Consider the following 72,089-nt stretch of genomic DNA (forward strand, 5'->3'; position numbering starts at 1 on the left):
CAGGGATGGATTAATATACAGAACCTAATAACCAATCAGTCTAATCCACTACAAAAACAAATCAATGAAAAAAAAACAAGCAATCATCTCATTAAATGCTGAGAAAACATTTTATAGAACCTAACCCTTCATGGTAAAACTCTTGGAAATATCAGAAATTCAAGTACCGTACTGAAGAACAGTAAAAGCAATATACAGGAAACCAGTAGCTAACATCAAACTAAATGGAGAGAAACTTAACACAATCCCACTAAAATCAGGAACTAGACAAGGACACACACTCTCTCCCTACCTTTTCAATATAGTATTTGAAGTCCTAGCCAGAGTAATTAGACAACAAATGGAGGTAAAGAGATACATATTGCAAAGGAAGTATTCAAAATGTCACTATATGCATGCAGATTATGTGGTAGTATATTTATGTGACCCCACAAATTCCACAAGTGAACTTCTAAGCCTGATAAACAACTTTGGCAGAGTGACAGAATATAATATTGATTCAAACAAATAAGTAACTTTCCTCTACTCAAAAGAGAAAAAGGCTGAGATAGAAATTACGGAAATGACACCCTTGACAATAATAAAGAAGCTTATAAAATAACTCAGATTCACTCTAACCAAGCAAGTGAAAGATATATATGACAAGAAAACAAGTCTCTGAAGAAAGAAATTGAAGATCTCAGAAATTAGAAAGAACTCCCATGTTCGTGTATTGGCAGGATTAATATTGTAAAAATGGCCATTTTACCAAAAGCAACCTATAGATTGAATGGATTCCCCATCAATATTCCAACTCAATTCTTCACAAACATAAAAGTGAAAGTTTTCAAATTTATTTGCAATAAAATAAATCACAGGATAGAGAAAATTATTCTGAAAAAAAAAGCATTTTGTAGAAATCACCATCCCTGAGCTCAAGTTGTATTACAGAGCAATCGTGATGAAAAATTGTATTGTATTGGTATTGAGACAGGCAGGTAGATCAATGGAATAGAATTGAAGATGCAGAAAAGAACCCACACAACTTTGGCCACTTCATTATTGACAAAGGATCTAAAATCATTCAGTGGATAAAAATTGTGCTGTTTCAACTGAAGGACAGAATGTAGGAGAATGCAAATCAATACATTCCTATCTCCTTGTACACAGCTCAAGTAAAAATGGATTAAAGACCTCCAAATAAAACCAGAGAAACTGAAACTAATTAAAGAAAAAGCAGGGAAAACCTTGAACACATTGGTACTGGGGAAAATTTCCTGAATAGAACACCAATTACTTTTGCTCTAAGATCAAGAATCGACAAATAGAACTTCATAAAATTTCAAAGTTAGTGTAAAGCAAAGACCACTGTATTTAGTTTCATACAGCAACATACAGATTGGAAAAAGATTTTACCAATCCTACATCTGATAGAGAGCCAATATCCAATATTTACAAAAAACTCAAGGAGAAGATTTACTCCAGAGAATCAAATAACACTATTTAATAGTGGGCTACAGTTCTAAACAAAAATTCTCAACTGATGAATACTGAACAGCTGAGAAGCACCTAAACTAATATTCAACATCCATAGTCGTTGGGGAAAAGCCATTTAAAACAATCCTTAGATTCTACCTCATACCAGTCAGAATGGCTAAGATAAAAAATCAGTTGACAACAGACTCTGGCAATGGTGTGGAGAGAAAGGAACACTCTGTCACTGTTGATAGTGCAAGCTCTTAAAACCACTCTGGAAACCAGGCTGGAGGTTCTGCAGAGAATTGAACATAGTATTTACTACCTGAGGACCCAGCTGTACCATTCGATGGCACATACCCAAAACTTGCTCCAACCTACAACAAGGACACGTGCTCCACTATGGTCATAGCAGTCTTATTTATAAAAGAGAGAAGCTGGAAAGAACCCAGATGTCCCTCAAAATAGAAACAGATTCATATAATGTGGTACATTTACACAATGGTTTGATACTCAGCTGTTAAATAGAATGACTTCATGAAATTCATAGGCAAAAGGATGAAATCAGAAAATATCATCCTGAGTGAAGTAACCCAATCACAAATAAAGGCACATAGCATGTACTCACTGGTAAGGGGGTACTCTCTAGAATGTCCCAGGTACTAGGGATGCGACAGGTTCCCCGGACCCAACAGTGATGACATTAGCCAACATACACAACAGTGATATTGAACCTGAAGAAACCACCTGCAGTAGATAGACATAGCCCCCAGTGCAAGGATGGGACCAGTCACCCAGCTCTTATTAAAGCAGAGTTATCCCTGTCTAATGAAAAGGCAGGGGCAAAAATGGAGCAGAGGCTGGAGGAAAGGCCTTCCAGAGATCTGCAGACACCAAACCGGACACTGTTGCTGTTGCTGAGATGTGCTTGCAAACAGGAGTCTGATATGCCTGTTCTCTGAGAGGCTTTGCAAGGAAAGCCAACCATTGAACTGAACCTAGAGATCCCAATGGACGATGTAGGGGAAGGGATTTAGAATCTGAAGGGGATTGTAATTAGAGGTAGAACAATGATTTCAATTAACCAGACCCCTCAGAGTACCCCTGGCCCTAACCACCAACTATAGAATATACATTGTCTGGTACCCTACATATGTAGCAGAGAACAGCCTCAACTCACATCAGTGGAAAGGGAAGCACTTGGTCCTTTAGATGCTTGATGTCCTAGAGAAGAGTAATTCAGAGAACAGTGATTCTAGATGGGTGAGGCAAGAATGATTGGGAGATTTGGGGAGGCACCCTCTTAGAAACAAAGAGGAGGAGTATGTGGTGGATGGAGTTTATTAACAGGATCTGGAAAGGGGTTAATATTTGAAATGAAAACAAATACAATGGTTAATAATAATAATAATAATAATAATAATAATAATAATAATAATAATAATAATAAAGGAATGGTATTTTCCATACATTATTTTACTGCTCAGGTTAGCTTGGAACACTTATTGTTCCCTAGATGCATATTTCTTCCTACAGTTCCTGATTGCTTGTTTCTCTGAGGAGTGTAGCCTTAGATCTTTCTCTTCATTCAAAGAAGGCATAACACTTAACTCCTTTCTCCAAGCAAGGGAGATTGTAGATATGTCTGTAAAAGGCGGGGGGCATTTGCACAATCTAATTGGGGATCACCAAAAGAATTATTTAAAAGAAAAGTTTGTAATGCAAACAGTTGTATTCAATCAGCTTACCAGTATTGAAAGCATCCCAGGATTTCTAGCCAGGCAACTGCGTAAGATATCAAGAGACATTTAGAATTTCAATACATGTGACTAGAAAAAATACATTCCATTGTGTAGCATACTCAATATTTAAAAACTATCATATTGGAAAGAATATTAAGAGCTTTTGGACAAGAAAAAATAGTGATACATCTAGGCAGAAGCATCACAGTAACACCTGGAAGTCACATGGAATTCTAATATCAATCCCATGCATTCTATGCTCTATTCACATCCTCACATGTTCATTCCGTAACACAGTCAACCAGTGATTTTCTAGTCCCTGCAGTCTCTGAGGAGCAAGGGTCTGGATCAGCCTTTCCCATTTGCTTATGATGTTCCAAGACACATCACTGCACCACTGATGGCCTCCAGTTAGAGCGATTTACCCTGTTGTAATATTCGCTTGACCGCACAATGTCCTAAGCACCCCTTTCCCTTTCCATTCATGTTGCTCCTTCCAGAATCCCTTATCTCGGCCCCTGACAGAGAGCAGATAGCACTCTGGACTCAAAGGAAGAGAGTCGATAGGGTTCCTCCTCAATCAGAAAGCTTGGATGATCGCGCCGCTACTACAAATACTGACAAGTGAGGCAGCTCCTGACTGGTCCGTGCAGACCTCGCGACTGCAACGTGCAGACCTCGCTATTGCCCCACGCAGACCTCGTGACTGCCCCAGCAGACCTTGTCACTACCCCGTGCAGACATCGAGACTGCCCCTTGGAGACCTCGCAACTGCCCCATGCAGACCTTGCGACTTCCCCTTGGAGACTTCGCAAGTGCCCGGTGCAGACCTCGCAACTGGTCCGTGCAGACCTCGCTACTGCCCCGTGCTAACTCGAGGACAGCCCCTATCCAACTTTGTTTCCTGAGATCAAGGTTCACTCGAGATTCCCCTGCTTTTCTTTCTGGACTTGTCCACAGTTCTCGGGAGAGAGACCCATACTCAAAGGATACAGCTCAACTGATGTTCACCAAGACTCACCTCTGGGCAAGTACATTCACTGCCCCTTACGTGGTAGTAGCCCATTCACGATTTCTTGTTCAATTTTCTTAACGACTAAACAGCCAGATGTGTGGAGAGAGGCCAGCGAGCCTCATCCGGGACTTTACCCTCTGACCATGCACTGCCGATTTCCCAGCCTCCACAGCCTGGAAGCCCCTTCAGTGTCCCCCCAAGCAGATTATAACACCGGACTCCAATGGGGGAAGCACTTGAAGGGTTCCCAGCCTATGCCACCTGAGACTGCCTTCAGTGTCCCCGAACCAGATTACAACATCATTCCTCAATGGGGGAAGCACTTGAATAGCAGAGACCCGAGCAAGTTTGCACCTCCAGGACTACTTACATGGACTCGGCACAAGTTCAGATGCCCAAAACCCTATGAAGACCAGAGATTCAAAAAACCTGATGCTCGTGTTACAGAAAACCTATAGAAACTCAAAGATCATATAAAGGCTTCAGTCAGTAAGAGGGCCCTAGACCCCAAGAGGTAACTGACTGAGAACAAGAAATGGACAGTTCCACTTCCTCTGAGGGTTCCTTAGGGCATGAGTAATCCACTGACCAAGGATAGCAGATCACTGAGTAACACACTGACCAGGGATACCAGAAGATCTGCTTTACATCCTGCTACTAGAAAAAAGAGTGGCCTCATCTTTAGTGCCCATTCTTGGGAAGATGAAAAAAAAAAAAAAAGCGGGTTATGTCTACTGGGTTTGAAAAAATCTGGACATTGACAGAAAAAATCTGGACAGTTGGTAGCCAGAGTGCCTGCAACATCTACAAACCACAGTACTGGAGAGAACAGTGAAAGTTTCAGAGAAAACCACACTGTACCTGGGCCACCTTCTGCTGACTCTTCTACTGACAAACTGGGCCAGGTAATATTCACACACATTCCAGGTTCCCAACATCATTCCCTATCTAGACATGGAGAACTTGGATCTCCCATTTTTCCCCAAGATGTTCCAATCCACCCAGGACATTCCGGAAATAACCAAATGTTTCCAATATTCAATAGGGTTTTTCGACATTTGTCCAGGTGTCCAAAATTCTTCCCATTGATCCTTAACGGAAAATCATATGTTCTCCTCTTCCAGAAGGAGTGTTTTTTTTTCTTCTATTTTCATTAACTTGCAAATTTATTATTTACATTTCAAATGTTATTCCCTTTCTAGGTTATAGGTTAACATTTTCCTAGCTCTTCCCACTCAGCTTCTATAGGGGTGATCCTAACCCGATCCACCCCCATATTACTTTCCTTCACTGGGGGTTTAGTCTTGGGAGGACCAAAGTCTTCCCCTTCCACTGGTGCCACTACTAGGCATTCAGTGATACCAATGATTTTGGAGTCCCGGGTTAGTTCATGTATAGTCTTTGGGTAGTAGCATGTAACCACTAATGAAGACAAGACAATTCTCTAGATTTAGAGAGATGGAGTATGTAAAGGTTTCCACTGTGTCACAAGAGACTCTCCTGGAAAAGGCACTCTTGAAACTGGTCAATATAAGGAAAGCTGTTCAGCAGGTAGGACATGGAGGTTCTCAGTGACATCATCATCATTAGGTCCTTCCCGAAAAATCTCTTGTAACCTGGAGAGCCCTAGCTCCTTCTGTGAGGTCAGAAGTGTTGTTGTGACACCACCTGCTTCTCAGATATTCCTTCAGTACATCTAGGGTTTGTAACTGGCCTTTAATTCAGAGTAAACAGCCATTTTTTAGGGAGAGCAAAGAGGATGAAAGGATCCGAGATGAGGAGAAGGAAGCTGCCCTTCTGTCATGGTATAAAAAAGGAAGAAATACATGGTCCACTGGAGAGCTCAGTGAATCCTGGGTAGGTGTTTAGTGTGTTCCCTGAACAGAAAGCCTTGATCTGACCCTTCCACATATGGGAATCAAGAGCTGTGAGCCTCTCAGAAGCATCTGGACTTCCCTGTTCTTATGGTTCCTGGAAGTCAGAGAGTTTATATCATTAATTTCTTTATTCCCAAAGCCAAGGGTTGGGAAGGGCACAGTTGATTTCCTGAGAGCTCATGGACTTTACTCTTTTTGAAAAGAAGAAAAAGGTCCTAAGGAAAAAGGGAGAGACAGGAATTGTGTACCTAGCTCAGAGAAAACTCCTCCATGGTTTGGATACCTATATTGCAGTTTGTGTCTGACACTGATATCTGGGAGAGAGAAGTGCTTCTAGTTGAGATTTCATCATCAGTCTTTCACTAGTATTACTCTGAATACCATTCCCTTACAGTAACCCTTTAGATTTCAATAGGTGAGATTAGGTAGCAGTTTCTTTTACTTCTTCCATTTTTTTTTTATTTTTTGGCAAAATTCATTGCTCATTTAATTGGATATTTCTATATTTACATTTCAAATGTTATTTTCTTTCCCAGTTTCCTGTCAATATGAGCCCTATCTGACCCCTCTCCCCTTCTTCTATAACCTCCCATACTGCACCTTGACATTCCCTTGAACTGGGAGTCAAACCTGGAAAGACCAAGGGCTTCTCCTTCTATTGGTGCCCAACAGGGTCATCCTCTGTTACATATGCAGTTGGAGCCATAATTCTGTCCATGCACAAAATATTGGGTTAGTACCAGAAATCTCTGGTTCTTTGGCATTGTTTTTCTTATGTAGTTGAAAGCCCCTTCAGTTCTGTTTGGAGCGACACTCTTGATGCCCTCCACTGTTGATGATATTATTATGGTTAGAATTTACTATCACTATTTTCATGGAAAATCCCCACCAAGCTGCAAAATAGTAATACACATTTGCTGGTAAAGAAAAAATAATACTATTTTAAAGTTGTCCTGCTGACTAATAATATGACAAACCTGTGACATTTCTGATACTTTGTGAACATCACCTTATTACCTGACCACACCAGTATTGTATGTTGATCCTGGGTAAATGTTTCTTACTTTTCCCTGCCCTCTGTTACCCCTGTTATGGTATAAATTCAGCCTTGGAGGAAAATAAAATTGCCGCCCTGGTCAGACTCCTGTCTTAACGTCATTATTTGTCCCAAGAACCCTTGTCCCAATTCTATTCCAGGCACCCTCTGATCTCTCACTTACAAAAGGCACCCAAGTTGCGGCTCTTTGAAGGTGTCCTGGAGGAGAAAGTCTTTCCCTATTAATAGGCTGGTCTGTCTTCTTTGTTTGTGGAAGACTTTGCTCCTTCTTGGACCTTTGGCTCCCACCCCTAACCCCCTCCCAGAGCTATTGCTGAGTGATGGGACAAGCATTCTACTCTCATCTTTTGTGACAGGACACAGAGAGTCATTCAGGACACAAAGAATAGGGCTATGGGGTCTTAAAGCACTTTGGTGCATCACAGGGACTGTGCTCCCTCCAGACCACAATTGGTTAAGAGATCAGAGGTAAGCTTGAGCAAGTCTGTGTTTTGTGTTCTGTGTTACTTTCTGTTTTGTCTCTGTGTCATGTTTCGCCTTTGTTTCATGCTGACTTGTGTTGTATGCCCCTGCTGTCTGAAGGGTTTGAGTCCCAACTGGAGAAGTTTTAGAGTCCACTTGGTGGTCGCTATTGGTCCTGTAAGGGGCTTATGGCTGTGACAGGTCGACTTGCTTGTTGTCACAGGCCAGAGAGGATGCTCTAGGAGGAGAAAGGAATATAGAGGACACTCTAGAGTCACATTGGGAGGTGGGATCAGATGTTCTGCCTCATCCCAGAAACAGCTAAGGTTAAGCTGCATTTTGGGCCAGGTATTGAAGGTAATGGGCATCTGTGGAATTCACTTATAGAATGCTTTTTCTTGGTCTTGTTTGTCTAGTTTTTTTCTTTGGTATTGTCGAGTGTCTTTTTTGGCTGTTGTTTCATTTTTGGACTTGGACTGATGATAGTGTTTGAAATCATGGAACTGTTTGCTTTCTTTCTCAAGAAGTTTTACTTGGTCTACTTGGTGCTTAACTTGGAAATAATTTGCTTGAGAGAAATTGTTTTCTGCCAGGGAACCTGCCTTATCTGCTGGCCCTATTGCAAGTGAGGAGTTGGTCTTCAGCATTAAGTCACCTTCCTTGTTAGTCATCATTGACATACACAGTGCCTCTGATCCTATTCCTGCAGCAGTCAGTTCTTACCCCTGTGGTCAAAATGCCCCAGGTTGGGAATCAGGGTAGTCCCGAAAATAGTTTCAGAAAGAGTCTGCAGCAGACTGTGAGGAACTTCTTTGTGCCAGACAGAAAAGGCTTTACTCTAGGATGACAAGAGGAGAAAGTCTTAGCACCGGCTCTTCAGCTTACTCCAACTGGAGGCTGTTGCCACGGTCAGGATCAATGTTTTCTTTTTCATGGCCCTCTAACTCAGTGAGGCGGCTTGGTGAACGGCTACCACTGCAGTCCTTGGAGGGCTATACTTCTATTAAAGATCAGTACTCCAATGTTAGTAATCTATTTATTGGTTGTAAGAGTCCGGAAACCCAACACAATTGTGACCAATGCCTCAGGAATGGTAGCCGAAAGCGTCCTTAAAACCAATTGCCTGTAACTATAGTTTACTCTATGATATCTGAGGCTTCAATCGGATAACACCCCCTGGGCAAGCCCCCCTTCAATTCTCAAATGCTATTTTCTCCTGGTCTTTTGGCGCAAGGTCATCTAGCATGTATGACAGCCTGGAAGAAACTTCCCCCTTAAAGTAGACGAACCATACAATTATTTTATCAGCCACTTGGCATCTAGCACTCAGTTCTTAACCATCTCTCTATCCTTTTGTTATTAATTCTTACTGGAAGCCTAGTGTCCTTCAGAGGCTGGGTCTCTTGATAGGCAGAGCCACTGAGCTGACTCTAAGGAGCTGAGCTGAGCTCAGGACAATCAAAGTCCAGAGAGACAGCCGGTAACAAACCAGCTGCCACTCTGCTCTCATTTTTGTTTCACAGGCACAAAGCTTGTGCCTGATTATGGGCTGGCCTTTTTGCCCCAAGAAAGCTGGCCCATTTAGCTGTATGACTGAATGCTATTTGTCACCTATCTGGTTGTTCCACGTGCTCTCACCATGTCACCCCCTAGCATTCTTGCCTGGCACCTCACCGCTGTTCTTAAGAATTTTATCACCCAAGACACTGTGTAATTTGACTTAAAATATATCCCATCCTGCTAATATGGATGTCCCAGATTCACATTCTGAAGGTACTAATTTTAAAACAAGGGATGGTACATTCCCCTAAATATTAAATTGATATACTTGGGGTCTTAGAACGTTTCAATCAGAGGTTGATACAGAGATTATAATTACTTTAAAATTGTTAAAAGATACAGTGCATTCTTACTGACCTGCTTTTGGGCAAAAAGATCCAAAGAAGGAGCCCAGCGAGGCACTTAACATGGCGTAAGGTACACGCGACTTCATCTACAGCCTGCATTCCACTCAAAGGACCTGCTTCCTCAAAGAACTGCATCGCTTCAAGAAGAATGAGAAACCTAACACCCACTCCAGGACAGCTAAATTATGTATTCTTCAAAAATGCAATACCATTCATAGGATTTGACTTTTTGGATAATGCAATTATGATTGTTGCAGGAACCCAAATTGTATTGTCTATTTGATTTATTTTGAGACTTTAAAAAATGTCAATCAGCATGCTATTTTTCCTTCTATGTATCAACACATTATTTATTTTTCAGTTAATGATGCTGTAAATTAATTATTTGGGGTTTGATTATTCCTTATTGGACATGCATGGGATACCTATTTATCTCCTTGTCTTTTGCTTATATATTTTGGCCCTTGGACATTTAATCATTTATCATCCTTGTTAAGTAACAGGGAGATAATATAACAACAAAACCTATTCACTTATATTATCATAGGCTAACTATCAACGATGCTTTGATGAGGGTCAAGTTCACCTACAAATCTCCATCCCAGTCCAGGGAAGGACATTTTTGTTCCTCAGTCAAATGAGGCCATCATTCTTTTTTGCCTACTGTCCTGATGCCTTTGCTGAAAAACCAAAAAATTCTCACCCCTGCGTGCAGAGCTGGACAGTCATTGATGGATAGAGAATGATATATTCATGAATAAATGGCCTAAGACAGGAGGGCCGACATTAGCTGCTGCCTTATCCCATGATGGGCCCTGGCTACAAGATTCTCTTGGCCATGTGACAAATAACACCCCAAGTTAGACAGACGCAGTTTCCAAGGGGTGCATTCCAGTACATGCATGGGCACTGGTCACTTTTACATTTGAATATATGTAAATTGGAGATGTTGGTTGCAATTCCCTTGAAGCCCTCCATTGTAGATGTTATTATTATGATTAGTATTAAGTATGACTGGGTTCATGGAAAATCCCCAGTCAGCTGCAGAAGACTAATACAAATCTGGTGGTCAAGAAAATAAAAATATGGTAATGTTGTCCTGCTGATTAATAATATGACAAACCTGTAAACTCTGTACCATCCTTTCAACATCAATCCGTGACCAAACAAATCATGTGTTTTGCCCTGCGTAAATGTTTCTTAGTTCCACCTCCCTCTGTTAACCCTCTTATGGTATAAATTCAGCCTTGGAGAAAAATAAAATTGACGCCTTTTTCAGACTCTTGTCTTGGCATCCTTCTTTGGTCCTTTGTCCCACATTCTCTGCCAGGTACCCTCAGAACCCTCACTTACACAGCATTTGTAATCCCTTCTCAAAATCTACCAACAACATATCAGTTGTCAGTAAACTAGTTTGCCACTAGCATTCACTTCTGTATTTGATATGCTCTAGCTGTCTCTCTTAGGAAGGAGCTATATCCGGTACCTGGCAGAATGCACTTCATAGCTTCATCACTCATATCTAGTTTTGAATATATATATATATATATATATATATATATATATATATATATTCAAATATATATATTTGGTGTCTCCTACAGCAATGAGGTTAGGTAGAATTTTAGCATGGATTGTGCGCAACTAGCTAAAGAATGTAGAATCCACAAATGACAATGGCAAATAATCTCACTCCTGTTCTTAGGAACCTATTGAGGTTGATGTTTAACTGGACCTCAAGCCATTCCTCTCACTGCCCATCCTCCTAAGTATGATGTATGGCCTGAAGAAATAATCATGGTGGGAACACAGGTAGGTAGATATGAGAGAACTGATACTTAATTGGAAATAGAACCACATTCTATAGTCAATGTTGTCCTTTGTTTTATTGATATCTGCTATTTTTTGGATAAAATAAGCATTTGGGAGTTTATCATTCGAAGTAGGTAGACAATATTTACATTGTTATATTCATTCTATTGCTAGACCCACATTGTTGCCAAAATCAATGAAAAAAAATGGAATTGGAAAACAGATTATTTGATAACACATTCTGGAATATATATATATATATATATATATATATATATTCCAGAATATATACACACACACACATAAATATATATATATATATATTCCAGAATATATATACGTATATAATATATATATATATATATATACACACATATATATATATACACACACATATATATATATATATATATGTATATATATATATATATATATATATATATATATATATATATATATATAAATTCCCCAATCAAGGAATGTTCAAATAGAAAATGAAATATAATATACACTCAATTAAAGGTCTGTAGGGTAAATACAGGTTTTTGGGAAACAAAGATAACCTAGGAATCTGAACTGTATATCACAGGAATGGACCTATTAATAGAATTATGATCCAGAAGAATCTCCTCCATCCTATGTTCCTAGATGTTTTCTACTCATGCCAAGCCCCTGAATAACTTTCTCCATTCAGACCATGTAAACACTAATACAGGAAAGAGAAGTATCTAGACTTAGAGAGATGAAGTTTGTAGTACATACAGGTTTCCACTGTGTCATAGGAGACACACCTGCAAATCACATTCTTGAATCTATTCAATGTACCTCTCCAATATTCCTTCAGTACATATAGGGTTTACTAATTGGCTGCTAATTCAGTGTAAAGGGCCATTTAGGAGGGAGGACAAAGAGGATGAAGAAATCAGAGGTGTGGAAAAGAAAGCTGGCCTTCTGTCTTGGTATAAAAAAAGGAAGATATGCATGGATTATGGGAAATCTCAGTCCTTGGTAGGAGTTGAGTATATTCACTTGAGACACAGACATGACCTTAGCCCTCCACATACGGAATTCAGGTGCTGGAGCCTATCAGAAGCATCCTGACTTCCCTGCTTCTAATGGTTCCTGGAAGTCAGAGAGTTTATATCATTAATATCTTTATCCAAAAGGCCAGGTGTTGTGAAGGACACTGTTCTTTTCCTTAGAACTCATCGTTTTTATTCTTTCTGCCCAGAAGAAAATGGTCCTAAGGAAGAAGTAAAAAACATGTATTGTATCCTCAGCTCAGAGGAAATTACTCAATTATTTGGATACTTATAGAGCAGTATGTTCTGATACTGGTATTTGAGAGAGAGAATTGCTCCAAATTTGGACTTCATCACCTCAGACTTTCCACTAGTATTATTCTGACTATAATTCCCTGATTGGGACCATTTGGATTACTGAGCCAATAGGTCTGATTAGCTGCGAATTTTCTTTTCTTTTCTTTCTTTAATTTTTTTTTATTTTTTTAGCAAATTTTATAGCATTTTTAAATGGGTATTTCTATATTTACATTTCAAATGTTATTTTCTTTCCCAGTTTCTTGTCCATAAGATTCCTAACTGGTCTTCTTACCCTTCTTCTATAACGCCTTTACTGAGCCTTGACATTCCCTTGAACTAGCAATAAAAACTAGGGAGAACCAAGGGCTTATCCTATCACTGATGCCCAAAATCACCATACTCTGCCACATATGCAGTTGGAGCCATAAGTCTGTCTATAAACAGTCTTTGAATATTGGTTTAGTACCAGAAAGCTCAGGTTAGTTGAACTTGTTTTTCTTATTTGGTTGAAAGTCCATTCAGTTCTTCAAATCCTTTCTCAACATCTACAAACAAGGGGTCTTTTTTCAGTTATCTGGTTTGCCACTAGCAATCACTTCTGTATTTGACATGCTCTGGCTGTCTCTCTAATGAAAGATCTATAACTGTTTATTGGCAGAATGCACATTTTAGCTTCATCAATCTTATCCAGTTTTGGTGCCTGATTTTATATATATATATATAAAATGGCTCCTACAACTATGAATTTTAGTGGAATATTTACATGGATTCTGTGCAATTAGGTCAAGAATATAGGATCCACAAATGACAATGCCAAATAGATTCCTTCCTGTTCTTATGAACCTGCTGAAGTTGAGGTTTCACTGGACCTCAAGCAATACATTTTGCTGCACATCCCCCTGAAACTGACGTTTGGACTGAAAAACTCTCATGTCTTGCCCTGGGAATACAGGAAGATAGATATTAGAGAAAAGATATGTAATAGAACTATAGAACTGCATTCTATAGTCATTGTTTTCTTTGCTTAACTGATGTCTGTTAATCTTTGGATATTATAATGATTTGGGAGTTGATCATTTGAAGTAGTACACAATATTTCCACTGTTATATTCACGCTATAGCTGGGTCAAGTTTGTTTACCAAATTTATTGCAAAAAATGGAATTCGAAAAATGAAATTTTTGAGTACTCATGCAGGAATATATAGAATGTCCCCTGTCAATGAATGTACAATCAAAAAATGTAACAAAATATCCAGTAAATTAAAGGTCTGTAGGGAAAATATTGGCACATGGGAAACTGAGAAAACCTAGGGATTTGAATTGTATTTCACAGGATTGGACGTGGGAATGAAATTAATCTCCAGAAGAATCTCCTTCACTCCTTGTTCCTAGATATTTTCTACCCATGCTAAGCCCTTGCCTAACTTTCTCCATTCAGAGCATGTGACCACTAATGAAGCAGAGAAATCTCTAGCTTTAGAGAGATGTAGCATGTGAAGTTTACCCTGTGTCAAAGGGGACACTACTGGAAAGGGCACACTTGAAACTGGTCAATGTAAGGAAAGCTGTTTAGCAGGTAGGCCATGGCAGTTCTCAGTGACCTCATCATTAGGCCCTCCACGAAAAATCCCTTGTATCCTGGAGAGCCCTAGCTTCTTCTGTGACGAAAAAGTGTTGCTTCGTCAGCAATTGTCTCTCAGATATTCCTTCCATATATCTATGATTTACTGATTGGCCTCTAATTCAGAGTAAAGAGCCATTTGGGAGGGTGAACAAACAGGATTAAGAGATCAGAGATGGGGAGAAGGAAGCTGGTCTTTTGTCTTGGTATAAAAGAAAAAAGAAACATGTGGTTCTTGGGAAAACACCCTGGGAAGATGGCTTTAGTTTTTTTGATCTCTGGTTTAACTGTGATCTTGGAGAAGTTGCTGAACATTCTAAAGACCTTTGGGCAGATGGTAAAGTTTCTAGATACCCCTTTTTTATTTCATTGGTCCTGGGGATTGTACGGCTGATGGTAAATGTTTCCCAGGAAGACTGCTAAGCCAGATTGATTTTTGGATGCTTTAGAAGACATGGAATATTTCTGATATACTTGGGCTGATGGCACAAGGTCTAAAAGATATTTTTCGATGTGGACTTTCCCTCAGACCTTTGAAAATATAAAAAAAGCTTTTGTAATTTTGAAGTCTAATTTGCACAATGACAAATCACTTTGAGCATGGACAACACTTACTGGAGCCCTAGAGTAGTGTGAAGAAATTCCCTGAAACCCTGGGCAGACCGTGAACATGCATTTTGGTAGAAAAGTGAGTTTCTTGAGCACCTTGGGACAATATGGAATGTCCAGTATGCCCTTGTAAGGATTGGCAACTTTCCAAAATTCCTTCGTCATTTTTGGAAAATTCAAAGGGCCTATGGACAGATGGAGAATGTGTGGGACTCACCTGAGGAGTAGTTGTATCTTTTGGTGTCTCTTTGTTTCCAGAAGATGACACAATATCCCAATTCACAACTGTCTTCCTCAGAGGAGAAAGTTCTCAAGACTCCATCCGAAGGATCAAATCTTAACCCTGTGTTTCTAGAGACTGGATGCTTATGGTCCACTATGGTAGAGGGAGAATGCAATCTATTTCTTCCCAGAGTGCACATGTGATATAAATCTACTTGGGTAGACAGGGATAGTTGTAAAGCATGCTGTTCAGGTGCAGTAGATCCTCAGACATCCTTCTCAGATGAGGAAGGTCTTAATGTATCATGTATATGTGTAGAAATCCTGACTGTGACATCAGAATGGTGGTTAGGTATTAGAGCTACCTCTGAAGATATGACTTCTTCTAGAGCATCATGGACATATGTGAAAGATCTGGGAGCCTCATGAGCAGATAAGGATGTTTCTACACATCATTGTGTAATTGTGGAAGTTCCAAGAAAATTTTCTTCTGCGGGAGAAATGGAATCAGACTTTCATATAGAAGTGTCAGGTTCCCTAGCCTGCTTGATAGGCAAAACGGCTTCGAAGGCACCTTCAGGAGATAAGGTAAAATCCAGAGCCTTAGAAGTATTTTGCAGATGTTCTGGGTCTGCTTGTGTGTATAAAGAAGGACTGGATACCCTTTGGGAATATTTGGAAGAGTCTGTAGCGTCTTTTGTGTTTGTGGATGTTGGCTGAGCTTGAGGAGATTAAGAAGTTCGTATAGACACCTGTGAAGTTAGCAGAGGTCATATCCATTCTTTTGCACAAATGCAATCCAAGCAATCCCTTTCCTCAGCTGTTGAGGATGGTACAGACACTGGTATTTCGTTATCATGTTCCCCCACTCCTGGTTCATATATGGTTGAATCCATAACCTTCTCTACAGATGGAATATGTCCTAGAACATCTTTTGTACATGTGTCACATCGGCAAGCCATTTCTACATATGTGGCTGTGGGTAGAACTCCTTTTGTAGATGTTTCTTCTCTCACAGTCTCTTTAAGAGATAGAGTACTACTCAGAGAATTCTGCTAAGTTTTGGGAAATGCTACCATCTCTGCTGTATATGTGGAAAAATTTGGAGCCTCTCCTTACAGGACAGAATGACCTAGAGTCCCTTGAGGAGGTAGGGGATGTTGTATCTTCTCTGCACTTTGTATAAATATGGAGTCTGCATGGCTCATTGACTGTGTGTTGTGATAAACTTGGTTCTTTTGGGCCTGATGACAAGTCAGGAGGGACCTTTTCGGTGGTAGAGGATATTTGAATAATTCTCTGTTGTATAGTGACATTGTAAGTACTGGGGGAAATGGTGAGGGTGCTAGATCATATTTTTTATATGCTGAAGGCACAAGAGTTCCTTTGGTGGACTTAGAATTTTCTACCACATCTTGCTTGGGTATGGAACACTGAAGAGCCCCTACTGAAATTGTCAATGGTCCTTGATCTAATGTTGTACATGCAGAAAGTTTTGTCTCTGCTTGGGCTGGTATGTGCGTTATGAGTTTCACTTTGGGATTTGTGACTGCACTTTGTCACTCTGGACCATAAGTGATGATTTAATCTCATTTTTAATAGTGTAGGGCTTTTAAGTTCCTCTTGGTTTAATAGGGAAGTTCTGAAACCCCCTTTTTCAGCAGAATCAGGTTTAAAATTCGCTTTACCCTAAGCAGATTGCATTAGGCACTTTGATGTAGATTGGGGACATCTTTGACTGTCTTTCGGATTGGACATAGCTCTCTGCCCTGCTTTGGCAGCTATCAACGGTATTAAAGTCTCCGGTGGAGAGGGGGCATGTATTAATCCATTTGTGGAATATGAATAATCACTGAGATTACCTTTAAGAGAAGTAGTTTTGCAGCCCTCTTTTTCTGATGGGGCCTGTTGTACCTCCCCTTGACCAGAGGGGTCTTGTCCATCACACTTTGGAGGAGAATTGGAATGATTAGAGACCTACAGGATAGGGAATGAACATTTGAAACTCCTCTGGAATCTCTGTGTGACAGAGAGCTGATCACCCAGAAGAGTGGGCAATACTGGGACCTCAGGGAAGGAGAGACTGCCACTTCTGTCCACCTGTGCTGACATCCCTAGCCCAAGAGGAAACTGCACAGTGCCTCTGGATAGATGAATATAGTAGGAGTCAAAGTACAGGAGCCCTGCAGTCCAAACTGCATCTTTATCTGGTTTAGTCCAAAATGCATCCTACACCCAAATCTCATGGGATTGGAAGACTTAGAGCATCAGAGGGGTGGAAACCCCTGAAAACCACCCAGCTCCAACTGGGCCTCCTGTGCATAGGGACCTAGGAGCAGTAGGGGTAGGACATTTCTGCTTGTGGCTCTCATAGAGAGCTGAAAGTCAGCTGTGGAATGACTTCTGGCCTGAGACCAGTGGTAAATCCAACTTTTCTGCTCTAAGTGACCTGACTGGTGGACTCAGAACAAGCAAAGGCAGAACTCTTCTGGGACCAGGCACTTCCAGTTTCTAGCTTTCTCCTGAAACTCGTCATCCCGGCCCAGAGCTCCCTGCTCCTAGACGCTGTGGGAGAGAGAGCTGATTATCCAGTATTGTGCACAATACTGAGCCTACAAGGAAAAGAGGATCCCATGTCTTCCCACTGTTACCCACATCTCTGGCCCCAGACAAAAGAGCATAGTGCTACTGGACCCAGGAATATAGAGGAGTAAAACTGTAGGAGCACCATGTCCCAGACTGTGCCTGGATCTGAAATGAACTGGATGAATAGCTCACTGCACACAAATCCAGAGGGTGGGGGAACTATACTTTCAGAGGAGCGGACACTCCTGGGAAACCAGAGGATACTATTCTATCCCCAAATTCCTGTCTCAAGAGGGAAACACCTTGTGCCTTCTGTGCCCCCACCCGCACAGAAGGACCTAGGAGAAGTATGTGAATTTCCTTCTGGTTCCTGCCCACAGGGAGAGCTGAAAGCCAGTAGACAGGAGAAACTACTCGGCTGAGAGCAGAATACTCTGTTCCCATAACTGGCTAAAAGAAATCAGGAAAACAGGTTTACAGCCGTCCTGACACACGAGCATACAGGACTGTCAAGCCACTGTCATAAAGAGCAAGACAAGCTAACTCTAGAGACAACCTGATGGCTAGAGACAAGAACAGGAACTCAAACAACAGTAATCTAGACTACTTAGGCTCATTCAGAGCCCAAATCTCCCACAAAAGCAAACACTGGATATCCAAACACACCAGAGAAGCAAGATCTAGATTTAAGTTCACATTTTATCATAACCATGGGGGATGTTAAGAAGTTCATAAACAACTTCCGTAAGAAAATACAGGACAGTAAAAAAATACAGAAGTAAACAGGTAGAATCCCATAAAGAGGGAACAAAAAGGTACCTTAAGAACTACTGGGAAAACAACAAAACAGGAGAAGGAAATGAACAAAACCGTCCCGGAATTAAAAATGGAAATAGAAACAATAAAGAAACACAGAAGAAGACAACCCTGAAGATGGAAAACCTAGGACAGAGACCAGGAGTCACAGATGTTAGAATCACCAACAGTATAAAAGAGATAGCACACATAATCTAATGAGCAGAAGATTCCATAGAAAACATTGACACAACTGTCAAAGATAATGTAAAACCGAAAAAAACTCCTAGCCCAAAACATACAGGAAATCCAGGACACAATGAGAAGATAAAACCTAAAGATAACAGGATGGAAGAGAGTGAAGACTGCCAACATCAAGGGACAGTAATATCTTCAACAAAATTATAAAAGATAACTTCCATAATCTAAAGGAAGAGATGTCCATAAACATACACAAAGCCTACCGAACTCGAACTCCAAATAGACTGGAATGGAAAAGGAAATAATCCAATCACATAAAAGTCAAAACACCAAATTCACAAAAGAAATATAAATATTAAAAGCAGTAAAGGGAAAGGTTAAATAACATATAAAGGCAAAGCTGTCAGAATTCCACCAGAATTCTCACCAGAGACTATGAAACCCAGAAGATCTTGGACAGATGTCATACAAACACTAAGAGAACATAAAGGCCAGCCCAGGTTACTGTATCTAGCAAAACTCTCAATTAACATAGCTGGAGAAACCAAGATATTCCATGACAAAACCAAATTTACACAATATATTTTTACATATCGAGTAAGACAAAGGAAACTAACTGGTAAACCCCAATACAAGGAGTCAGGTAAAATCATAGATAAAGCAAGAAATTAATCTTTTCACAACAAAACAAAGAGAAGCACACAAACGTAAACTAACCTTCAATATGAAAATAAGAGAAAGTTACCATCACTAATCCTTAATATCTCTCAACTTCAATGGACACAATTTTCCACTAAAAATACACAGATTGACAAACTTGATATGTAATGAGGACCCAGCGTTTTAAACTACAGGAAACACACTTCAGAGACAAAGACAGACACTACCTTAGAGTAAAAGGCTGGATAAATACTTTCCAAGCAAATTGTCTGAAGAAGCAAGCTGGAGTAGTGATTCTAATATCATATAAAATCTACTTTCAACCAAAAGTCATTAAAAATCATAAGGAAGGACACTTCATATTCATCAAAGGAAAAATCCACCAAGATGAACTCTAAATCATAAATATCTATGCTCCAAATACAAAGGCACCTACATACATAAAAGAAACCTTACTAAAGCTCAAAGAACATATGGCACCGCAAATAATAATAGCAGGAGATTTCAATGCCCTACTCTCATCATTAGACCGATCAGGGAAACAGAAATTAAACAGAGACATAGACAGATTAACAGAAGTTATAAACCAAATGGACTTAACAGATATTTTAGAACATTCTATCATAAAACAAAAGGATATAACTTCTCACCACTTCATGGCACTTTCTCTAAAATTGATCATATAATCAATCAAAAACCAGGCCTAAAAGAATATGGAAAGATAATAATAATCCAATGAATCCTACCAGACTCCATGGGCTAAAACTGTTCTTCAATAACAATTAGGAAAGAACACCCACATATACATGGAAGTTGAACAATGCTCTACTCCATGATAACTTGGTCAAGGAAGAAATGAAGAAAGAAATTAAAGACTTCTTAGAATTTCATGAAAATTAAGGTACAATATACCCAAACTTTTGGGACTAATATAAGCTATACTAAAAGGAAAGCTCATATCTCTGAGTGCCTGCATATAGAAACAGGGGAGAGCATACAGCAGCAGCTTGACAGCACACCTAAAACTCTAGAACAAAAAGAAGCAAATATTCACAGGTGTAGTAGAAGGCAGGAAATAATCAAACTCAGAGCTGAAATCAACCAAGTAGAAAAAAAGGGGACTATACAAAGAATGAAGAGAACCAAATGCTGGTTCTTTGAGAAAATCAACAGGATACATTAACCCATAGCCAGACTAACCAGAGGGCACACAGAGTGTTTCCAAAATAACAAAATCATAAACGGAAAGGGAGAAATAACAGCAGAATCAGAGCAAATTATAAAATTTATCGGGGGTTGAGAATTTAGCTCAATGGTAGAGCACTTCTGTAGCAAGCACAAGGACCTGGGTTCGGTCCCCAGCTCTGAAAAAATAATTTAAAAAAAAAGTTATCAGATTGTCCTACAAATGCCCATATTCAAGAAAACTTGAAAATATGGAGAAAAAGGACAATTTTCTCGACAAATGCCAGGTACCAAAGCTAAATCAGGAACAGAAAAACCGTTTAAACAACCAATAACTGTTAAGAAATACAAGCAATCATTAAAAGCCTCCCAACATAAAAGGAGTCCAAGATCAGATGGGTTTAGTTCAGAAATCTATCCAATATTCATAGAACATTTCATACCAATACTGTCCAAACTATACAACAAATTAGAAACAGGTGGAGCACTACCGAATTCCTTTTATGAAGCCACAATTACTCTTATACATAAACCACACAAAGACCCAACAAAAAAGAAAACTTCAGAGCAATTTCCGTTATGAATATTGGTGCAAAAATACTCGATAAAGTCTTGCAAACTGAGTCCAAGAACACATCAAAAAATCATCCATCATGATCATGTAGGTTTTATCCCAGGCATGCAGGGATGGTTTTGTATATAGAAACCATCAACATAATCCACTATATAATCACACTCAAAGATAAAAACCCAATGATCCTTTCATTACATGCTGAGAAAACATTTGAAAAAATTTAAAACTACTTCATGATAAAAGTCCTGGAAATTATAGGAACATAAGGACCGTTCCTAATCATATACAGCAAACCAGTAGCTAACATTAAATTAAATGGAGAGAAACATGAAGCAATCCCACTAAAATCAGGGACATGACAAGGCTGTCCACTCTCTCACAATTTATACAATGTAGTTCACGATGTCTTAGCCAGAGGAAGCAAACAACAAAAGGAGGTCAAAGGTATATAGACTGGCAAGGAAGAAGTAAAAATAGCACTGTTTGTAGATGATATGATAGTATACTTAGTGATCTCAAAAGTTTCACAAGATAATTCCTGAGCCTGATAAACAATTTTAGCAAAGTGGCTGGGTATAAAAGTAACTCTACACAAAAGCTAAACTAGCAGAGCAAGAAACTAGGCATATGACAACCTTCACAATAGCCCCAAATAATATAAATATCTCAAGGTGACTTTATCCAAGCAAGTAAAAGATATGAGCATATGAGCAGAACCACAAGTCTCTGCAGAAAGTGAAGGAGATTTCAGAAGATGGAAAGATCTCCCATGCTCATGAACTGGCAGGAATAATATAGTAAAAATGGCCATTATACCAAAAGCAACCTACAAATTAATTCCAATCCCCATCAAAATTCCAATCCAATTCTTCGTAGAGTTAGACAGTACAATTCATTATTTCATCTGGAATAACAAAAACACAGAATAGCTAAAACTATCATCAACAGTAAAAGGACTTCCTTGGGAATCACTATCCCTGAACTCTAGTATTACAGAGCAACAGTGATAAAAACTGTATGGCATTGAGACAGAGCCAGGCAAATCAACCAGTAGAATAGAATTGAAGACCCAGAACTTAACCCATACTCCCATGGTCACTTAATTTTAGAGAAAGAGCCAAAATCATCCAATGGAAAAAAAAGATAGCATTTTCAGCAAATGGTGCTGGTTCAACTGGAGGTCAGTATGTAGAAGAAGGCAAATTGGCCCACTCTTACTGCCCTGTAAAAAGCTAAAGTCCAACTGGATCAAGGACCTCCACTTCAAACCAGATAAACTCAAACTAACAGAAGAAAAAGTGGGGAAGCATCTGCAACACATGGGCACTTTAGAAAATTTCCTGAACAAAACACCAAAGGCTCATGTTCTAAGATCAAGAATCAACAAATGCCATCTCATAAAACCGCAAAGCTTCTGTAAGGCAGAGGACACTGTTCTTAGGACAAAATGGCAACCAACAGATAGAAAAAAGATCTTTACTAATCCTACAACAGATAGAAGGGTAATATCCAAAATATGCAAAGAAAACAAGAAGTTAGACTGCAGGAGACAAATAACCCTATTGAAAAATGGGGTTCAGAGCAAAACAAAGAATTCACAGCTGAAGAATATCGAATGTCAGTGAAACACCTAAAGAAATATTCAACATCTTTACACACAAGGGAAATGCAAATCAAAACAACACTGAGATTTCACCTCAAACCAGTTAGAATGGCTACGATCAAAAACTCAGGTGACAGAAGATGCTGGCGAGGATGTGGAGAAAGAGGAACACTCCTCCATTGTTGGTGGGATTGCAGACTGGTCCAACCATTCTGGAAATCAGTCTGGATGTTCCTCAGAAAATTGGACATTGAACTACCTAAGAACCCAGCTATACCTCTCTCGGGCATATACCCAAAATATGTACCTTCATATAACAAAGACACATGCTCCACTATTTTCATAGCAGCCTTATTTATAATAGCCAGAAGCTAAGAACCAAGATGCCTTCAACAGAGAAATGGATACAGAAAATGTGGTACATCTACACAATGGAATATTACTCAGCTGTCAAAAACAATGTCTTTATGAAATTCATAGGCAAATGAATGGAACTGGAAATATCATCCTAAGTGAGGTAATCCAATCACAGAATCACATACATGGTATGCACTCATTGATAAGTGCTATTGGCTCAAATTCTCGAATTACCCTAGATGCACAAAACCAAAATGTGAATGCTTCACTCCTTCTTTAAAAGGGGATCAAGAATACCCTTGTCAGGGAATAGGGAAGCAAATTGTAGAACAGAGGCCGAAGGAACACCCACTCAGAGCCTGCCCCACATGGGGCCCATACATATACAGCCAGCAAACTAGGTAAAAAGGATGAATCAATGAAATGCAGGCTGATAGGAACAAATGTAGATCTCTCCTGAGAGACACAGCCAGAATATAGCAAATACTTAGGCAAATGTCAGCAGCAAACCACTGTACTGAGAATGCGACCCCTGCTAAAGGAATCAGAGCAAGGCCTGAAAGAGTTAATGGGCTTGAGACCCCATCTGAACAAAAATGCCAACCAAAACTAGGTTCAACCGACTAAGCCACTACCCAAGCCTATACATGAACTGACCTGAACTCCAAATTCACAGGTATCAATGAATGCCTATTAGGGGCACCAGTGGAAGGGGAAGTCTTTGTTCTCCCAAGAATGAACCCCCAGTGAATGGCATTTTTGGGAGAAGGGCAGTAATGTGTGGGTGGATCGGGAGAGGAAAACCCCTATAGAAGGGGAGAGGGAGGGGCTAGGAAAATGTTAATGGGGAAACTTGGAAGGGGAATAACATTTGAAATGGAAATAAGAAATACTCAATTTAATAAAGATGGAAGAAAAAAAGATACTCCCTCTGGAAGAGGAGAATGTATGATTTTCCTTTCAGGATCTGTGGGAGGAATTTTGGACACCTGGGCAAATGTGGAATAACCCTATAGAACATTGGAACCATTTGGTTATTTCCGGAAAGTCCTGGGTGGGTAGGAACATCTTGGGGAAAAATGGGAGATCCAAGTTCTCCATGTCTAGATAGGGAAGGATGTTGGCAACCTGGAATGTGTGGGGAAAGTACCTGTCCCAATTTGTCAGTATAAGAGTCAGCAAAAAGTGGCCCAGGCACAGTGTGATATTCTTTGAGTCTTTCACTATTCTCTCCAGTATTGTGTTTTGTAGATGTTACAGGCACTCTGGCTACCAACTCGTCCTAGTCCACATGTTCCTCAATCCCAGTAGACATAACCCGCTTTTCTTTTCTTTACTTTTTTTTTTCATCTTCCCAAGAACCAAGAATGGGAACTTAGATGAGGCCACTCTTTTTCGGGTAGCAGGATGTAAAGCAGATCTTCTGATATCCCTAGTCAGTGGGTTTCTCAGTGATCTGCTATCCTTGGTCAGTGTATTACTCATGCCCTCAGAAACCCTCAGAGTAAGTGGAACTGTCCATTTCTTCTTCTCTGTCAGTTCCCTTCTGGAGTCTAGGTCCCTCTTATTGACTGAAGCCTTTATATGATCTTTGAGTTTCTGCAGGTTTTCTGTAACATGAGCATCAGGTTTTTTGAATCTCTGATCTTCATAGGGTTTTGGGCATCTGAACTTGTCCCGAGCCCTTCTAAGTAGTCCGGGAGGTGCAAAGTCGCTCGGGTCTCTGGTGTTCAATTGCTTCCCCCACTGGGGTAGGAAGTTATAATCCACTTGGGGGACACCGAAGGTCTTCCAGGCTGTGGAGGCTGGGAACCCTTAAAATGCTTCCCCCATTGGAGTCCGGTGTTACAATCATCTTGGGGGACACTGAATGGGCTTCCAGGCTGTGGAGGCTGGGAATCCTTCAACTGATTCCACTGTTGCACTCAGGTGTTGTTGTCATCTTGGGGGACACTGAAGGGTTCCCAGGCCGTGGAGGCTGAGAAATCGTTGGTGCATGGTCAGAGGGTGAAGTCCGGGATGAGGGTCGCTGGTCTCTCTCCTCACATCTGGTCGTTTAGTCTTTAAGGAAATTGAACAAGAAATGTCGAATGGGCTACTACCATGTGAAGGGGCAGTGAATGTACTTGCCAGTGGTGAGTCATGGTAAGCATCAGTTGAGCTGTATCCTTTGAGTATGTCTCTCTATCTTCCGAGAACTGTGGACAAGTCCGGAAGGCAAAGCAGGGAAATCTCGAGTGACCATTGATCTCCTGAAACAGCCAAAGCTCTAGAGGAGCTGTCCTCGAGTTTGCACAGGGAAGTAGCGAGGTCTGCAAGGGGCAGTCGCGAGGTCTGCACCAGGCAGTCAGGAGCTGCTTCACTTGTCATTTCTGCTTGTAGTTGCGGGGCGATCATCCAAGCTTTCTGAATGAGGAGGAACCCTGTCGAATCTCTTCCTTTGTGTCCAGAGTGCTATCTGCTATTGTGCCCACTGTCAGGGGCCAAGACAAGGGATTCGGGAAGGAGCAACATGAATGGAAAGGGCAAGGGGTGCTTAGGACACTGTGCGGTCAAGCGACACTTACAACACGGTAGATCCCTCTAACCAGAGGCCATCTGTGGTGCAGTGATGTGTCTTGGAGCCTCATAACCGAATGGGAAAGGTTGATCCAGACCCTTGATCCTCAGAGACTGCAGGGACTAGAAAATCACTGGTGGATTTTTTTAGGGAATGAACATGTGATAGGATTTGTATAGAGCATTGAATGAAAGGGATTGATATTAGAATTCCATTTGAGTTCCAGATATTACTGTGATGCTTCTGCCTTGATGTATCACTATTTTTTCTTGTCCCAAAGCTCTTAATATTCTTTCCGTGATGATATTTTTGAAATATTGAGTATGCTACACAATGGAAAGTATTTTCTCTAATCACATATATTGAAATTCTAAATATGTCTTGATATCGTATGCAGTTGCCTTTATTATTACTATTATTAACAATTGTATTTCTTTGCATTTCAAATATTGCCCCCTTTCCGGTCCGCCTCTATAATCCCCACCACCACATACTCTTCCTCTTTGTCTCTAAGAGCGTGCGTCCCCAACACCCCCAGTCGTTCTTACCTCACCCCTCTAGATTCGCTCTTCTCTGGGACATCAAGCTACTAAGGACCAACTGCTTCCCCTTCCACTGATGTGAGATGAGGCAATTCTCTGCTACATTTGTAGGGTACCAGAACATGTATATTCAATGGTTGGTGGTTAGGTCCATGGGTTCCCTGAGGGGTCTGGTTAATTGATATCGTTGTTCTATCTCTAATAACAATCCCCTTCAGCCCCTTCAGCCCTTCCCCTACATCTTCCATTGGGATGTCTAGGTTCAGTTCAATGGTTAGCTGTGAATATCTGCATCTGTCTCAGTCAGGTGTTGGCAAAGCCTCTCAGAGGACAGGCATATCAGACTCCTGTTTGCAAGCACATATCAGCAGCAGCAACAGTGTCCAGGTTGGTGTCTGCAGATCTCTGGATGGCCTTTCTTTCAGCCTCTGCCCCACTTTCCCCTCTGCATTTCCATTAGACAGGATAACTCTGAATATATTTGAGATGGGTGAGTGGTCCCATCCTTACACTGGGGGCCATGTCTATCTACTGGAGGTGGTGTCTTCATGTTAATTTCAGTGTTATTGTTGATGTTGGCCAATGTCATCAGTATTGGGTCCAGGGAACCTGTCGCATTCCTAGTATCTGGTTTATCCTAGAGGTTACCCCCATCCTCAACTGTTCCTTCTCTCTATACTAATTTTCCTGGTCCTCTGTTTTTTTCCCTGTTTCTTCCAACATCTTATCCTGATCTCCTATTTTTCTATTTCACTCCCCTCTCTCACACAGGGTGATTCCTCCATCTGACTCCCATGAAAATTTTCTTCCCCCTTCTAATTGTTAATGAAGCAATCCCCCTTTGTCCTTTCTTGTTAAGCTTCAGAGTGCATATGAGTTTATGGTGGATATTATGAGCTCTTGGGCTAATATTCACTTACTAGTGAGGGCATGCTATGTGCATTTATTTGTGTTTTTGTTATGTCACTCAGGATTATATTTTCTAGTTTCATCCATTTCCCTATGAATTTCATGAAGTCATTCTTTTTAATAGCTGCATACCACACCATTGTGTAAATGTACCACATTATATCAATCTGTTCCTCTTTTGAGGGACATCTGGGTTCTTTCCAGCTTCTGTCTGTTATAAATAAGGCTGCTCTGAACATAGTGGAGCATGTGTCCTTGTTGTAGGTTGGAGCAAGTTTTGGGTATATGCCATCCAATGGTACAGCTGGATCCTCAGGTAGTAAATACTATGTTCAATTTTCTGAAGAAGCTCCAGCCTGGATTCCAGGGTGATTTTAAGAGCTTGTAATTTCCACAGTGAAAGAGTGTTCCTTTCTCTCCACATCCTTGACAGAGACTGTTGTCACCTGACTTTTTTGACTTAGCCATTCTGACTGGTATGAGGTAGAATTTCAGGATTGTTTTGATTTGCATTTCCCCAATGAGTAAGGATGTTGAACATTTTTAGGTGCTTCTCATCCATTCAATATTCATCAGTTGAGAATTTTTGTTTAGAACTGTAGCCCAGTATTAAATAGGGTTATTTGATTCTCCGGAGGATAGCTTATTGAGTTTTTTTGTATATATTGGATATTAGCACTCCATCGGATATAGGATTGGTAAAGATCTTTTCCCAATCTGTTAGTTGGTGTATGGAAGTAATAACAGTGTTCTTTGTCTTAGAGAAACTTTGAAATTTTATGAAGTTTCATTTTTCAATTTTTGATCTTAGAACAAAAGCCTTTGGTGTTCTATTGAGGAAATTTTCCCCAGTACCAATCTGTTTGAGGCTTTCCCCTGCTTTTTATCAATTAGTTTCAGTGTATCTGGTTTTATTTGGAGTTCTTTAATCCAGTTTTACTTGAGCTTTGTACAAGGAGATAAGAATGGATTGATTTGCATTCTTCTACCTTCTGCCCTTCAGTTGAAACAGCACATTTTTTAAAAAATGCTATCTTTTTTTTCCACTGTATGGTTTTAGATCCTTTGTTAATTATCAAGTGGCCATAGCTGTGTGGGTTCATTTTTGGGTCTTACATTCTATTCCATTGTTATACCTGACTGTCTCAATACCAATACAATACAGTTTTTCCTCACCGTTGCTCTGTAATACAACTTGAGCTCAGGGATAGCGATTTCCCCAAATGATTTTATTTTTAAGAATAGTTTTCTCTATCCTGGGATTTTTTTATTACATATAAATTTGCAAACTGCCATTTTTATGTCTGTGAAGAAATCAGTTGTAATGTTGATGGAGATTGCATTGAATCTGTAGGTTGCTTTTGGCAAGATGGCCATTTTTACAATATTAAACCTGCCAATACATGAACATGGGAGATCTTTCTAATTTCTGAGATCTTCTTCAATTTATTTTTTTCAGACAGTTGTGTTCTTGTCATGTATATCTTTCATTTGCTTGGTTAGAGTCACACAGAGGTATTTTATAAGCTTTTTCACTATTGTCAAGGGTGTCATTTCTGTAATTTCTTTCTCAGCCTATTTCTCTTTTGAGCAGAGGCAGGATACTGATTTGTTTGAATCAATTTTAAACTCTTCCACTCTGCTATAGCTGTTTATCTGCTTAGAAATTCACTGGTGGAAATTGTCGGGTCACAACATCTGCATATAGTGACATTTTGAAAATTTCCTTTGCAATATGTATCCCTTTACATCCATTTGTTTTCTGTTTACTCTGGCTAGGGCTTTGAATACTATATTGAAAAGGTAGGGAGAGAGTGGTTATCATTGTCTAGTTCCTGATTGTAGTGGGATTGCATTAAGTTTTTCTCCATTTAGTTTGATATTGGCCTCTGGTTTGCTGTATATTGCTTTTATTGAGTTCAGTATGGTCCTTGAATTTCTGATCTTTCCAAGACTTGTAACATGAAGGGCTACGTTCTGTAAAATGCTTTCTCAGCATCTAATGAAATGATTGCTTGTTTTGTTTTCTTTGAATTTGTTTTTATAGTGGGATTAGTTTGATTAGTGATCAGGTTCTGTATATTGAACCATCCCTGTATCTCTGGGATGAAGCCTACTTGATCATGATGGATCATTGTTTTCATGTGTTCTTGCATTTGACTAGCAAGAAATTTACTGAGAATTTTTGCAGGGATATTCATGAATAAATTGGTCTGAAATTCTCTTTCTTTTTTCGGTCTTTGTTTGCTTTAGTTGTAAGCATAATTGTGGCATCAGAGAAGGAATTGCGTAGTGTTCCTTCTATTTCAAGTTTGTGGAATAGTTTGGAGAATATTGGTATTAGGTATTCTATGAAGGTCTGAGAGAATTCTGTACTAATCCTTTCTGGTCCTGGGATCTTTTGGTTGGGAGACATTTAATGACTGCTTCTACTACTTTACAAGTTATGGGAGAATTTAGGTGGTTTATCTGATTCTGATTCAACTTTGGTACCTTATATCTCTCTAGAAATTTATCCATTGAATCCTTACATTCCCACTTGTTAAGTATAGGCTTTTATAGAAGGATCTGATAATTTTTTGAGTTTCCTCACTTTCTTTGGTTATATCTCTATTTCATTTCTGATTTTGTTATTTTTAATTTGAATATAAGGGATTTACTTATTTCTGGATTTTTCGAAGAGCCAGCTCCTGGTTTTGTTGATTCTTTATATAATTCCTTTCATTTCTACTTGGTTGATTTCAGTCCTGAGTTTGATTATTTCCTGCTGTCTAGTCTTTGGATTTTTATTGGTTCTGAGATTTCAGGTGTTCTATCAAACTGCTAGTGTATCATAGCTTCTGTTTGTTTGTGGAGGCTCTCAGAGCTATGAGTTTTCCTCTTGCATTGCTTTTTTGTGTTCCCAAGTTATGCCTTCATTTTCATTAAAATCTGAAATGTCTTTAATTTTTTTTCTTTATTTCTTCCTTGAACAAGTTCTCATCGAGTAAATCATTCTTCAGCTACCATGTATATGTGGGACTATGGTTGTTTTTGTTGTTATTGAATACCATTCTTAGTCTGTAGTGATCTCATAGGATGCATGGGATTAATTCAAACATCTTGTATCTCTTGAGGCCTGTTTTATGATGGATCAGATTGTCAGTTTTTGAGAAGGTACCATGTAAGACTGAGAAGAAAGTGTCAGGACCCATAACAGGACAGGCTAATAACTAGCAGGTGATCATCCTGAGATACACAGCTTCGGATTATTTTATAATCTACAACTGGTTCTCCCTTATTAAGCAAAGTTGTAAGGGATTCATTTTGGGAAAGTTTACGCTATTAAATGCTATTCCTGTTGTTATTATTAGACATATATAACAATCATTGAGTAATAGCACACCCCTTTGGAGCAGATCTCTGCAGTCATACGAAGTTTTACTGTCCGTAGTGATACTATACAGGCAAATAGATGAATTCTTTAGTCTTAATAATGATTCTACAATAATTCCTAAAATTATATCAATGGTTATTAATCTCTATTATAGTGGGACTGCTATAAGTCTCTATATTTTTTTTTCTTTTTCTTTTTTTCAGAGCTGGGACTGAACCCAGGGCCTTTCGCTCGCTAGGCAAGTGCTCTACCACTGAGCTAAACCCCGAACCCGTATAAGTCCCTTTCTAATAGTCAAAATTGCAGTGACAATTCTGCCGGTGTCCCTGGTGTCAACAGTTAATTTTTCTGAGATAGTAAACAGACTTTCTCCTACTAAGAACACATTCCATGATGTTGCAATACAGTTATCAAGAGTCATAAAAAGAAAACAAACGATTTGTTGCAGGTGCAAGGACAGTTAATATAAGATATTAACTGGGTTTATCTATATATAACATCACTAACAACTATGGTTTTGGATCTTCAGTGAGCCTGTGGAGCTGACACAGGTGATGAATGTTTCGCCAGATAATTACTCTTGATGGATATTGATGTAAAAATTCTCGGTTGTAAATTATGTTTCAATTTATGCTTGATCTTTCATATGAACTTGTGATGAACATTGTAATATGGGATCATATATTCTTAAAGATGTTTAAGTTCTGAGGAGAAAGAGAAGTCACACAGAAGGACTGAGAGAGAAGGACTGAACTGGAAGGACAGAGACAGGTGGACTGACCTGGAGATGGACAGAGCTGAAAAGTCAGCTTTGAGTTAAGGAGAACTGAGCTTAGTAGAACTGAGCCAAAAATATCTGGGCTGAGAAGAAATGTAGAGAGGAATAATGTAGATATTATAAGTAACATAAGAGGGCAATCTGCAGAATTACAGAGGAGAAGAGGAAAAGAGAAGAAGCTGGAAAGAACAGAAGGTGCAGGCAGGTTTCTCCTTACCATGGGACAGAACAGGTCATTTCTTAATAGCAATGCATGCTTACTCTTATCAAAAGGAACAAGGCTTTTCTCTTACACACTTGGGTTTAATTCACTTAGCATTAAAAGGGTCGAAGTGATTTTTTTCTTTATGTTATAAAGATTGGACCTCATCATTCTGCACTGGTGCTTGGTCTCTTGCTCCCTATGCATATGAAAGTAAGGATGTCTGTTTAAATATGTAATTACAAGAATGAATGCATATGTGTGTGTGTAAGAGTATAATTGTGAGAATGCGTGTAAGTTGGACCCAGCTGATTTTGAGTGGAAATATATAAATGCACGTTTATGGAATTCAGGTGTAAAATTACATGTTTATGCATATTTGGCTATGTAAAATACTGACATCATTTGTGATTCAAATATACTAACAATATGTCTATACTTACCTTCATTATTATATAAACTACTCATTGAAGAAATTTTAATGGATATATCAAAATTTGTTTATAGGAATGGTACATCAAATATTTCTGTTAATAGTCAAAATCAGGAAATTCTTTCTATATTTATGCATTTTGGTATTTGAATATGGAAGAAACTGAATGATCTTAGATTTTGTAATAATGTTTATAAATCATTTATTCTTAATGTTTGTTGAAAGAAGGAAGTTATCAATGAATACATATATACAATGTGCCACACATTACAAAAGCAATGTGCCACACCTTTGTAACATAAATAGAGCAAATTAAATATATAATTTATGAACTAAAGTTGAGCAATCATGTAAAAAAGCAAAATATATCATAGAGTCTACCTACATTTGGAGTTAAGAGATGATTCATGCTTCTGTGTATTTCTTTCTAGACATCTAAAGAGATAAAATTAGTGTGGAAAAGGCTAAAACTGCAATTAGTGTGCTTCATGTAGTATACATATTTAAACAATGCTTTTGAAAAAATATACAGTACATATTTTCAAGGTTACATATACAGCATATACAAAAATTCAGTGTCCATAAATTATCAATAACACTCAAGCTACTTTCTCTGGTCTTATTATGTTTGAATTGTCAAAGATATACATGTATGTATGTATACTCAAACAGGCATACTCACAGACAAACAAACAAACACACACAATACTTCTAAAAATTTAAAACAAATTTGTAAATAATAGTCTTTCAGACAAAACTAATGAAAAAGGATGAACTAAATTTCCAGTGTAATGTACTCTCAAAAGTGTACTTTCTAGCATATAAAACTTTACCTTATAATTTTTAAAAAAATCGTACGGGGCCAATATATGTAATCAGATCCCATTTGGACTTATTACTCAGAGTTAAAGTAGAAATTGAAATGAAGTGGGAAAAATATTAAATTACAAGATTTAGCTATACACTTTCAATTATACAAAAAAATCTGAGAAACAGTGAAATGACACAACATGTAAAATTGCTTTCTATTAAGCATTGATATCTAAGTTTAGTCTTCATAGTCTATATAAAAGAGAGAACTAAATCTCAAAAGTTTTTTCCGGGCTTAAATACAATTTTCTTGGCTTGTGAATATACCCAGAACCAATCAATACAATGAAAATGGATAGATGTTGTGTTACAACAAATAAAACACATTTTGATTGTTTATTCAGTATAAATTTATTTTTGTAGCATTTCTTCCTATGTTTCTGTTGGCTATTATATAAATCCTCACTTTGGTGTGGTCAGTGCTTAAATTTAACTGAACATGACTGAATATGTCAATATAGTAGAAATGAATTCTTGGGGCAGAGAATACCTTTGGGTTAAACCTGGTTATAATGAAATGGTGGTGACAATGAGCACAACTAAATAGAAGGAAAGAAACTGTGGCTTCAGGTACAGGAGTCAATATAAGATTTCACTTTGTAGTGTTGGAAGAATTGTTCCGTGATATCATGAGATTGTGCAGTGAACAGGCCTTTTCTTTATTCCTGTAATGAAAGCAAAAATTTGTGGCTTTCAGTTCCTTCAGAGAGCTTGCTACGTGTGCAGATCAATCAGCAACTCGGGAGTAGGGATTTAGGTGTGCAAAATATATTTTTGATACTGAATTTCTTCTAGGTACTTTAGGGAGCTAACTTCATAAGATTTGGAATATAATCAGACAAGAGCTTGTTAAAGATGTAGAAAAGCACGGAGTGTGGTGGCACAGGCCTTTAATATTAGCACTGGGTAGCAGAAGCAGGCATAACTCTAAGTTCAAGGCCAGCTTGGTCTACACACACACAGAGAGAGAGAGAGAGAGAGAGAGAGAGAGAGAGAGAGAGAGAGAGAGAGAGAGAATAGGTGAAAGAGATAGTGAGTTCTGGTACTGCCAGGGATATAAAAGAAACAGTGTCACAAAAATTTTCAAGAATAAGTTCTGTATTATACAGAGAAAATTCTCATTTTATTTTAGTAAGATGTTAACAATTCTTTCTTGATTCTAATGAAATCTCTTAGCTATAAAATAATGTGAAGGCAACGAAAATGTAAGAAAAGATGTTTTACATCACTATTCCCCTTAAACTATAAGTTGAATTTTTACTAAATAATCCTATGTAAATACACTTTGAAGGCTTTTCTGTGATTAGCTAAAGGGCATTTACATTGTGAATTAAGAATGATGGATTTCATGCCAATCTTGAATTGTCATCACTAAGGTGTAGAAGCATATTAAGCATACAAAATCATACATAAAATTTTGCACAATAAAAAATGAGAACCTTTAATTGGTTTTCCTCTAATGTCAACACCTTCTTTTTGTTGGAGTGAAGATTGGATGATTTGAACTAATTTTATGAGAAATACCACCTGCTTTCAGAAGATAAGTAACAGAGAAAGATGAGGAAAAACATATGCTAAGGAACAGTGAACTGGGATAGAGTATTCTATGTAATACATAGAACAATAAATTTGACCCATCTGTTACTGGTAAGGTGGGGACTTCATTACGCACATCTATGTACTTAAAAATGTTTTCTTTTCCTTCTTAAGTTTGTATGGTTGCTATGAAAACTATGGGTTTTGTGTTAAGATCTTTGCATATTTAATGATAGTTTTGAAATATTAGTGTTATAATCAAAAGCCGTGCTTTGTACATACTTTTTAAGCAACAAAAAAGAGAAGTGTCTGCTTGGGTTTTATGAAGAAAGTTACTATGTTAAACATGAATTAATTTTTCTGACATATACATTATCTTCATGTACCATGATTGTTGATGAAATCTTAGCACATAGGAATGAATAGTAACCATCTTAGTATAGTTTCAGGATTTTATTGTATCTTGTTTGCCATGTGCCTTTCTATTAAAATGCTATCACTTTTCTAAGTCTCTTAATTTAACTGGAGAGGTTTGCAATATCTCCTATTCTGTTGGTTATTCATATAATTCGTCTTTGGTGTTGTTATTGAATTTTATGACAAACTTCTTAATTTCTTTATTTTGAAGGTAAAATATATATATATACATATACATATATATATATATATATATGTAAAATAGTTTATAAAAAGATTACAGTTTTAGTGGAAATATAACTTAGTGATGAACAATTTTATAAGTATTCTCTAAATTATTGAATATTCTACATTTTATTAGTATAAAAATATTATAAATACCACATCCTTTATTAACTTTAACACACACTGCTCCAGTTAATATAAACACAAATATATTCGTCATATTTATCTTTGAAATTTTCTTAGTTTCTTAGTTTCTTAGTTTCTTAGTTTCTTGACATTTCTATCTGAGCTTTCTCATCGTTTTTCAAAAATAAATCTATTGCTCTTTTATTGAGAATCATAATGAATATTCATTGATACATAGATATATAATATTGTGACAATATACACAATGGTACTTCATTCTCCCTAGGAAAACTAAACCGAGTAAGGTAACAAAGACTTAGAAAGGCAAATACCATGTGTTCTTTTTCAAAGAGATCAAAGAATCTCCTTTTAATATACTTGTATTTATGTGAAGTTGTGGGTGGTTTGAGTACATTTAACTGGTATACGTCACAGAGATTAGAGAGTAGGGTTTTAAACAGTGTGGTATGGAAGATATTGAGCATGTGGGATATGAATCTAGAAGTAAGAATAATGAAGAGAGACTAGTATAAGTGGTGAGGGACATAGGGCAGGCGGAAACAAAGAACTGAGGAAGCGAGGATGAGGGTGATTGTCTACAAACATAACATATGGCAACCTGTTACTTTATAGGTTAGGTTAAAATAAATATTAAAATTTAAAACTAATACCATAATGTTCAATGCTATAAACATCATGTTTGAGGAAAAATGCCAGGAAGTGATATCAGAATGAAAATAATATATTTATCTTATTTGATCTTAGTCATATTATCCATAATTACTTGTTAAAAACATCATTTGTCTGCCAAATTTATGGTACCACTTAAAAATTGCCTGTGATATAATAATTCCTTATGATAGTAGAGAATTTTTATTATTAGGTCAATTTTTAAAATCTGTGATTTGATCTTGTTTTAAGTTTCTTTTTACTTAAATTTGGTCCTCATGACATTCACTCATACTAAATTATAATTTTCAATTTTAACATACTACTGTAAAATATGATCAAGAGGGTTGTTGAAATTGCTCAATTATAAGTAATATTATCCATAAACTACAGGACATCCTCCACAAAGCTTAAAGGTACAAAGAAGATAAACAAGAAGAATGGCCAAAGTGCATAAGATTGACTCTCACTTAGAATGGGGAATAAAATAGTCTAGGAGGCCGATTGAGGAAAGGAACTAGATGAGAGATGGAAGGAAGAGGAGAATGGATCCTGTGTGTGAAGGGACAGGAGATAGGACCCAATAGTCATGAGAAAGAAAGGAAATCTTGAACTTTAAGAGATGAGGAGGTGGGAGAAACCTCCAGGAAGAGAAAGAGACCTGGTATAATGGAGGTACCCACGAATCAATGGGGTGACCTAAGCTGTGACGTACATTGGTGATATGAAACATTAAGAGGCCAAATCCCATTGACTGGAAAGACCAGCAATGGAGGGATAAAGACACAAATACACCCACAAAACCTTCTTCGCAAAATTTTTCAAGCCTAAAAGAAAATCTGAACCGCATTCTAAAGTCCATATTGTCCTTTGCTTTACTGATGGCTGGTAATTTTTGCTTAAATTAAGGATTTGAGAGATTATCATTTGAAGTAGGTATACAATATTTATACTGTTATATTCATGCTTTAGCTGGGCCAACTTTGTTGCCAATATCATTGCAAAAATTAAAATTGGAAAACAGAATATTTGAGTACACATTCAGTAATATATATAAAGTCTCCTTTCAAAGAATGTACAATAAAAAAATGTAATACAATATTCATTCACCTAAATGTCTGGAAGGAAAATATTGGACTTTGGGAAACAGAGAAAACCTAGGAACTTGAACTGTATGTCACAGGAATGGAACTGGGAGTGGAATTATTATCCAGAATAATCTCCTCCACCCCATGTTCCTAGATCTTTATACCCATGCCAAGCCCCTGACCAACATTCTCTATTCCGAACATGTACGTACTAATGAAGCAAAGAGAAGTCTCCAGCATTAGAGATATATAGTATTTAAAGGTTTCCAGTGTGTCACAAGAGACACTCTTGGAAAGGGAACCCTCAAATCTGGTCAATGTAAAGAAAGCTGTTCAACAGTTAGATCATGGCAGTTCTCAGTGACATCATCATTAGGTCCTCCCTGAAATATCTCTTGTATCCTGAAGAGCTCTAGCTTTTCTGTGATGTCACAAGTGTCATGGTGACAGCAACTGCCTCTTGGATATTCTTTGAGGACCTCTAGGGTTAACTCATTGACCTCTTATTCTGGCTAAACAGCCATTTGTTAGGGAGATAAAAGAGAAGGAAGCTGGCCTTCTCTCTTTGTATAAAAAAAGGAAGAAATAAATGGTCCATGGGAAAGCTCAGTGAGTCTTGGGTAGGCGTTGAGTGTTGTATCTGAAGAGATAGCCTTGATCTGAGCCTTACACACATGGGAATCCAGAGCTGGGATTCTCTCATTATCATCTGGACTTCCCTGCTTGATATGGTTTCTGGAATTCAGAGAGTTTATATAATCATTTTCTTCATTCCAAAAGTCAGTTGTTGGGAAGGGCACAGTTGTTCTAGTGAGAGCTCATGGCTTTCACTCTTTTTGCCCTGAAGAAAAAGGTCCGAAGAAACAAAGGATAGACAAGTATTGTCTCCTCAGCTCAGTGTAAACGCCTCCATGCTTTGGATACCTATAGTGCAGTTTGTGTCTGACACTGATATTTGGGAGAGAAGAGCTTCTAGTTGAGACTTCATCATCTCAGTCTTTCCACGAGTATTACTCTGATTACCATTTCCTGATAGTTACCCTTTAGATTTCTGAGTCAATATGTGTAATTAGCTGACAGATGTCTTTTCTTTAATTTATTTCATTTTTTTTAATTTTTAGCAAATTTTATTGCTTTTTTATTTGGATATTTCTATATTTGAATTTCAAATTTGATTTTCTTTCCCAGTTTCATGTCTATAAGACCCGTAACTAGTCCCCCTAACATTCTTCTATAACCCAACTTAGTGAACCTTGATATTACCTTGAACTGAGAGTTAAACCTAGGTTGGACCAGGAACTTCTCCTTCCATTGGTTCCCAACAAGGCCATCCACTGCTACATATGCAGTTGGACACATAGGTCTGTCCAAGTACAGTCTTTGAATATTGGTTTAGTACCAGAAAGCTCTGGTTCACTGGCATTGTTGTTCTTATGGAATTGAAATCCCCTTAAGCTCTTGTAATTCTTTCTCAAAAACTACCAACAAGAGATCCATTTTTGGTTCACTGGTTTGCCTGTAGCATTCTCTTCTGTATTTGACTTGCTCAAGCTGTGTCTCTCAGGAAAGATGTACATCTGGTTCCAACTATACATTTGGTGGCTCCTACAGCTATGAGGTTAGGTGGAATTTTCACATGGATTATGTACACCTAGGTCAAGAATGTAGAATCCACAAATGGCAATTCCAAACACCTCCCTCTTGTTCTTATGAACCTATTGAAGTTGAAGTTTCCCTGGACATTAAGCCATTCATCTCCCTGCACATCCTCCTGAATTTTATGTTTGTCCTGAAGTAACAACCATGGTAAAACCTCGAAAACCTTCACGTCTGGTCCTAGAGTAACAGGAAGTTAGATATTAAAGAACTGATGTCTAATGAGACTACTGAACCATATTTATATTTCATGTTTTCCTTAGCTTTTCTGATGTCTGGAAATTTTTGGATAAACTAAGGATTTGGAAGTTCATCATTGGAAGTAGGTACGTAATATTTACATTTTTATATTCAACGTTAGGTGGGACCCTTGGGTTGCCAAAATCATTGCAAAAAAACATGAAATTGGAAAACAGATTTTTTCACTTCACATTCAGGAATATATAAAGTCACCTATCAAGGAATGTACAATGAGAAACTGTAATGAAATATGAATTCAATTAAAGGATTGTAGGGAAAATGCTGGCCTTTGGGAAACAGAGATAACCTAGGATATTGAACTGTATGTCATAGTAATGGACCTGGTAATAAAATTATTATCCAGAGGAATCTCTTCCACTCCATGTTCCGAGATCTTTTCTACCCATGCAAAGCTCCTGATTATCTTTTCCTTTCAGAGCATGTAACCACTAAGGAAATAAAGAGAAGTTTCTAGCTTTAAAGACATGTAGTATGAAAAGGTTTCCATTGTTTCACAGGAGACAAACCTTGCAAGGGCACCCTCGAATCTGGTCATTGAAAGGAAAACACTTTAGCAGGTAGGCCATGGCAATTCTCAGTGACATCACCAATAGGCCTATCTAAAAAAATCTGTTGTATCCTGGAGATCCCTAGTTTCTTCTGTGATGTAACAAGTGTTGTCCTGACAGAAGTTGCCTCTCCAGTAGTCCTTCAGTACCTCTAGGGTTTACTATTTGGCCTCTAATTCAGCATAAACAGCCTTTGGGAAGGAGAAAAAAGAGGATGAAGTGATCAAAGATGGGAAGAAGGAAGCTGGCCTTCTGCTTTGTTATAAAAAAAAAGAAATATGTGGTCCATGGGAAATCTCAGTCATTTCTGGGTAGTGGTTGAGAAGGTTTGCTGAAAAGATAGTATTGATTGGAGCCTTCCAAATATGGTAATAAGGAGATGGGAGCCTCTCAGATGCATCTGGACTTCCCTGCTAGTTATGGTTCCTGGAAGTCGGAGAATTTATATCATTCATGTCTTTTTTCCAAAGCCAAGTGTTGGGAAGGGCACAGTTTTCTTTAAAGCTGATGGTTTTGGTCCTAAGGAAGAAGGGAAAGACAAGTATTGTGTCCTCAGCTCAGAGTAAATTACTCCGTGCTTTGGATTCCTAGAGTGCAGATTGTGTCTGACACTGATATCTGGGAGAGAAAATTGCTTCTATTTGAGATTTCACCATCTTCGTCTTTGAACTAGTATTACTCTGACTACCATTCCCTGACAGTGACCCTTTAGATTTCTGAGTCAAAGGGTGTAATTAATTGGCAGTTTTCTTTTCTTTTATTTCTTTCATTTTTTTCTTTTTTAGCAAAATATATAGCTTTTTTAAATTTGATATTTCTATATTTACATTACAAATGTTATTCCTTTTCCAATTTCCTGTCTCTAAGATCCCTAACCAGTCCACCTCCCATTCTACTATAATCCCCTTACTACCCCTTTGCATTCCCATGAACTGTGAATCAAATATAGGGAGGACCAAGAGCTTCTACTTCTGTTGGTTCCCAAGAAGGCCATCTGGTACTAAATATGCAGTAGGAGCCATAGGTATGTCCATGTACATTCGTTGAATATTGGTCTAGTACTAGAAAGCTCTGGTTCATTGACATTGTTTTTCATATGGGTTTGCAAACCCCTTTACCTCTTGTAATCCTTTCTCAAAAGTTATCAACAAGAGTTCCATTTACAAGTAACTGGTTTGCCACAAGCATTCACTTATGTAATTGACATATTCTAGCTGTGTTTCTCAGGAAATGTCTATATCCTCTTCCTGGCAGAATGCACTTCTTAACTTCAACAATCTTATCTTATTTTGGTGGCAGATCTATCTATCTATCTATCTATCTATCTATCTATCTATCTATCTATCTATCTATCTATCTATCTATCATATATATATATTGGCTCCTATGTGAGGTTAGATGGAATTTACCATTGATTCTGCGCATCTAGAACAAGAATGTAGAATCTACAGATGCAAAGTTCCCTCCTGTCCTTATGAACTTATTGAAATTGAGGTTTCAGTTGAACTCAAAACATTTCTTTCCCTGCCCATCCACCTAAGTCTTATGTTTGGCCTGAAAAAAGAATCATTGTAAAATATCCAAAAACCTCAAGTGTGGCCATGGGAACACAAGAAGGAAGATATTGCAGAAATGATATCAAATGGGAATAGAGAAACAAATTGTATAGTACATGTTGTCTTTGATTTACTGATGTATGATAATTTTTGGATAAAATAAGAATTTGGAGTTTATCATTTGAAGTAGGTACAAAATATTTACACTGTTCTCTGCACTCTATACTTCGGCCCTCTTTTTTGCCAAAATCATTACAAAAATGCAATTGTAAAAGAGAATTTTTGAGTACACTTTCAGGAATGAATACAAAGTGCCCTATCTAGGAATGAAGAATTAGAAAATGAAATACAATATTCACTCAATTAAAGGTCTGTATGGAAAATAATGGCCTTTGGGAAACAGAGAAAAACTAGGAAATTGAACTGTATGTCACAGGAATGGACCAGGGAGCAAAATTATTATCAAGAAGAATCTCCTCCACTCCATCTTCCTAGATCTTTTCTACCCATGCCAAGTCCCGATTAATTTTGTCCATTAAGACCATGTAAACACTAATGCACAAAGAGAAGTCTCTAGCGTTAGAGAGATGGAGTACAAAAGGTTTCCACTGTGTCATAGGAGACTCTCCTAGAAAGGGCACCGTCAAATCTGGTCAATGTAAGGAAATCTGTTTAGCAGGTAGTCCATGGCAGTTCTCAGTGACATCATCCTTAGTACCCCCGTAATATATCTCTTGTATCCTTGAGAGCCCTATCTTCTTCTGTGTTGTCACAAGTGTTGTCCTGACAGCAACTGCCTCTCAGATATTCATTCCATATATCTATGGTTTACTAATTGGCCTATAATTCAGTGTAAAGAGCCATTTGGGAGGGAGGACAAATAGGATGAAGATATCAGAGATGGGGAGAAGAAAGCTGACCTTCTGTCTTGGTACAAAAAAGGTCCTTGGGAAAGCTCTCTGAGTCCTTAGTAGGTGTTGAGTTGTTTCATGAAGAGATTGTCTTGATCTGAGCCGTCTACAAATGGGAATTAGGAGCTGGGGTCCTCTCAGAAGCATCTGGACTTCCTGCTCTTACAGTTCCTGGAAATCAGAGAGTTTATATCATTAATTTCTTTATCCCAAAACCCAAGTTTGGGAAGGTCACAGTTGTTTTCCTGACAGCTCATGGCTTTTATTCTTTTTGCCCAGAAGAAAAATGTCCTAAGGAAGAAGTGAAAGACAAGTACTATGTCCTCATCTCAGGGTAAACTCCTCCACGCTTTGGATTCCTATAGTTCAGTTTGTGTCTGACACTGATATCTGGGAGAGAGAAGTGCTTCTAGTCGACTCTTAATCATATCAGTCTTTTCACCATTATTATTCTGATTACCATTCCCTGACAGTTACTCATTATATTTCTGAATCAATAGGTGAGAATGGCTAGCAGTTTCTTTTTTCATTTCTTCCATTTTTTTAGTAAATTTTTGCTTATTTTATTGGCTATTTCTATATTTACATTTCAAATGCTATTTTCTTTCCAAATTTCCTCTCCATAAGGTCGTAACTGGACCGACTCCCCTTCTTTTACAACCCTCCTTACTGCACCTTGACATTTCCTTGAACTGGGAACCAAACCTGAGAAGGACCAAGGGCTTCTACATCCATTGGTGCCCAAGGAATCCATCCTCTGCCACATATGCTGTTGGAGCCATAGGACTTTCCATGGGCAGATTTTGAATATTGGTTTAGTGTCAGAAAGCTCTGGTTTGTTGGAATAGTTGTTTTTATGGGGTTGAAAGTCCCTTCAGCTCTTGTAATCCTTTCTAAATATCTACCAAGAAGAGACATGCTTTCTGTTCACCAGTTTACCACTAACATTCACTTCTGTATTTAACATGCTCTAACTATGACTCTCTGGAAAGATCTTTCTCCAGTTCTTGGCAGCATGCACCTCTTACCTTCATCAATCTTATGTAATTTTGGTGTCTCCTACACCTATGAGGTTTGGTGGAATTTTAACATGGATTATGCACAACTGGGTCAAGAATGTAGAATCCACAAATGAAAATGCCAAATAGATGCCATTCTCTACTTATGAAACTATTGAAGTTAAGTTTCCCTGGACCTCAAGACATTCCTCTCACTGTCCATCCTCCTGAACCTTATGTTTGGCCTGAACAAAGAATCAGGTTAAAAAACCATCAACCCTCATGTCAGAACCTTGGAAATAAGGAAGGGAGATATTAGAGATCTGATTATCTTTTGGGACTACAGAACCACATTATAGAGTTGATATTGTCCTTTGCTTTACTGATGTCTGTGATTATTGGATAAAATAAGGATTTGGGAGTTTATCATTTGAAGTAGGTACACAATATTTACACTGTTATATTCACTTTATCATTGGGCCAAAATCATTGCAAAAAATGGAATTTTAAAACAGAATTTTTGAGTAAACATTCAGGAATATTTATAAAGATCCCTATCAAGGAATGTACAATAAGAAATTGAAACACAATATTCATTCAATTAAAGGTCTGTAGGGAGAATACTGGCCTTTGGGAAACAGAGAAAACCTACAAAATTTTTATGTATTTCACAGGAATGAACCTGGGAAAAAATTATTATCTAGAAGAATCTCCTGCACTCCATTTTCTTAAATCGTTTATACACATGCCAAACCCATGGCTAACTTTCCCCATTCAAAGCATGTAACCACTAATGAAGAAAAGAGATTTCTACAGTTTTAGAATGATGGACTATGTAAAGGTTTCCACTGTGTCACAGGAGACGTACCTGGAAAGGGCACTCAAAATCTGGTCAATGTAGGGAAATCTGTTTAGCAGGTAGGACATGGCAGTTCACAGTGACATCATGATTTGGCCCTACTGCAAGTATCTCTTGTAACCTGGACTCCCTAGCTGCTTCTGTGACATCACAAGTGTTGTTGTGGCTGCAACTGCCTCTCTGATATTCTTGCAGTACCTCTAGGGTTTAATAATTGACCTCTAATTCACGGTAAACAGCCATATGGGAGGGAGAACAAAGAGGATAAAGATTTCAGTGATGTGGAGAAGGAAGCTGGCCTTCTATCTTTGTATAAAAAAAGGAAGATGTACATCATCCTTGGGATAGCTCAGAGTCCTTAGTAGGGATTGAGTGGGATCTCTGAAGAGTTAGGCTTGATGTGAATCTTCCACATATGGGAATCAGGAGCTGGGAGCCTTTCAGAAGCATCTGGACTTACCTGTTCATATCATTCCTGGAAGTCAAAGAGTTTATATCATTATTTTTTTTATTCCAAAGCCAAGTGATGGGCAGGGCACAGTTGTTTTGCTGAGATCTCATAGCCTTATTCTTTTTGTTAAGAAGAAAATGGTCCTAAGGAAGAATGGAAAGACAAGTATTGAGTCCTCGCCTCAGAGTAAATTCCACCATGCTCTGGATGCCTATAGTGCAGTTTTTGTCTGATACTGATATCTGGGAGAGAGAAGTGTTTCTAGTTGAGTCTTCATCATCTCAGTCTTTCCATTAGTATTACTCTGACTATCATTCCATGAAAATGACTTTTACATTTCTGAGTCAATAGCTGTGAATACTTCGCAGTGTTCTTTTCTTAAATTTCTTTATTTCTTTTTATTTTTTTAGCAAATTTTATTCCTGTTTTAATTGGGTATTTCTATATTTACATTTGAAATGTTATTTCCTTTCCCTATTACCTGCACATATGATCCCTAACCGGCCCCACTCCTCTTTTTCTATAACTCCCCTACTGTCCGTTTTCAATTCACTGATTTGCCTCTAGAATTCCCTTCTTTATTTGATATGCTCTAGCTGTGTCTCACAGGAAAGATCTCTATACAGTCCCTGGCACAATGCACTTCTTAGCTCCATCAATCTTATCTAGTTTTGGTGACTGATGTGTATATATTTTTGCCACATGTACGGCCTGCTCTGAATGGGATTTCCTCAGTCTCTGCTCGAAATTCATAGATATTATTGTGTCCACCTTTTGAAAAGGATTAAAGCATGCACATTTTGTGTATCATTTTATTGAGCTTCCAGTTGTCTGTGAACTGCATCTTTGGTAATTTTAGCTTTTGTGCCAATATCCACTTTTGGTGATTTCATAAAATGTGTGATTTCATACCATTTTGTGATTGGGTAACCTCAATCATTATGATATTTTCTAGATCATCCCATTTGTCTTTGGCTTTCTTGAGATAATTGGTTTTAAGAGTTGAGTAGTACACAATTGTTTAGATGTACTACATTTTCTGTATTCATTCCTCTGATGAATGCCATTACGGATTCTTCTAGCTCTTGGGTATTATACATAAGGCAGCTCCCAGAAATGAACCCACACACCTATGGGCACATTACTTTTGACAAAGGAGCCAAAACCATTCAATGGAAAAAAGAGCATTTTCAGGAAATGGTGCTGGTTCAACATTCTACATGGTCAGCATGTAGAAGAGTGCAAATCGTTCCATGCTTATCACCGTGTGCAACGCTTAAGTCCAAGTGGATTAAGGACCTCCAAATCAAACCAGATACAGTCAAACTAATAGAAGAAAAACTAGGCCAGCATCTCAAACACATGGGCACTGGAAAAAATTTCCTGAACAAAACACCAATGGTTTATGCTCTAAGATCAAGAATTGACAAATGGGGTCTCATAAAACTGCAAAGCTTCTGGAAGGGAAAGGACACTGTGGTTAGGATAAAACGGCAACCAAGAGATTGGGAAAAGATATTTACCAATCCAACAACAGATAGAGGGCTTATATTAAAAAGATGCAAAAAACCCAAGAAGTTAGACAAATAACCCTATTAAAAAATGGGGTTCAGAACTAAACAAAGAATTCACAGCTGAGGAATGCCGAATGGCTGAGAAACACCTAAAGAAATGTTCAACATCTTAAGTCATAAGGGAAATGCAAATCAAAACAACCCTGAGATTTCACCTCACACCAGTGAGAATAGCTAAGATCAAAAACTCAGGTAAAAATAAATGCTGGCGAGGATGTGGAGAAAGAGGAACACTCCTCCACTATTGGTGGGAGTGCAAACTGGTACAACCATTCTGGAAATCAGTCTGGAGATTCCTAGGAAAATTTCACATTGAACTACCTGAGGATCCAGCTGTACCACTCTTCGGCATATACCCAAAAGTTGCCCCAAAATATAAAAAAGACACATGCTCCACTATGTTCATCACCCCCTTATTTATAATAGCCAGAAGCTGGAGAGAACCCAGATGCCCTTCAACAGAGGAATGGATACAGAAAATGTGGTACATTTACTCAATGGAGTATTACTCAGATGTCAAAAACAATGCCTTTATGAAATTCATAGACAAATGGTTGGAGCTTGAAAACATCATCCTGAGTGAGGTAACCCAATCACATAAAAACACACATGGCATGCACATGATAAGTGGCTATTAGCACAACTGCTTGAATTACCCTAGATGCATAGAACACATGGAACGCAAGATGGATGATCAAAATGCGAATGCTACACTCCTTCTTTAAAAGGTGAATAAGAATACCCTTGGCAGGGAATAGAGAGGAAAAGATTAAAACAGACACAGAAGGAACACCCATTCAGAGCCTGCCCTACATGTGGCCCTTACATATACAGCTACCCAATTATACAAGATGGATGAAGCAAAGAAGTGCAGGGCGACAGGAGGCGGATGCAGATCTCTCCTGAGATACACAGCCAGAATACAGCAAATACAGAGTCTAAGGCCAGTAGCAAACCACTGAACTGATAACAGGACCCCCGTTGAAGGAATCAGAAAAAGAACTGGAAAGCTTGAAGGGGCTCAACATCTCATATGAACAAAAATGCCAACCAAGCTGAGCTTCCAGGGACTAAGCCACTACCTAAAGACTATACATGGACTGACCCTGGAATCTCATTTCATAGGTAGCATTGAATATCCTAGTAAGATCACCAGTGTAAGGGGAAGTCCTGGGTCCTGCTAAGACTGAACCCCCAGTGAATATGATTGTTGTGGGGAGGGCAGCAATGGGGTGAGGATGGAGAGTGGAACACCCATATAGAAGGGGAGGGGAGGAGTTAGGTGAATGTTGGCCCGGAAACCAGGAAAGGGAATAACACTGGAAATGTAAATAAGAAATACTCAAGTTAATAAAAAAAAGAAAAGAAAAGAAATGGCATGCTAAAAAAAAGAAGTTAAAAACATATATGATATTTTTAAAAAGGCATTTTTTTTCCATCCACTCTATGTTGGGAAGCAGAATAAGCAGGTTTTTCTTTGTTTTTATTTTGATAACTGTCACTGAATCTCCTTTTTCAAATAAATAAGTTTATTTTTCTTCTGCTTGCATCCTGTCTGACCTTCCGATTGCTTTTAGCAACAGACCTCAGAACAGATGAAGCTAACGGGTGTAGAGACATTACAGTTGTTGTCCTGCTTTGTACCCGAGGCTGTCAGAAAGTGTTCAGTAGTTTAAGGTGCTAAGTCCTGGAATGGCTTGTTGTATAACATATAGCTTTAAGTCTTGTTAGGATAAAAGTCTTCAAGAGCTTGGTAGGACTTACTTCTAAAGTATATACTAATAAGTATTAATAAAAATAGTAAAAATAGCAATAAACAATAATAAGAATAGGTGACTGGGATTTTTAATGAAAGGAATAATGGCAATTTTATTGACCAAACTTTTAAGATAGAAAAGGTTTCTTAAACATTCTGCAGAGGAAGACAAAATTCTCAAAGGAGCATGCTGAATGTGGTAGTTTAATGTCTTTTCCTAGCAAGAATTCATAGGCAAATAAAAGCTAAGGAAAGAACTGTTGAGTGTGATTTTATGCAGAAAAGGAGTAAACCTGCATGTTTTTCACATGGAAGGATGGGCTGTGTCATATGCCATCATTGCTTATACATGGGAAGTATAGCCTCAGCTTTCAAATGTAGTTGTGTGACTTGATATGGATGGTAAATGCTGAAGGATGTGATAGGTTGTTGAGTCCAGGACAATGATGTAAGGGATAACACAGGGGTCATGCATTTTTTTTCCTTCTTGTCTCACTCTTCTGTTGTTACAATTGCCATGAATGATCTCATCATTCAGGGGACTGGAGTGAACAAAATGATTTTGAGGAGCATGGGAGCAGATTCTTCAAAGATCATGTAGAATATGAAAGCTGAATGCTGATATCTAATGCTATTAGATTTGTGAATTTGCTTCTTTGTTGTCATTGTAGACAACATAAACAATGTGGATGTACCAAAAGTGAAATAATAATGGAACGTTTATATGTTAATATTATTAATATTTCGTATCATTTATTTTCTCCCCCTCCATCACTTTTTACAATAAACTAAATGTACTCAAAAAAAAAAAAAGAAGGCCATAAGCGGTAAGCAGAAGAGTAAATCTGAATAATAATAAAGTCTGTTAAAACAAACATGAAAAGGGCTAGAAGCGAGCAAGCAACCCATGGAGAAAGACCAATATACCTCTTGAAAATAAAGTGAACATTGGAAAATAAGTGCTGTAATTGGAAGTAAAAGGTACAGCAAGTCCTACAGTTAGGACAGTGATGGCACCCAGGCTACTGTACTCCAAGAATCTATAGTAAAACCTAAAATTGTGACAAAGCAATTGATTTCATAATGGTCACTGGATCTACATATTCAGTCTTCAATAATGTACTGTGACAATTACCTGATCAAAAGGTACCATTCACGGTAGCAAAAGGAAAACTCCCTTAATGTCTCTGAAGCAGCAAACATGCCATTGACATAGGCAAGGGGATAATAACTCACCTGTTATTAATCATGTCTCATTGCCCCCCTTCTTCCTGTTTCCTTCTGGCAAGAGGCCTCTTGCATAAACAGAAAGCAACCATCATCTTTTTGAAAAATTAGACACAGTTCGACTTACATATACTAAAAAAGTTAACCTTTTTTCTGTTTACCAAAAGAATATCTTCTTTGTGAAAGTCCTGAAACGTATTAAAAAGATAGTTGGACTAAAACTCACACTTGTAGTTTCAGATTAGTAGTGAAGAATCCTAGGTATATTGGGAGAATCTATCTTCCCATACCTGTCCCTAAAACATAATCCCATAATTATTCAACTAACCAGATCATTTGTGCATATGTAGATTAAATAATGCACACTCTGGAAGCAAAGGGAGAGATACAGTCTATATTACCAACTGAAAGAGATGGGCATCCTGATATCCTCACAGTCTCACTGGAGTTGTTGTCATTACTTGAGAAGAAACTGGGCTATTTATCATATGAACTATCCAAGATATGAGGGACTGGCAATAGAGGGTAGAGACTACCAACCCCATAGTTCCGATCTCATATACACTCAGAAGTCTGAATCTCCAGTAAAGTATGTAGATTTTCTTGTTCTTGGAAGATGTATTCTTCAGGTGCTTTTTGCAAAGGAGATAAAATTAACATTTGAATGACCATTTCAGAATGAGTTAAAGTGGGCAAATACCTTAGACCCTATTCTTTCATGGATTTCAAAATTCTTCAGTCCTGTCTGTTGATGGCCTCAGAAGTTTCACAGGTTGACACCCTTACAACAGAGAGATAACCTCCTCCTCTCTCCTGAAGCTCAAAATAATTGAACAAGGGACACTGAGGCACTGGTCCAAGAGTTATAATCACTTAGCTAGCAAGGGTGAGCTAGGAATGTTCACATTTCTATATTAGGAGGACAACAATATTGGCAAAAATCTGGGGGAGGCAAAAGGAACCTGTATCATAGAATGGTTGATGTAATCCTACTGTTCTCAACTCCGGAGGTACTAGACAGGTTTGAGAGATTATTTGTGTGTGTGGGTATTGCTCTGCCTGGATACCAGGGTTTTGGAGAAACAGCAAATCCTAGATACCCCAGAACACATGGGGATACTAGAACCTAATCTGCATGGAGACAGATGGTATGGAGTTTGATACTTGATAGTTCATTGTGGTTTAACTCCTAGAATTTCAAGGTTCCTCAGAATGTTTCCATCTTTTTTTTTTCACGAAACACATGAAAAGACACTGCATGAAGGATTTACATGAACATTTTAGGGCCGTGAAAACACCTTGTGTGCATCTCTCTAAACAACTGGACCTTGTAGCCTCAGGAATGATCACTTGTCTAAAGGCTATATTAGCTGCCCCTCTTCTGTGAAAGAAGCAAGGTAGTTAATTCTGTGTCAGCATTTTATACTCCTATCAGACAAGAGAGTTGAAGCCTTTCTACAAGGAACACCACAATCTGGCTTCTATTATTTTTCTCATCTATATTAACTTGATTATTTCTTATTTACATTTCGATTGCTATTCCCCTTCCTGGTTTCCGGGCTAACATCCCCCAACCCCTCCCCCTCCCTTTCTATATTTGTGTTCCCCTTGCCAACCTACCCCCAATTACCACCCTCCCCCCAACAATAACATTCACTGGGGGTTCAGTCTTGGCAGGATCAAGGGCTTTCCCTTCCACTGGTGCTCTTACTAGGCTATTCATTGTCCCTATGAGTTTGAAGCCAGGGTCAGTCCAAGTATAGTCTTTAGGTATTGGCTTAGTCCCTGGGAGCTCTAGTTGTTTGGCATTGTTGTTCATATGGGGTCTTGAGCCCATTCCAGCTCTTTCAGTGCTTTCTCTGATTCCTTCAACTGGGGCCCCGTTTTCAGTTCAGTGGTTTGCTGCTGGCAGTCACCTATGCATTTCCTGTATTCTGGCTGTGTCTCTCAGGAGAGATCTATATCCAGTTCCTGTCAGCCTGCACTTCTTTGCTGCTTCATCCATCTTATCTAGTTTGGTGGCTGTATATATATGGGCCACATGTGGGGCAGGCACTGAATGGGTGTTCCTTCTGCCCCTGTTTTAAAATTTGCCTCCCTATTTTCTCCCAAGTGTATTCATGAGACCCTGGCTTCTATATGTCCCTGTTGCACACTTACAGATACTATTCCTGCACCATCCTGGAGTGTAGTTAAGAAGACCCACTTGACATAAATCCTGTTACCCTGTTGTGTGGTGTAGACCCACAGATGCTCATCACTGACTGTCCAAGGTAACAACAATGGTCCAATTTATCTAGACAGACCTAATGGTTTACTGCAAAACCCCAGCCCAAGAAAGACTCTAATGCAATAGTCAGCACAGTTGGTAGTATTTTCATTAAACATTGAGCAAGGTATCGAGTAGCTTCAATAGTTACTGTTATTGAAATTATTTCACGGCAGCCTTAGGGCCAGGTACCTAGGCCCAGAGAAGAGAACTGATTTATCATTCTGACTCAGGATGTCAAATAAGGAAAGGGGAAACCTGTCATCTTGTACATCCACAGACATTATGCTTTGGATACTCCACATGTCTTTTTTATAATACAGAGACAAAATTGTCCTTTTGCTGAGTAAAGGACATTAAGAAATTAGAGAAGGTCTTGGCTCTCCAAGAGAATATTTGGATTCCCCTTTGATCTGCTAGGCTTACTACTATCGACATCAAAGAGATGTCTGCCTTGTGACTGAAGGTAACAAGATCACTGACCTGGATTCCCAACAAGTGTCCCTAAAACCCATGATCATACTGACCTGCTACCTGAGACTTCACAGTATAAATAAGATGTGAGCATGCAAAAGAATCAAATGGATACCTTGAATCACAGGTTGGTAGTGAACAGGAGAAGGAAAGATCATTCTTTCAGAAACAATTGGCAGTTTTCTGGTAATTCAGCTTGACCAGGCTACCTGTCTTGGGTCCACAGAACTCTATGAATTGCCAGTAACAATGTATATTATAACTACCTACATTGAACGGCATGGCAGGATATGTCTAAGACAGACGTCAGGTTTATATTGTACATTAAATAATCTAGAACATTACAAAATTAATGTATATCATACATTAATATATATTCCCCTATCATATAAAAATGTAATTTAAATTAATGAATTAAGACATAAAACCCAACTTTAACTTCATTGCATATTAACATGAATATTCTCAAATACATTAAAATAATGATTTATGGACATATTTGTGTTATCAGACATACACCATAAAAGTCATAAACCTTTCTCTTCAATAATACTATTACCTACCCCAATTGGTTTCTATTTCTACCATTCTCTGCAAAATCAACAACCTGCCCACTAGTCCCCCTCTTCTCGCTCAGGGCCCATAGAACATGGGGGTGAATAACGTGAAACTTTACCAGGCATCTGGTTCTTAATTCAGGGCCATTTACTGCTTTATCATCCATACATTCCCCTGAATTAGACATCTCTATGGTAACGGGTCTAATTAATGAATGATCATCACAACTGCGATTTCATACATTTAGTATTTTTTTTTCGGCTGCCTTCTGTCAACATACCTGCTCAAGATGTTTTGCAGGTAGGCCATGGCAGGTCTCAGTGACATCATCATTAGGACCTCCTGGAAAAATCTCTTGTATCCTGGAGGGCTCTAGCTTCTTCTGTGATGTTACAGGTGTTGTCGTGAAAGCAACTGCCTCTCAGATATTCATTCATTACCTCTAGGGTTTACTAAATGGCCTTTGATTCAGAGCAAACAGCCATTTGGGAGGGAGAAGAAAGAAGATGAAGATATCAGAGATGGGGAGAAGAAGCTGGCCTTCTGCCTTGGTATAAAAAAATGAAGAAATATCTTGTCCATGGTAAAGCTCAGTGAATCTTGTGTAGGGTTTAGTTGGTTTGATGAAAATATAACATTGATCAGAGCCTTCCTCATATGGGAATCAGGAGCTGGGAGCCTCTCAGCAGCTGGACTTCCCTGCTTGTTATGGTTCCTGGATGTCAGAGAGTTTATAACATTAACTTGTTTATCCCAAATCTGAGTGTTGGGAAGGGTACAATAGTTTTCTTGAGAACTCATGGCTTTTGTTCTTTTTGCCCAGAAGAAAATGTCCTAAGGAATAATGGAAATATAAGCATTGTGTCCTAAGCTCGGTATAAAGTGCTCCATGCTTTGGATTCCTATAGTGCAGTTTGTTTCTGACACTGATATCTGGGAGAGAGAAGTGCTTCTAGTTGAGACTTCACCATCTCAGTCTTTCACTAGTATTACTCTACTACCCTTCCCTGACAGTGATCCCCTAGATTTCCAAGTTAATGGATGTGATTATCTGGCAGTTCTCTTTTCTTCAATTTCTTCCATTTTTTTTTTATTTTTTAGCAAATTTTATTGCTTTTTTAACTGGATGTTTCTATATTTACATTTAAAATGTTTTTTTTTTCCTTTCCCAGTTTCCTGCCCATAAGATCCCTACCCGTTCCCTTCCCCTAATCCCCCTTAAGTCCTTCCTTTAATCCCCCTTAAGTCCACTTGGCATACCCTTGAACTAGGAGAGAATCCTAGGGAGGACCAAGGGCTTCTCCTTCCATTGGTGCACAACAAGGCCATCCTCAGCCACATATGCAGTTGTAACCATAGGTCTGTCAATGCACATTCTTTGAATATTGGTCTAGTACCAGAAAGATCTAGTTTTTTGGCATTGTTGTTTTCATGGTGTTGAAAGCACCTTCAGCTCTTGTAATCCTTTTTCAAAATCTTCCAACAAGAGGTCTGTTTTCAGTACACTGTTTGCCACTAGCATTCTTGTATATAGTTGACCGGCTCTAGATATGTCTTTCAGGAAATATCTACATCTGGTTCCTGGCAGAATGCACTTCTTAGCTTCATCAATCTTCTCTAGTTTTGGTGGCATATATATATATATATATATATATATATATATATATATATATATATATATATATATATATATACACAAACACACTTTTGGTTTCTCCTACAACTATGAGGGTAGGTGGAATGTTAACATGGATTCTGCATAACTTTGTCAAGAATGTAGAATCCACAAATGACAATGCCAAATAGACTACCTCCTGTTCTTATGAACCTATTGAACTTGAGGTTTCACTGGACCTCAAGCCATTCCTCTCCCTGTACATCCTCCTGTATCTTATGTTTGGCCTGAAGTAAGATCATGGTAGAACATCCAAAACCCTCAAGTCTGGCCATGGGAACACAGGAAGATACATTTTTTGAGAACTGATATCTAATGGGACTACAGAACCACATTCTGTAGTCCATGTTGTCCTTTGCTTTACTGATGTCTGAAAAATTTTGGATAAAATGAGGATTTGGGAGTTTATCATTTGAAGTAGATACACAATTTTAAACTTATATTCACTCTAAAGCTGGGCCTTCTTTGAAGCCAAAATCATTGCAAAAAATTGAACTGGAAAACAGAATTTTTGAATACACATTCAGGAATATATGTAAAGTCCACTATCAAGGAATGTACAGTAAGAAAATGTAATACAATATTCTTTCAATTAAAGGTCTGTTGGGAGAATACTGCCCTTTGAGAAACAGAAAACCCCTAGGAAATTGAATTGTCTTTCACAGGAATGGTCCAGTGAATAAAATTATTATCCAGAAGATTCTCCTCCACTCCAAGTTCCTAGTTCTTTTCTACCCATGCCAAGCCCCTAACTAATTTTCACCATTCAGAGCATGTAACCACTAATGATGCAAAGAGAGGTCTCTTTCTTTATGGAGATGGAGTATGTAAAGATTTCCACTGTTTCAAACGACACACTCCTGGAAAAGACACCCTCTAATCTTGGCAATGTAAGGAAAGCTGCTCAGCAGTAGGCCATGGCAATTCTCAGTTACATCATAATTAGGCCCTCCCTGAAAAATCACTTGTGTCCTGGAGAGCCCTACCTTCTCCTGTGATGTCACAAGTTTTGTTGTGTCTGCAAATACCTCTCAGATATTCTTTCAATACCTATAGGGTTAACTAATTGGCCTCTAGTTCAGAGCAAACAGCAATTTGGGAATGAGAACAAAGAGGGTGAAGAGCTCAGCGATGGGGAGAACAAAGATGGCCTTCTGTCTTGGTAGAAAAAAAATGAAGAAATATGTCGACCCTGGAAAATTTCACTGAGTCTTTGGTAGGAGTGGAGTAGGTAAGTTGAAGAGATAGAATTGATCTGAGCCTTCCACATATGGGATCAGGTGTTCAGACTCGGTAAGAAGAATCTGGACTTCCCTGCTTCTAGTGATTCCTGTAAGTCAGGGAGTTTATATCATTAATATCTTTATAACAAAAGCCATTTGTTGGGAAGGGGGCTGTCCTTTTCCTTAGAGCTCATGGCTTTTATTTTTTTGCCCAAAAGAAAAAAGTCCTAAGGAAGAAGTGAAAGACAAATATTATGTCCTTACTCAGAATAAACTCCTCGATTATTTGGATAACCTTAGTTCAGTTTGTGTCTGATACTGGTATTTGGGAGTGAGACATGTTTCTAGTTCATCATATCAGTCTTTTCAATAATATTTCTCTGACTCCTGATCGTGACCCCTTAGATTTCTCAGTCAATATGTGTTTAAATGGCAGTTTTCTTATCTTTAACTTATTTACTTTTTTTTATTTTTTAGCATTTTTTTGCTTTATTAATTTGATTTGTCCATATTTACATTTCAAATATTTTTGCCTTTCCCTGTTTCCTGCCCATAAGATCCCTAACCGGTCCCCCTACCTTTTTTGTATAATCACTCTTACTGCATTTTGACATTCCCTTGAATTGGTAATAAAACCTCATTTAGACCAAGGGCATCTCCTTCCATTGGGGCCGAACAAAACCAGTCTCTGCTACATATGCAGTTCGAGCCATAGGGCTATCCATGTACAATCTTTCAATATCCATATAGTACCAGAAGACTCTGTTTCGTTGGCATTGATTTTCTTTATTTTTTTTGTTTGTTTGTTTGTTTGTTTTGTGGTATTTATTTCCCTACTTTTCTTTCTTTTTTTTTATTAACTTGAGTATTTCTTATATACATTTCAAGTGTTATTCCCTTTCGCGGTTTCCGGGCAAAAGTCCCCCTCCCCCCCTCCCCTTCCTTATGGGTGCCCCCCTCCCTACCCTCCCCCCTTTGCCGCCCTCCTCCCATAGTCTAGTTCACTGGGGGTTGAGTCTTAGCAGGACCCAGGGCTTCCCCTTCCACTAGTGCTCTTACTAGGATATTCATTGCTACCTATGGGGTCAGAGTCTAGGGTCAGTCCATGTATAGTCTTTAGGTAGTGGCTTAGTCCCTGGAAGCTCTGGTTGCTTGACATTGTTGTACTTTTGGGGTCTCGAGCCCCTTCAAGCTCTTCCAGTTCTTTCTCTGATTCCTTCAATGGAGGACCTATTCTCAGTTCAGTGGTTTGCTGATGGCATTCGCCTCTGTATTTGCTGTATTCTGGCTGTGTCTCTCAGGAGCGATCTACATCCGGCTCCTGTCGGTCTGCACTTCTTTGCTTCATCCATCTTGTCCAATTGGGTGGCTGTATATGTATGGGCCACATGTGGGGCAGGCTCTGAATGGGTATTCCTTCTGTGTCTGTTTTAATCTTTGCCTCTCCCTTCCCTGCCAAGGGTATTCTTTTTCCTCATTTAAAGAAGGAGTGAAGCATTCACATTTTGATCATCTGTCTTGAGTTTTGTTTGTTCTAGGGATCTAGGGTAATTCAAGCATTTGGGCTAATAGCCACTTATCAATGAGTACACACCATGTATGTCTTTCTGTGATTGGGTTAGCTCACTCAGGATGATATTTTCCAGTTCCAACCATTTGCCTACGAATTTCATAAACTCGTTGATTTTGATAGCTGAGTAATATTCCATTGTGTAGATGTACCACATTTTCTGTATCCATTGCTCTGTTGAAGGGCATCTGGGTTCTTTCCATTTTCTGGCTATTATAAATAAGGCTGCGATGAACATAGTGGAGCACGTGTCTCTTTTATATGTTGAGGAATCTTTTGGGTATATGCCCAAGAGAGGTATAGCTGGATCCTCAGGCAGTTCAATGTCCAATTTTCTGAGGAACCTCCAGACTGATTTCCAGAATGGTTTTACCAGTCTGCAATCCCACCAACAATGGAGGAGTGTTCCTCTTTCTCCACATCCTCGCCAGCATCTGCTGTCATCTGAGTTTTTGATCTTAGCCATTCTCACTGGTGTGAGGTGAAATCTCAGGGTTGTTTTGATTTGCATTTCCCTTATGACTAAAGATGTTGAACATTTCTTTAGGTGTTTCTCAGCCATTCGGCATTCCTCAGCTGTGAATTCTTTGTTTAGCTCTGAACCCCATTTTTTAGTAGGGTTATTTGTTTCCCTGCGGTCTAACTTCTTGAGTTCTTTGTATATTTTGGATATAAGGCCTCTATCTGTTGTAGGATTGTTAAAGATCTTTTCCCAATCTGTTGTTTGCCATTTTGTCCTAACCACAGTGTCCTTTGCCTTACAGAAGCTTTGCCGTTTTATTAGATCCTATTTGTCGATTCTTGATCTTAGAGCATAAGCCATTGGTGTTTTTTTTCAGGAAATTTTTTCCAGTGCTCATGTGTTCCAGATGCTTCCCTATTTTTTCTTCTATTAGTTTGAGTGTGTCTGGTTTGATGTGGAGGTCCTTCATCCACTTGGACTTAAGCTTTGTACAGGGTGATAAGGATGGTTCGATCTGCATTCTTCTACATGTTGCTCTCCAGTTGAACCAGCACCATTTGCTGAAAATGCTATCTTTTTCCATTGGATGGTTTTGGCTCCTTTGTCAAAAATCAAGTGACCATAGGTGTGTGGGTTCATTTCTGGGTCTTCAATTCTATTCCATTGGCCTATCTGTCTGTCTCTGTACCAATACCATGAAGTTTTTATCACTATTGCTCTGTAATACTGCTTGAGTTCAGGGATAGTGATTCCCCCTGAAGTCCTTTTATTGTTGAGAATAGCTTTAGCTATCCTGGGTTTTTTGTTATTCCAGATGAATTTGCAAATTGTTCTGTCTAAGTCTTTAAAGAATTGGATTGGTATTTTGATGGGAATTGCATTGAATCTGTAGATTGCTTTTGGTAAAATGGCCATTTTTACTAAATTAATCCTGCCAATCCATGAGCATGGGAGATCTTTCCATCTTCTGAGGTCTTCTTCAATTTCTTTCCTCAGTGTCTTGAAGTTCTTATTGTACAGATCTTTTACTTGCTTGGTTAAAGTCACACCGAGGTACTTTATATTATTTGGGTCTATTATGAAGGGTGTCATTTCCCTAATTACTTTCTCGGCTTGTTTCTCTTTTGTATAGAGGAAGGCTACTGATTTATTTGAGTTAATTTTATAACCAGCCACTTTGCTGAAGTTGTTTATCAGCTTTAGTAGTTCTCTGGTGGAACTTTTGGGATCACTTAAATATACTATCATATCATCTGCAAATAGTGATATTTTGACCTCTTCTTTTCCGATCTGTATCCCCTTGATCTCCTTTTGTTGTCTGATTGCTCTGGCTAGAACTTCAAGAATTATATTGAATAAGTAGGGAGAAAGTGGGCAGCCTTGTCTAGTCCCTGTTTTTAATTGGATTGCTTCAAGTTTCTCTCCATTTAGTTTAATTTTAGCAACTGGTTTGCTGTATATGGCTTTTACTATGTTTAGGTATGGGCCTTAAATTCCTATTCTTTCCAGGCCTTTTATCATGAAGGGGTGTTGAATTTTGTCAAATGCTTTCTCAGCATCTAATGAAATGATCATGTGGTTCTGTTCTTTCAGTTTGTTTATATAATGGATCACATTGATGGTTTTCCGTATATTAAACCATCCCTGCATGCCTGGGATGAAGCCTACTTGATCATGGTGGATGATTATTTTGATGTGCTCTTGAATTCGCTTTGCCAGAATTTTATTGAATATTTTTGCATCGATATTCATAAGGGAAATTGGTCTGAAGTTCTCTTTCTTTGTTGTGTCTTTGTGTGGTTTAGGTACAAGAGTAATTGTGGCTTCATAGAAGGAATTCGGTAGTGCTCCATCTGTTTCAATTTTGTGCAATAGTTTGGATAATATTGGTATGAGGTCTTCTATGAAGGTTTGATAGAATTCTGCACTAAACCCATCTGGAACTGGGCTCTTTTTGGTTGGGAGACCTTTAATGACTGCTTCTATTCCCTTAGGAGTTATGGGGTTGTTTAACTGGTTTATCTGTTCCTGATTTAACTTCGATACCTGGTATCTGTCTAGGAAATTGTCCATTTCCTGAAGATTTTCAAGTTTTGTTGAATATAGGTTTTTAATAGTAAGATCTGATGATTTTTTGAATTTCCTCTGAATCTGTAGTTATGTCTCCCTTTTCATTTCTGATTTTGTTAATTTGGACGCACTCTCTGTGTCCTCTTGTTAGTCTGGCTAAGGGTTTATCTATCTTGTTGATTTTCTCAAAGAACCAACTTTTGGTTCTGTTGATTCTTTCTATGGTCCTCTTTGTTTCTACTTGGTTGATTTCAGCTCTGAGTTTGATTATTTCCTGCCTTCTACTCCTCCTGGGTTTATTTGCTTCTTTTTGTTCTGCTTTTAGGTGTGCTGTAAAGCTGCTGACTTATGCTCTTTCCTGTTTCTTTCTGCAGGCACTCAGCCCTATGAGTTTTCCTCTTCCCACAGCTTTCATTGTGTCCCATAAGTTTGGGTATGTTGTACCTTCATTTTCATTAAATTCTAAAAAGTTTTTAATTTCTTTCTTTATTTCTTCCTTGACCAGGTTATCATTGAGTAGAGCATTGTTCAATTTCCACGTATAGGTGGGCATTCTTCCCTTATTGTCATTGAACACCAGTTTTAGGCCGTGGTGCTCCAATAGCACGCATGGGATTATTTCTATCTTTCTGTACCTGTTGAGGCCCGTTTTTTGACGAATTATATGGTCAATTTTGGAGAAAGTACCATGAGGAGCTGAGAAGAAGGTATATCCTTTTGCTTTAGGATAGAATGTTCTATAAATATCCGTTAAGTCCATTTGGCTCATGACTTCTCTTAGTCTGTCGACATCACTGTTTAATTTCTGTTTACATGATCTGTCCATTGATGAGAGTGGTGTGTTGAAATCTCCCACTATTATTGTGTGAGGTGCAATGTGTGCTTTGAGCTTTAGTAAGGTTTCTTTTATGTATGTAGGTGCCCTTGTATTTGGGGCATAGATATTTAGGATTGAGAGTTCATCTTGGTGGATTTTTCCTTTGATGAATATGAAGTGTCCTTCCTTATCTTTTTTGATGACTTTTAGTTGGAAATTGATTTTATTTGATATTAGAATGGCTACTCCAGCTTGCTTCTTCTGACCATTTGCTTGGAAAGTTGTTTTCCAGCCTTTCACTATGAGGTAGTGTCTGTCTTTGTCTCTGAGGTGTGTTTCCTGTAGGCAGTAGAATGCAGGGTCCTCGTTGTGTATCCAGTTTGTTAATCTATGTCTTTTTATTGGGGAGCTGAGGCCATTGATATTGAGATATATTAAGGAATAGTGATTATTGCTTCCCGTTATATTCATATTTGTATGAGAGGTTATGTTTGTGTGCTTTCATTCTCTTTTTTTTGTTGCCAAGACGATTAGTTTCTTGCTTCTTCTAGGGTATAGCTTGCCTCCTTATGTTGGGCTTTACCATTTATTATCCTTTGTAGTGCTGGATTTGTGGAAAGATATTGTGTAAATTTGGTTTTGTCATGGAATATCTTGGTTTCTCCATCAATGTTAATTGAGAGTTTTGCTGGATACAGTAACATGGGCTGGGATTTGTGTTCTCTTAGGGTATGTATAACATCAGTCCAGGATCTTCTGGCCTTCATAGTTTCTGTCGAGAAGTCTGGTGTGATTCTGATAGGTCTCCCTTTATATGTTACTTGACCTTTTTCCCTTACTGCTTTTAATATTCTTTCTTTATTTTCTGCGTTTGGTGTTTTGACAATTATGTGACGGGAGGTGTTTCTTTTCTGGTCCAATCTATTTGGAGTTCTGTAGGCTTCCTTTATGTCTATGGGTATCTCTTTTTTTAGGTTAGGGAAGTTTTCTTCTATGATTTTGTTGAAGATATTTACTGGTCCTTTGAGCTGGGAGTCTTCACTCTCTTCTATACCTATTATCCTTAGGTTTGATCTTCTCATTGAGTCCTGGATTTCCTGTATGTTTTGGACCAGTAGCTTTTTCTGCTTTACATTATCTTTGACAGTTGAGTCAATGACTTCTATGGAATTTTCTGCTCCTGAGATTCTCTCTTCCATCTCTTGTATTCTGTTGGTGAAGCTTGTATCTACAGCTCCTTGTCTCTTCTTTTGGTTTTCTATATCCAGGGTTGTTTCCATGTGTTCTTTCTTGATTGCTTCTATTTCCATTTTTAATTCCTTCAACTGTTTGATTGTGTTTTCCTGGATTTCTTTCAGGGATTTTTGTGTCTCCTCTCTATGGGCTTCTACTTGTTTATTTATGTTTTCCTGGAATTCTTTCAGGGATTTTTGTGTCTCCTCTCTATGGGCTTCTACTTGTTTATTTATGTTTTCCTGGAATTCTTTCAGGGATTTTTGCGATTCTTTCAGGCATTTTTGTGATTCCTCTCTGTAGGCTTCTACTTGTTCTCTAAGGAAGTTCTTCATGTCTTTCTTGAAGTCCTCCAGCATCATGATCATAAATGATTTTGGAACTAGATCTTGCTTTTCTGGTGTGTTTGGATATTCCATGTTTGTTTTGATGGGAGAATTGGGCTCCGATGATGCCATGTAGTCTTGGTTTCTGTTGCTTGGGTTCCTGCGCTTGCCTCTCGCCATCAGATTATCTCTAGTGTTACTTTGTTCTACTATTTCTGACAGTGGCTAGACTGTCCTATAAGCCTGTGTGTCAGGAGTGCTGTAGACCTGTTTTCCTCTCTTTCATTCAGATATGGGGACAGAGTGTTCTGCTTTCCGGCGTGTGGTTTTTCCTCTCTACAGGTCTTCAGCTGTTCCTGTGGGCCTGTGTCTTGAGTTCACCAGGCAGCTTTCTTGCAGCAGAAAAGTTGGTCTTACCTGTGGTCCCGAGGCTCAAGTTCGCTCCTGGGGAGCTACCCACGGGCTCTCTGCAGCAGCATCAACCAGGAAGACCTGTGCCGCCTTTTCCAGGAGCTTCAGTGCACCAGGTTCCAGATGGTCTTTGGCTTTTTCCTCTGGCGTCCGAGATGTGTGTGCGGAGAGCAGTCTCTTCTGGTTTCCCAGGCTTGTCTGCCTCACTGAAGGTTCAGCTCTCCCTCCCATGGGATTTGGGTGCAGAGAACTGTTTATCCGGTCTGTTTCCTTCTGGTTCTGGTGGTGTCTCAGGCACAGGGGTCCTGCCGTTCCTGGGCCCTCCCCCACGGGAGCCCAGAGGCCTCATACAGTTTCCTCTTGGGCCAGGGATGTGGGCAGGGGTGAGCAGAGTTGGTGGTCTCTTCTGCTCTCCAGCCTCAGGAGTGCCCTCCTGACCAGGTGGTTGGGTCTCTCTCTCACAGGGTCTGGGGGCAGAAAGCTGCTGCGGGCCGGAATCCGCGGGTGTCGGCATTGATTTTCTTATCGCATTGAAAGCACCTTCAGCTCTTGTAATCCTTTCTCAAAACCTACCAACCAGAGATGTGTTTTCAGTTCACTGGTTTGCCACTACCATTCACTTCTGTATTTGATATGCTTTAGCTGTGTCTCTCAGTAAAGACCTATATCCGTTTTTTCAAGTCATGCAATTAGAAGCTTCATCAATCTTACCTACTTTTGGTGGTGATATATATATATATATATATATATATATATATATATATATATATATATCTGTATCTGTATCTATCTATATCTATATCTATACATCATATACATCATATACATCATATACATCATATACATCATATACATCATATACATCATATACATCATATACATCATATACATCATATACATCATATACATCATATACATCATATACATCATATACATCATATACATCATATACATCATATACATCATATACATCATATACATCATATACATCATATACATCATATACATCATATACATCATATACATCATATACATCTACATCTACATCTACATCTACATCTACATCTACATCTACATCTACATCTACATCTACATCTACATCTACATCTACATCTACATCTACATCTACATATACATATACATATACATATACATATACATATACATATACATATACATATACATATACATATACATATACATATACATATACATATACATATACATATACATATACATATACATATACATATACATATACATATACATATACATATACATATACATACACACATATACATATACATATACATACACACATATACATATACATATATACATATATACATATATATATGTATATATGTATATATGTATATATGTATATATGTATATATGTATATGTATATGTATATATATGAGGTTTGATGGAATTTTATCTGGATTCCTGGAAACATGGTCAAGAAAGTAGAATCCACAAGTGGCCGTGCCAAATAGACTCTCTTCTGTCCTTATGAATCTAATGAAGCTGAGGTTTCACTGTACCTCAAGCCATTCCTAATCCTGCACATGCTCCTGAATCTTGTTTGGCCTGAAGAAAGAATCATACTAAAACGTCCAAATCTTTCAAGTCTCTTCCTGGGAACTCATGAAGGTAGATATTAGAGAACTGATATATACTGGGACTAAAAAAAAATTTCTATAGCCCATGCTGTCCTTTGCTTTAATGATGTCTTGTAATTTTTGGATAAAATAAGAATTTGGCAGATTATGATTTGAAGAAGGTACAAAATATTTACACTTTTATATTCACTCTATAGCTGTGCCCCCTTTGTTGACAAAATTATTGCAAAAAATCAATTGGAAAACAGAATTTTTGAGTACATATTCAGGAATATATATAATGTCTGAAGAAAGAATCATGGTAAAACATCCAAAACCTTCAAGTATTGCCCTGGGACCACAGGAAGGTAAATATTAGAGAACTGATATCTAATAGAACTACAGAACCACATTCTATAGTCCATGTTTAGTAATGTCTGGTAATTTTTGGGTAAAATAAGGATTTGGGAGTTTATCATTTGAAAGAGGTACACAATATTTACACTGTTATATTCACTCTATAGCTGGGCCATGTTTGTTGCTAAATTCATTGCAAAAATGGAATTGGAAAAAATGAAATTTTTGAGTACACATGCAGGAATATATATAATGTGCACTGTCAATTAATGTACAATCAGAAAATGTAGCACAATATTCACTCATTAAAGGTCTGTAGGGAAAATACTGGCACCTGGGGAACAGAGAAAACCTAGGTAATTGAACTTATTGTCACAGGATTGGACTTGAGAAAAATTTAATATACAGAAGAATCTCCTTCTATACGTTTTCCTAGATCATTTCTAACCATGACGAGCCCCTGACTAACTTTCTTCATTCAGAACATGTAACCACTAATGAAGCAGAGAGAAATCTCTAGCTTTAGAGAGATGTAGCATGTAAAGGTTTCTACTGTGTCACAGGAGACACTCCTGGAGAGGCCACCTCCAAATCTGGTCAATGTAAGGAAAGCTGTTCGGCAGGTAGGCCATGGCAGTTCTCAGTGACTTCATCATTAGGCCCTGCCTGAAAAATCTCTGGTATCGTGGAGAGCCCTAGCTTCATCTGTGATGTCACAAGTGTTGTCATGTCAGCCACTGCCTCTCAGATATTCCTTCCATATTTCTATGGTTTACTAATTGGCCTCTAATTCAGAGTAAAGAGCCATTTGGAAGGGAGGACAAATAGGATGAAGAGATCAGAGATGGGGAGAAGGAAGATGGCCTTCTGTCATGGTATAATAGAAAAGAAGAAATATGTGTTTCCTGGGAAAACACCCTGGTAGGATGGCTTTAGTTCTTTTTTTCTCTAGGTTAACCGAGCTCTTGGAGTAGTTGCTGAACATCCTAAAGACCTTTGGGCAGATGGAAAAGTTTCTTTTTAGATTTTGATGTTCCTGGGGATTTTTTGGCTGATGGTAAATGTTTCCCAGGAAAAATGCTAGAACCAGATTGTTTTTTAGATGCTTTAGAAGACAAGGAATTTTTCTGATATACTTTGGTTAATGGCACAATGTGTAATTGATTTTTTTTCAGTGTGGGCTTTCCCTCAGACCGTTGGATATATAAAAAAGTTTTTGTATTTTTGAAATCTAATTTCCACAATGACAAATTACTTTGAGGATGTAGAACACTTTCTGGAGCCCTCGAGAGTGGTGAAGAAATTCCCTGAAACTCTAGGGCAGACAGTGAACATACCTTTTTGGTTGGAGGAGGAATTACGAGAGCATCTTGGGAAAATATGGAATGTCCAGCATACTCTTGTAAGGATTGGAAACTTTCCAAAATTATTTCATCATTTTTGGAAAATTTCAAGGCCCTTTGGATAGATTGAGAAGGTGTGGGACCAAACTGAGGAGTAGTTGTAGCTTTTGGTGTATCTTTGAAAACAGAAGATGGCACAAGTTCCCTTTTAGCAGAAGGGAGAAAGTTGAAACTGTCTTCCTTAGAGGAGAAATTTCTCAAGACTCCTTCAGTAGGATCAAATCTTAACCCTTTGTTTCTAGAAACTGGAGGCCTGTGGTCGACTTTGGTAGAGGGAGATAGTCTACTATTTCTTCCCAGAGTGGACATGTGAAATAAATCTACTTGGGTAGATGGGCATAGTTGTAAAGCATGGTGTTTAGATGCAGTAGATCCTAAGACATCCTTCTCAGATGAGGAAGGTCTTAATGTGCTGTGTATATGTGTAGAAATCCTGACTGTGATGTCAGAATGGGGGTTAGGTATTAGAGCTACTTCTGAAGATGTGACTTCTCCTAAAGCATCATGGACATATGTGAGATGTCTTAGAGCTTCATGCAGCAGATAAGGATGTTTCTAGATATTGTTGTGTAATTGAGGAAGTTCCATGAAAAATTTCTTCACTGGAGAAGAGGAAACAGACTTTTGTATAGAAGTGTCAGGATCCCTAGGCTTCTTGATAGACAAAACAGGTTCCAAGGAACCTTCAGAAGATTAGGTAAAATCCAGAGCCTTTTGGGTATTTGGCAGATGTTCTGAGTCTGCTTGTGGGTATAAAGAAGGACTGACAACCCTTTGTGCACATTTGGAAGAGTGTGAAACATCTTCTTTAGTTGGGGAAGATGGCTGATCTTGAGGAGATAAGGAAGTTCCTATAGCCTACTGTGAAATTTGCGGAGGTTGTATGCATTCTTTTGCACAAATGGAATCCAAGGATTCCATTTCTTCAGATGTCGAGGATCCTACAGACACTGGTGTTTGCTTACCATGTTTCCCGACTCTCGTTCACATATGGTTGGATCCGTAACCTTCTCTTCACATGGAATATGTCCTAGAACATCTTTTGTACATGTGTCACAACCACAAGATATTTCTAAAGATGTGACTGTGGGTAGAATTCCTTTTGTAGATGTTTCTTGTCCCACAATCTCTTTATAAGATAGCGTATTACTCAGGGAATACTGGTCAACTTTGGGAAATTCTAGCATCTCTGATGTATATGTGGAACATTTTGGAGCCTCTCCTTTCAGGAAAGAATGACTCCAGTCCACTGAGGAGGTAGGGAATTGTTTATCTTCTCTCTACATTGTATAAATATGGAGTCTGCATGGTTCATTGACTGTGTTTTGTGATAAACTTGACTCTTTTGGCCCTTATGACAAGTCGGGAGGATCCTTTTTGGTGGTAGAGGATATGTGAATAAATCCCTGTTTTATAGGGACATTAGAAATACTGGGTGAGATGTTGAGGGTGCTAAATCACATTTTTTATGTGCAGAAGGAAGAAGAGTCCCTTGAGTGAACTCAGAATTTTGTTCAACATCTTGAGTGGGTGTGGAACTCTCAAGAGCCCCTTCTGAAACTGGCAATGGTCCTTGATCTAATGGTGTACATGCAGAAAGTTTTGTCTCTGCTTGGTCTTGTACGTGTCTTATGAGGTTCACGTGGGGATTTGTGACTGTATTTTGTACCCCTTGGACCATAAGTGATGAATTAAGCCCAATTTTATTATTGGAGGACTCTGAAGCTCCTCTTGGTTTAATAGGGAAGCTCTGAATTCCCCTTAGTCAGCAGAATCAGGTTTCAAACTCATTATACCCGAAGCAGATTGCAGAAGGGACTTTGGTGGAGATGGAGGACATCTTTGACTATCTTTGTGAATGGACATAACTCTCTGCCCTGCTTTGACAGCTGGCAAAGGTAGTAAAGTCTCATATGGAGAGGGGGCAGGACTTAATCCTTTTGTAGAACATGAGAAATCACTGAGATTACCTTTAAGACAAGAACTTTTGCAGCCCTCTTTGTCTGATGGGGCCTGTTTTACATCCCCTTGAACAGAGAGGTCTTCTCCAACACACTTTGGAGTAGAATTGGAAAGACTGGAGAACTGTAGGATAGGGAATTAACATTTGAAACAGCTTTGGAAACTCTGTGGGACAGAGAGCTGATCACCTAGAAGAGTGGGCAATACTGAGACCATAGGGAAGGAAAGATTGCCACTTCTGACCACCGGTGCACACATCCCTAGCCGAAGAGGAAACTGCAGAGTGCCTCTGGACACATGAATATAGGAGTAGCCAAGCTGCAGGAGCCCTGCAGTCCAAACTGCACCTGGATCTGAACTGGTCCAAACCGCATCCTACACCCAAATTTCTTGTGGGGTGGGGAATACATAGACCATCAGAGGGGCAGAAACCCCTGAGAACTTTGTTCACATTCCTGACTTAAGAAAAAGAAAACAAACACCTAGCTCCATCTCGGCCTCCTGTGCATAGGGACCTAGGAGCAGTAGGGGCAGAACATTTCTGGTTGCAGCTCTCATAGAGAGCTGAAAGTCAGCCCGAGGAGCGTCTTCAGGACTGAGACCAGAGGTGAATCAAAATTTTCTGCTCTAAGTGACCTGATTGGTGGACTCAGGACACGAAAAAACAGAACTCCTCTGGGAGAAGGCACTTCCAGTTTCTAGCTGGCTCCTGAGCTTTACTACTCCTGACCTAGAGCTCCCTGCTCCCAGATGCTGTGGGAGAGAGAGCTGATAACCCAGGGGTGTGGGCAATAATGAGCCTACAAGGCACAGAGACTGCCACTTCTGCCCTCCATTTCCCACATCTCTGGCCCAAGACAAAAGAGCAGTGCCTCTGGACACAGGAATATAAGAGGAGTAAAACTGCAGGAGTATCATGTGCCAGACTGTGCCTGGATCTGAAAGGAACTGGTCAAACAACTCCCTGCCCCCAAATCCTGAGGGTAGGGAACTAGACCTTCAGTAAAGCAGACACTCCTGGGAAAACAGAGGAGTCTACACTCTGCCAAGTTCCTGACTCAAGAGGAAAACACCTTGTTCCTTCTATGCCACCTCACCAAACAGAAGGTCCTAGGAGAAATATGGGAAGTTCCTTCTGCTTCCTGCCCACAAGGACAGCTTAAAGCCAGTGGAGAGGAGTAACTGCACACATGAGAGCAGAATACTCTGTTCCCATAACAGGGTAAAAATAAAAAGAAAAAAAACAATAAAGCAGGAAGTCAAGCCACTGTCAGAAAGAGCAAGACAAGCTAAATTCAGGAGCAACCTGATGATGGCTAGAGGGAAGCACAGGAAATCAAACAACATAAATCAAGACTACTTGGGTTCATCAGAGCCCAAATCTCCCACCAAAGCAAAAACTGGATATCTAAAGACACCAGAAAAGAAAGATCTAGATTTAAGTTCACATTTTATCATGACGATGGAGGATGTTAAGAAGGTCATAAATAACTCCCTTAAGAAAATACAGGGCAATAGAAAATACAGAAGTAAACGCGTAGAATCCCATAGAGAGGGAACAAAAAGGTACCTTAAAGAACTACTGAAAAAACAACAAAACAGGAAAAGGAAATGAACAAAACCATCCAGTATTTAAAAATGGAAATAGAAACAATAAAGTAAGCACAAAGGAAGACAACCCTGGAGATGGAAAACCTAGGAAAGAGACCAGGAGTCATAGATGTGAGCGTCACCAACAGGATAAAAGATATGGAAGATATAATCTAAGGAGCAGAAGATTCCTCAGAAAACATTGACACAACTGTCAAAGATAATGTAAAACAGAAAAATCTCCTAGCCCAAAACATACAGGAAATCAAGGACACAATAAGAAAATCAAACATAATAATAACAGGTATAGAAGAGAGTGAAGACTGCCAACATCAAGGGACAGTAATAGCTTCAACAAATTTATAGAATAAAACTTCCCTAATCTGAAGAAAGAGATGTCCATAAACATACACAAAGCCTACATAACTCCAAATAGATTGGACCAGAAAAGGAAATCCTCCCATCACACAATAGTCAAATCACCAAATGCACAAAACAAAAAAAAATTAAAAGCAGTAAGGGAAAGGTTAAATGACATATAATGTCAAACCTATCAGAATTACACCATAATTCTCACCATAGACTTTGAACGCCAGAAGATCCTGGACAGATGGCATACAGACAATAAGAGAACACAAACGCCACCCAAGGCTACTGTATCCAGCAAAACTGTCAATTAACATAGATGGAGAAACCAAGATATTCCATGACAAAACCAAACTTACACAATATCTTTCTACATATCCAGTAATACAAAGGACTCTAAGTGGCAAACCCCAATACAAGGAGGCAAGTAAAATCATAGATAAAGCAAGAAATTATTCTTTTCACAACAAAATAAACAGAAGCACACAAACGTAAACTAACGTCCAATTATGAAAATAAGAGAAAGTGATCATCACTATTCCTTAATATCCATCAACTTCAATGGACTCAATTCCCTACTAAAAAGACACAGATTGACAAACTGAATATGTAATGAGGACCCATCGTTTTGCAATACAGGAAACACACCAGAGATAATGACAGACACTAACTCAGAGTAAAAGACTGGAAAACAACTTTCCAAGCAAATGGTCTGAAGATCTAATATCATATAAAATCGACTTTCAACCAAAAGTCATAAAAATCCATAAGGAAGTACACTACATATTCATCAAAGGAAAAATGCACCAAAATGAACTCGAAATCCTAAAAATCTATGCCGCAAATACAAGGACCCCTACATACATAAGAGAAACCCTATTAAAGCTCAAAGAAAGTATTGCATTGCAAACAATAATAGTAGGAAATTTCAATATCCCATTCTCATCACTGGACAGATCACAGAAACAGAAATTAAACAGAGACATAGACAGACTAACAGAAGTTATAAACAAAATGGACTTAACAGATATTTTAGAACATACTATCATAAATAGAATATCATAAAACAAAAGGATATAACTTCTTCTCACCACTTCTTGGCACTTTCTCCAAAATTGATCATATAATCAATCAAAAACCAGGTCTCAAAGTATACAGATAGATAGAAATAATCCAATTCATCCTATCAGACCACAATGAGCTAAGGTTGTTCTTCAATAACAATTAGGAAAGAACACCCACATATACATGGAAGTTGAACAATGCTCTACTCAATGATAACTTGGTCAAGGAAGAAATGAAGAAAGAAATTAAAGACTTCTTAGAATTTCATGAAAATTAACGTACAATATACCCAAACTTTTGGGACAAATGAAAGCTGTGCTAAAAGGAAAAATATCTCTGAGTGCCTGCATAAAGACAGGAGAGAGCATACATCAGGAACTTGACAGCACACCTAAAACTATAGAAGAAAAAGAAGTAAATATGTACAGGAGTAGTAGAAGTCAGGAGATAATCAAACTCAGAGCTGAAATCAACCAAGTAGAAAAAAGGGGACCATACAAAGAATGAACAGAACCAAAAGCTGGTTCTTTTAAAAAATCAACAGGATACATTAACCCATAGCCAGACAAACCTGAAGGCCCACAGTGTGTGTCCAAATTAACAAAATAAGAAATGAAAAGGGAGACATAACAGCAGAATCAGAGCAAATTAAAAAAGTATTCAGATCGTCTTACAAAACACTATATTCAACAAAACTTGTAAATTTGGAGAAAAATGACAATTTTCTAGACAAATGCCAGGTACCAAAGCGATTTAACAGAAAAACAGAAAAAAAAAAAAAAAAAAAAACAGAAAAACCGTTTAAACAACCAATAACTGCTAAAAAAATACAAGCAGTTATTACAAGCCTCTGAACCAAAAAGAGTCCAGGATAAGATGGGTTTAGTGCAGAAATCTATCCAAAATTCAAAGAAAATTTCATACTAGTACTCTGCAAACTATTCCACAATATTGAAACAGATGGAGCACTACCTAATTGCTTTTATGAAGCCACAATTTCTCTCATACCTAAAACACACAAAGACCCAACAAAAAAGAGAATTTCAGACCAATTTCCCTTATGAATATCCTTGCAAAAATACCGAGTCCAAGAACATATCAAAACAATCATCCATCATGATCAAGTAGGTTTTATCCCGGGCATGCAGGGATGGTGTTGTATATGGAAACAATCAATGTAATCCATTATATAATCACACTCAAATATAAAAACCCAATGATCCTTTCATTATATGCTGATAAAACATTTGGCAAAATTCAATACCCCTTCATAATAAAAGTACTGGAAAGTACATGAACTTAAGGCCCATACCTAAACCTATAAAACAAATACATAGCTAACATTAAACTAAGTGGACAGAAACTTAAAGCAATCACACTGACATCAGGTCCTAGACAAGGCTACCCAGTCTCTCAGAAATTATTCATTATAGTTCTAGACATCTTAGTCAGAGCAAGCAGACACTGAAGGAGGTCAAAGGGATATAGATTGGAAAGGAAGAAGTCAAAATAGCACTGTTTGTAGATGATAAGATAGTATACTTAGTGACCTCAAAAGTACCAGCAAAGAATTGCAAAGCCTGATAAATAATTTCAGCAAAGTTGTCGGATATAATAATAAGTCTGCACATAAGTTAAACAAGCGGAGAAAGAAACTAGGGATATGAAACCCTTCACAATAGCAACAAATAATATAAAATATCTCAGGGTGACTTTATCCAAGCAAGTAAAAAATATAAGCATATGACCAGAACATCAAGTCTCTGAAGAATCTGTAGGAGATTTCAGAAGATGGAAAGATCTCCCATGCTCATGGACTGGCAGGATTAATATAGTAAAAATGGCCTTTATACCAAAAGAGATCTACAGATTTATTCCAATCCACATCAAAATTTCAATCATTTCTTCATGGAGTTAGACAGAACAATTTATAAATTCATCTGGAATAACAAAAAAACACAAAACAATTAAAACTACCATCAACAATAAAAGGACTTCCTTGGGAATCACTATCACTGAACTCAAGCAGTATTCCAGAGCAACAGTGATAAAAACTGTATGGCA

General features: G+C 38.5%; 1 long non-coding RNA gene across 1 annotated transcript; it reads left to right on the forward strand.

Annotated features, from left to right (window-relative positions):
* The first annotated feature begins 5,868 nt into the window (after window positions 1-5,868).
* LOC134484522 (uncharacterized) lies at window positions 5,869-40,307 on the forward strand. Its single transcript, XR_010061971.1, has 3 exons — window positions 5,869-6,069; window positions 11,221-11,327; window positions 38,714-40,307. It is a non-coding gene; the product is annotated as an uncharacterized LOC134484522 (long non-coding RNA).
* Window positions 40,308-72,089: the final 31,782 nt, after the last annotated feature.

Source organism: Rattus norvegicus, chromosome Y (assembly GCF_036323735.1).
Source record: "Rattus norvegicus strain BN/NHsdMcwi chromosome Y, GRCr8, whole genome shotgun sequence".
Taxonomy (NCBI): Eukaryota; Metazoa; Chordata; class Mammalia; order Rodentia; family Muridae; genus Rattus; species Rattus norvegicus.